This window comes from Rhinatrema bivittatum, chromosome 3 (genome assembly GCF_901001135.1).
Source record: "Rhinatrema bivittatum chromosome 3, aRhiBiv1.1, whole genome shotgun sequence".
Classification (NCBI taxonomy): Eukaryota; Metazoa; Chordata; class Amphibia; order Gymnophiona; family Rhinatrematidae; genus Rhinatrema; species Rhinatrema bivittatum.
Genome location: NC_042617.1, coordinates 273,705,823 through 273,777,911, shown reverse-complemented (window position 1 = coordinate 273,777,911; position 72,089 = coordinate 273,705,823). Strand labels below are relative to the sequence as shown.

Sequence of the window (72,089 nt, the reverse complement as noted above, 5' to 3'; positions counted from 1 at the left end):
GAAAGCCAACAGACACTGAGCAGTGCATAGTTCAGAGAAATCTTCAAAAGATACTGTAAACCAAGGAATGTTAAAATATTCCAATAGAAAGGTATTTGTAAAAGCTGAAAAACCAGATATATACATACAGGGGTAGATTTTAAAAGGGTTACGCGCATAAGTTATGCACGTAACCCTTTCAAAACCCCCCTGCGCGTGCCGAGCCTATTTTGCATAGGCTCGGCGGCGTGTGCAAGTCCTGGGACGTGAGTACGTCCCGGGGCTTTGCTAGGGGGACGTATCGGGGGGGGCGTGTTGGGGGGCGGCGCGACATTCGGGGTGTTCCGGGGGGCGTGTCGCTAGCCCGGGGGCGTTTTGGGGGCATGGCCAAGGCCTCCGAAATCGCTCTTGGGCCAGGGAATCGCGCGGCGGCTGGAGCAGGCGTAACTGTCACAATAAAGGTAGGGGGGGTGTAGATAGGGCTGGGGTGGGTTAGGGAGGGGAAGGTGGGGGGAGGCCGAAGGAAAGTTCCCTCCGAGGCTTCACTAATTTCGGAGCGGCCTCGGAGGGAACGGGCAGCACGTGCAGGGCTCGGCGTGCACCCCCTTGCGCACGCTGACCCCGGATTTTATAAGATACGCGCGGCTATGCGCATATCTTATAAAATCCGGCGTACTTTTGTTTGCGCCTGGTGTGCGAACAAAAGTACGCGCGGGCATACATTTATAAAATTCCCACAGAGCACACAGATAAAAATGACTCCAAATTGCTTGTATCATGTGATAAAAAGCAGGTTGTGAGTATATATAAAAATAGAAATAAAAATAAACCTGCTTTAAAATATTTGTATATGACTACCAGAGGTCTGAAAAATAGACTAACAAGTTAGAATGTATGGCATTAAAGGAAGATATAGACAAAATAGGCATCTCGGAGACCTCTGGAAGGAGGATAACCAATGAGACACTGTGATAGCAGGGTACAAATTATATTGACATGTTAGGGCAGATAAATTGGTGAAGGGATGGCACTATATGTTAAAGATGGCATAGAGTCAAGCAGAATAAAAGTTTTGCAGGAAACAAACTGCACTCTGTAATCCTTATGGATAGAAATTTCAAGGGCAAAAGGGAACAGTATAGTAGTGGGGATATATTAGAACCCACCCACCCACCTGGCCAGGATGAGGAAAAACTGTAAAATGGTAACAGAGATTAGACTGACTCGTAAAATGGGCAACACAATATTAACTGGAGATTTCAATTTCCCAAGTATTAATTGGGTAAATGTCACATCAGGATATGCAAGAGAAATAAAGTTCCTAGATGCCATTTGACTACTTCATGTAGCACATGGTCATGGAACCAACAAGAGGTGATACTACATTACAACTAGTTCTCTGTGGAACCCAGCACCTGATGCAAGATATGAAAGTGGAGTATCCACTTGACAACAGTAATCATAATGTAATTACAGTAAATCTGGAGAACAAATTTGGAGGACGAATACTAAGAAAAACTACTGTAGTAACATTTAACTATAAAAAGAGAGAGTGTTGTGGGTATGAACCCTTGAGCTGAGGTACTGACACAACCTACAGGGAGGAGCCCTGCAGGTCCCTGCCATCGGCTGTTGGAGCTTGCAGAAGGAGAGGCCCAACTGGAGCTTCACCAATACCAACCCATGTTCCCCTTAGATTAAGCCCTTGGGTACCAGGGCCAGCTGGACTTAGGCGTGGGCCTTTGTGGAAATGATGATCCATCAGGGTCTAGCACCAGAGGGAAGCAGGCAGAGAAGATGTCCAAGCAGCAGTCAGAGGCAGGCGGAGTTCAAGTGGAGACAGTATCCAGGCTATGGTCAGTGGCAGATGATGTCCGATCAGTATCAGAGTTCAGGCACTGGTCAGTGGCAGGCGGAAGGCAAACAGAGTCATGAAGCAAGCCGAAATCAAACCAGAGGGATCCGTCTGAGGGTAGGCGAGGCTGAGACAGGAGACCGGAACACAAGCTAGGCAGAAGTGAAGATAGACCAGGATAATGACAAGACGGAAGATGAAGACTAAGAACTCAGGAAAACAAGGACTGAAAGCTGACCACAGATGAAGAGACGAACTGAAGACGAAGACCAGGAACACAGGAATGAGCCGGGTCACAGGAACACTGAGGCAAAAAACATCTTTGGAGAAGGTGATGCATCTGTGAAGCACTGGAGGAAGCCTTACATACAGAGCGGTCATGACATTATCAGGATTCACTGCGGGGAATTTCCCGCCACATGCCCTTTAAGACATGGTAAGTCTGGTGCGTATGCAGTTAGGAGAAGCCTGGAGCAGCTGCTGGCAGCGTCCCTCTGATCTGTACATTGGGCCTATTCAGGCACTGCAGCCTGTCGCACATCTGTCCTGGGGATCTGCCCAAACATTGGGGAATACCAGATGCAGCTCGGGGCTGAAGGTAAGAGCGGTAGTTCATGGCATGGGGCCGCAGACCGCAACAAGAGTATGATAAAAAGAGGAAATTTGTTAGAAAAAAAAAGGAGCAATTCACAAAATTGAATTGTGTTAAAAACTTGCAGAAGGTATAAATATTGTTTAAAATTACTTTCCTTAAGACCCAAACAAAAAGTATTCCATGCATTAAAACCGGTAGAAAGAAAAACTAAACGACTGCCAGTGAGATTTAATAGTGAGGTAAAAGAGGCAATTAAAGCCAAAAGGGCATCTTTCAAAAAATGGAAAGCAGACCCAGATAAGGAAAACAGGGAAGAGCATAAGCACTGGCAAGTTAAATGTAAAAAAAAAGTAATTAAGAAGGCTAAGAGAGAATTTGAAAAGGAGTTCCTGAAGAAAAAGTCCATACACAATTATTAGCCAGGAAGACTTGGGAAAGCTAGAGCTTGTCCCTGTAAATGAGATACTTCAACTGTTTCTGATCTGCTGGGTACTTGTGATCTGGATGGTCCGTTATTGAAGACAGGAGCTAAGCTTGATGGACTTTGGTCTGACTCAGCATGTTCTTATGATCCCTCCACCTGCCAAAAATTACAGTACAGCAGGGGAAGCGAGAGGGCCAACATTCCCCACCCCTGCCATCACCCCTCCCTCCCATCAGAATGCTAAAGTCAGCCAAAGGTGCCACCTGCCCCCACTCCAAGAATCCCTTTATATCCCACCCAATTGCTAGTCAGGTGGGGGACTGAATCACTCCCCCCACAATCCCCTCTTTCACCCCTCAAAATTTCCCCAAACCTTCCCATCATTGTCAGAGCACGGCTGGACACCAAACCAGGAGGCAGTAAGACTATACCTTCCTCCTCCTTTGGCTTGGGAAGGTTTGGGAGTTTCTAATGGGTAGGAAGGGATATTGTTGTGTGGGGGGAGAGAGGGGGGGCAGTCTGACTTTAAGAAATGAGTAAAATTAAAAATAATGTATAAGGAAACTTCCAAGTCATGCTAAAGGCCACATAAAATGTATGGTAACCTCACACACTTAGGGGTAGATTTTCAGACATACACACGGGCGTAGATTTGTTCGCGCAACCCAGCGCGAACAAATCTACGCCCAATTTTATAACATGTGTGCGCAGTTACTTTGTTTCTTAGTCCAATAAAAAGTTATCACCTTAAATATTTGTGTTTGTATATAACATTTTCATGTATTCAATTGGACCAACATGGCAACTATACTACTTTGCTTTGCCTCCCCACCCCCTGCCCTGCTTTGACAACTGGGGGGGAGGAGGTGGATGACTGTCCAGATGTAGGCCTGCTATTCCAGCACCTAGATTTGGCCAGCTAAATTAGGCAACAAGTGGGAAAAATCCCCTCCCCCGGGGTCAGCCTAATCCCTCCAGAATTTGCCCAACTAAATTTAGCGCTAGTGAAACCGAGAAAGCTAAATTTAGCTGCTCTGCCCAATCAGTTTTTGAAAGTTTTGATCTAGCCGGCTAAGTCCTTACTTAGCAGATAGATTCCTTTGAAAACTGACCAGCTTGTTTGGCATTAAAAGCACTATATAAAAATCCCAAAGTAAAAGATGATTATAAAAAAATTCTGAGCACACCCCTTTTGAAAGATGGGCTCTGGCAATTCCTATCTGCTTCAGAACCCCGAATTGTTTAAGTCCAGGTTTCCCCAATTATAAGCCAATTTCTTTTTTTCAAATTAAAACAAACCAAAGATTTTCAGTCTGGAGTTCAGTTAGGTTAAAGCCCTAGACGCTTGCAAAATCATTTTATCTTTTTCTGTTTCTGGCAGTAACGCTGATCACCAACAAGCACAGGCATCCACATCCTAGCAACCACTCCTGCAGACCTCTGTTGCTAGTAACCGTGAACGGAACGCAGGAAAAGAGGAAGTCTTGCTTTTCTTTATCGCAAGTAGAAACATTTTTTTTAAGTTGAGTCTTTACAACTTCTCCACGGCTGTAGGTAATTCACATGCCAGCTCTAGATTCTTGGTAATATCAATCCATTATTGTTTGTAATAACGTCATAATCAGAATACATGAAAAGCACCTGGTTCAGATGAGTTTTAAGAGACAAAGATTTGATGGTTTTTAGCTAATGTTCCATGTAAGATTTATTTATTATATACCAACATTCAATCTGAGATATCACATTGGTTTACATTCAGGTACTGTAGGTATTTCCCTATCCCCACAGGGCTTACAATCTAAGTTTGTACCTGAGGCATTGGAGAGTAAAGTGACTTGCCCAAGGTCACAAGGAGTGACAGCAGGACTGGAACCCTGCTCTCCTGCTTCGTAGCCCCACTGCTCTAACCACTAGGCTGTTCCTCCTCCCATTAAAGATAAAACGAAGTTCTAAAAGTACATTTTGGGGAACTCTCTTTCCGTTCAAATTTTTTAAAGATGTTTATTAGCAAATACGAGAAACGCATGTATTTCATCTGCATTCGGATCCTTGTAGTTTTTCTCTCCTGTACATGTAAAGCTGTTCTGAAGAGGAATCTTACTGTCTAACACAGTGCAGAGGCTCTGCAGGAAGTGCAATACTACTATTGGAGCCTGAATGCTGGCTGCCTCCCTAGGCCTGTACAGCACGGCTGCGGCTGGGATGCAGTCATGTGACTGCAAGGCGACCGAGGAAGAGCAAATGTCCTCCGTATCCTAGCTACTAAGTGATCAGTTGCCTAGCAACACCAGCGGCAGCCTCCATTTTACATACCTCATTAGGTTAGGCAGGCTTTCATACTTGGGAAATGGCACTGGACATGTTTTATTTATCTTTAAAAAAAAAAAAGACATGCTTGTTGTAACATTGCAGCAAAGTGCTTTAGCTTCTTTCTACTATCTTTACCTATGCTTTATCCACAATAAATGTTGTTCCCCTTTGTCTAGTATTAGTATTCACTAATAATTGTGAATGATATTGCTGTTATGATATTGCGTAATCAATAATTTGTGATATATGGGATATAATTAGTGAATGTCAACACTGTAACCGTGGTGATCTTGTGATTTTTCACATGGAACAACAGTATATAAAACCTCTAAATAAATAATATGTAGCATTATTTCAGCATGCTGCAGTGGTGGACATCTTTGTCTTGGGTAGATAGATGTAAGTATACATTTCTAAAATGTTAAGGAGCAAATGATCAGTGTAATTGTTCTAACATCACCTGTATGTGTTCTAGTTCACTGAGATCTTGCTAGGGTTATGATCTACCACTGTTTTAACTTGCTGTAAACTGCCTTGGGTGAATGAATCTCTTTCAAAAAAGCAGTTAATAAATAAGTATAAAAATTGAGCCATACATTAGAATCCTTCAATGCATGGCTGTGCCATCACATTGACAATATAACTGCACCAAACCACAGAAAAACAAAAAATACAGCATAATTTCTCCTCTTGAATTTCTGCCTGAAAGGTCTTCTATTTTACATTATTTCCGTTGCATCTTATCATGACTGGTTTTAATCAAGCAGTAATAATTACATTTAAAGAAGAGTTTCTACAAATATATGAACATGATAGTGTGATGACCCTTTGGGATCATCATGATAAGGCTCTAGTCTTGAATTCTGTGAGCTAGGATAGCAAAGGGAGTAGAGGGAGGGGTGCACTGCTCAGAACAGTAACTGCTGAGGTTGCTGGAATGGCCAGCTCACTGCTGTATATAAAAGCTGGGAACAGTATTCAGGCTGGTATAGTACAGTGTGCACTGTTAACCCATATTTGGATGTGCGTTTTTGACGCGCTAGCTTTACCCCTTATTCAGTAAGGGGTAATAGCGCGTCGAAAACGTGCGCCCAACCCCCCCCGAAACTAATAGCGCCTGCAACATGCAAATGCATTTTGATGACCCTATTAGTTATTCCCGCGCGATTCACTAAGTAAAATGTAGGTGTTAATTTCTGCCGGCACCGGGATAGTGCACAGAAAAGCAGTAAAAACTGCTTTTCTGTACACCTTCAGACTTAATATCATGGCGATATTAAGTCGGAGGTCCCAAAGTAAAAAATAATTTAAAATAAAATTTAAAAAAATTTAAAATAGGCCCGCGGCTCGCAGGTTGAAAACCGGACGCTCAATTTTGCCGGCATCCGGTTTCCGAACCCGTGGCTGTCAGCGGGTTTGAGAACCGACGCCGGCAAAATTGAGCGTCGGCTGTCAAACTCGCTGACAGCCGCCGCTCCTGTCAAAAAAGAGGCTCTAGGGACGCACTAGTGTCCCTAGCGCCTCTTTTTACCGCGGGCCCTCATTTAAATACTGAATCGCGTGCACAGGAGAGTGGCCTGTGCGCGCGCCAGAAGAGCGGGCACTCGCCCGCTCTCCCGCAACTTTTACTGCATCAGCCTGATTGTTAGGTGTGGTATTTTGGTTAGGAAATAGAATAAGAGTGTTTTTCTCAAATTGTTCCCGTTTGGGTACTGGGTTTCACAGCATTGGCCAATATCCTAATGGGAAGGGGGCCAACACCTATTTGGTGCTAGCTTCATATTTGATTGAGACTTTTGGATGTTTTTTCCTTTTTGAGAATTCCTTTTGTAAGAGTCCTGGGATCCCTGGCTAAAGGAATTAGGGGTATCCACCTGTTAGGTTAGATCAGGAGGTAGGGAAGATTCCAAACGGTGACCCGCTGTAGAAGGAATTCTATTTTTTTAGCCTTTTTGTGAAGATTTCTTCTGAGTTCCCAGGAGGAAGTTTGTGGACATTCTTCCTGCCTGAAGAGAGGACATATGTGTGTTCCCTAATACTGGACCTTTCCTAAGAAAAATCCCATTGAGACAACCTTCTGAAGAGGAGAACTATGAGTGAGACCTAAAATGCTATTCCGAGGACACCCAACCTGATTCTTCACCCTGGGAGAGAGACTTTAGGGAAACTGCACAAAGACTGTAATCCTTTTGTCATTCAATGTTTTTGGAAGGGGTTTTCCGTCCCAGCTAAGGATAGCCTGCTCAACTGGGAGCCTTACTTAGGCAGCCCAAGGAGGGTGAGAGTTTCTCTGCCCTATACTGAGAGATGCTTGCACAAATAAATTGGAGAACTGTAAATTTCATCTTTCAAGCCAAGAATTGTTGCGAATAGTGCCAGTTTGCTATTTAAGAACTCTGATAGTAAAAATGTATTTGTGGACATTCAACCGGAGTTTTTTGTGGCACTCACATCCTTTGAAGTTGATAGACACCTGTTACCCTCACCTCCCCAGGGCAACAATTAAATAGTCACCCCAGCCATCATGGGCATTGAAGGATTTAGTCGTCCCCCCAGTTGGAAAGAACCCTGTCCCAGGGCCTTTGGACTGTGTTGGAGTGGGAGAAAGGATTGGCCCCGGGACCCTAAACTGGAGAAGGGGGTTACAATTATTTTTTCCACATATAATACTGCAGAGATTCAGAATTTGGAATTATTATTTGACTCCTCCTTGTCCTATCTTTTAGTCTAGAAAATGGCCATGTTAAATCTTTTTGGGTCATAACTATTGTTTGGATAAAGCCACGGTCACATTGAATATTTTGAAGTTACATGGAGCTGCAGGCCCAACCATAAAGGTGGCTGCATGAACTATTGTTTGCATGTGCCACTCTTGAACTGCTTAAAGCCACACATGTAGGATTAGATACAAGCCAAGGATGTGGAAACTTGACCCACAAGTTTCATCCTATTGACATACTATATCTCCTTTACATGTTACTTCATCAAATGTTTGAGAGATAAGAAAATATTCAGCAGATAAGATAGATAAATATTCAACAGTTTAAACCTACAAATTCATCTCTCTAATAACCGGCAAAGGGTCTCATATATCAACAGTTTTCTCTCGATTCATGCCTGTGGGAAAAACCAGGCCTAGACAAATCTGTTCCAGAGATTTACAGTCATTGTGGAAGAATATTATAAGCAACCTGGGTGGATTAACTCAGCTTTTAATGATTGGGCACCAATGTTTAATGATTAATTGATTATTGATAAACAAATACTAAATAAATAATAAACTTTGTGCACTCAAATTACCCCTGCTCCAGTTGGTGCACTCATGTTACCAATGTTCAAATGACTGCTGTACTCTAGTTCATGCATGCTATTCATTTGACAACTTAATACTAGGAAAACACAATATCATTTTGCAGTGAGTTCCTCAGGATTGTGTTCCAGCACAATTAGTACAGTACCTGTTCATATCAACAGTCTTGAAATACAAGAACAGATTCCATAAGTCTCACACAAACTATTACGACAGTTTAAAATCTTATTGACTTACTAATCACATTCTACATATATACTGGGGAAGTTGTAGGCTGTCTGCATACTTTTCCCAGCTACTTCGGTGGTCAACTCCAGAAGTCACTATAACCCACTTCGGGCCTGAGCTTCTCAAGCAAGCTAGCCAGGTACTGGGGAGGATGCAGGCCATCTGTATGCTTCTCCCAGCTGCTTGGGAGGTTGATTCCAGAAGTCACCAAGGTCCATCTTAGGCCTGATCTGCTCCCACTCTGTGCTTTGTGAACACCTGCATAGATACTAAAGAAGCTGTAGTTCATTTTTATTTTATTTATTTATTTATTATTTTTATTATACCGAGTTTCATGATATGAATCACATCAACCCGGTTTACAATTAACAATGTGAATAACTGCAGAGAGTAACATGGTAGAAACATTTCCCAATTTGACATCAAATATAATAAGAAACTTAACAAATAAAAACATTATAACAATATTTAGGATGTGAGAAAGTTACAAAAAACAAGGAAAAATAACTAGGAACTGAAAGGGGAGGAAATTAAAGAAAGAATATTAACATTTTAGCCAACTGTATCAATTAATAAATATGTATAAAATTATAAAATACAGATGGGTAGGAAAGATTGACCAAATATGAATTGTTGTGAAGTATAATAATATGTTGTTGTCACTGCGTGTGAAGTTAGTGGGTTTTTGTTACAGTTCACTAACTTTTGTGTTTATGCTGATGGGTGGAGAATTTAATCCAGTTCTGGGAATGCTTTTTTAAAAAGCCAAGTTTTTAGTCTTTTCCTAAAAGTTAGAGCGCATGGTTCTTGTCTTAAGTCCGGGGGGATGGAGTTCCAAAGGATTGGACCTGCAGATGAGAGAGCTCTTGAACTGTAGGATTTGTGGTGGTAGGTTTTGGCATGTGGAACCTGAAGTGATTCTTTGTAGTGTTCCCTGATGGGTCTGGCAGATGTGTGTGTTTTTAAAAGGGATTTGTAGGTCGAGTTGAGTGTGTTGATGGATGTTTTTGTAAATAATCATGATGGTTTTGTACATAATTCTGAAGTGGATCGGTAACCAATGAAGGTCTTTGAGGATGGGGGAGATGTGGTCAATTTTCCTGGAGTTTGTGAGGATTCTGGCTGCAGTGTTCTGTACCATTTGTAGAGGTTTGGTGTAGGAAGCTGGGAGGCCTGTATACTTCTTATTATTTCTGTAGTCAAATCTGGAAGTTATTACAACCTGCCTTGGGTCTGAGTTACTTCCACCCTGTGCTCTGTAAACAGCTGCCCTAGTTCTAGAGAAGTTGTAGCCCATCTGAATGCCTTGCCCAGCTTTCTTGGTGGTTGACTCACCTTGGACCTGAGTTTCTCCATCTCTGTGTTTCTTGAGCATCTGGTAAGGTACTATAGAAGTTGAAGCTCATCTCCATACTTTTCCCTGCTGCCTTAGCTGTTTACTCTGGAAGTCACTACAATGGTTTTAATATAAAATTTGACTTTTTGCATAGTCAGAGGTGTGAATCTTTATGCAAATCAGCCACAGAATTGCTGCAGAATTTTGAACAATCTGCCACAGAATTTGTTAACTCTTGCTACATAATCTTGAAAAATCTGCTACAGGAAAGTGAGGGCTCTTTTTATAGCTCTTTTTCTTGACAGCAGAGAGGAGTGGCTATTCAGGAAAAGTCTTATCTTTGAGACACTTGATGTATTCACTGACTGTAATGGAAGTGAGCCCTTGTGCTGTGACATGGTTGACGCAGCCTAGCAGGCAAACCTACTAGGCCCATGCCGACAGCTGGTGGACACGCCCTTCGACAGGGCTCAGCTGGACCTTCACTCAGACCAGCCCTGTTCCCCACAGGTTGAGCCTTTGGGTTCCAGAGGCCAGCAGGACTTAGGCGAGTGTTCCTAGAGGTGGTCAGAAAGTGAGAGTCCAGGATCAGGCTGAAGTCAGGGCAGGCAAAGAGCGAAACGTAGTCAGAACTGTGGCAGGTGGCAGGCAAGAGAGTAGTCCGGGTCCATAGCAGGGGTCAATATCAGGCAGTCAAGCAAAGAATCGAATGGAGCAAAGCTGGAAGTAAGGCAAGGCGGACTTGAATAGACAAGGCAGGCAGGAAAAAGCAAGGCAGGCTGGATGAGGCTGGACAGGAATGCAGGAGCAGTGTGCATTGCAATCAAGCAGGAGGACCTGTTGCTGTGTCATTGATGGAGCTCCAGGTTGATCCTTTGTAGGAGAAGCCACTGACATCATCCCGCTGCAGAGCCCTCTTAAGCTGGCACGCAGTATGCATGCACGCCTAGAATCAGCACCAACAGGGAGAAGGAGGCAGCGACTAGCATTGTTGCTGTCCTGAAGGAAGAGTGTTGGGGCAGGCTGGTGGTGTTCGAGCCTCTGAAAATCTACTCAACATCCGGGGATGAGTTGGCTGGTTGTGGGGTTGTCCCACAAATGGCCCAGTATTACACTGACCCCAAAGAAGGATGTGGTTTACATATTAAGAAAGAAGGGAGAGCTCAGTTTTTATTATCTTACTATGGCCTTAATTATGATGATGATATTTCATCCTTGGAGGCTATAAGTCAATTACTTAGAAATGTTTTCTGTATAGATGTAATCTGTAGGGGAGATTTTAATGAGGAGTTGGCTACTCTAGATAAATGTAATGCCCATGATATGAGGCTTTCTAAAACAATATCCTTTATTCATAATGTTATGCATGATATCAGGATCGGTTTGAGATTAACTGGCGCCCTGTGTGGAAAATGAAATTTGTGCCCATCTCCTCCCCTCTTCAGCACGGTGTTCAGTTCGGAGTTAACAGTCTGCTTGGGATTAGCAATCTGTTGTTATTTAGGAGCGTTGTGGGTGGATCCTTGGACCGGTGGCAGATGACCACGCCCCCGGGGGAAGATCCCGAGAGGGACCACCGGTCAGGCTCAGAGTACGGAGACAGACACACACTAGTTCTTTTATTAGACAGTATACTGAACCACCAGAGGTGGCAGTAGTGAGCTGGAATGCCCGGCTGGGCTGTAGCCCCTCAGATACTGGAACAGTGATCCCTGGAGGCTGAGCTGTAGAGAAACTGAAATATAGTGAGTAGGCAGGGTATGCAGAGTTCATGTTCACTCACACAATGTCTCATAGAAGCCCAGGAGCTGGAAAGTATAGGCCCTCGAGGAGCGAGTACCTGGTTCCAGGGAAAGCTCTGAGAGAACGATGGTAACTCACTGATGTAGCTGATATAGTTGGCAGTGATGACTTCCAGGCAGAAGAGAGTACCGAGTAAGTCTGGGAACGAGGGCCCTCGAGGAGCGAGTAACGGTTCCAGACTGTCACCTGAAAAACAAAGGAGAGAGCGAGGCCCCTGAGTAGCGGGTACCCCTAGTAAGTCCGAGGAGGCAGAGTAGCTTGGAAAGTCGAAGCGAGTCCGTAGTCATTCCTTGCTAACTCGATGTGTTAGCAAATTCCAAGACCTTATATATCCATCGCGGGTGACGTCATCTTTGGGGGACGCCCCCGAGGTTCGCGCCATCGCCAGTACTTCAGTCGGGGCCCCGCTACACGCGTGCCCCTAGGCCTCCAGGAAACCTGGTGGTTTGCAGCGTCTAGCCGGTCCAGGGACACCGGAGGACTTCAGCAGAACAACGCCGCGGCAGCCAATCTTCCCTTGGACGAAGAGGGAGGCGCCAAAGAGGTAAGGAAGGCGGAGAGTGGGCGTCGGGAACCGACGGACACAACACACGGGCAGCTCTGGCACAGCGTTCCTTCCTTCAATAGTGGTGGTGCCTCCAGCACAATATCCCCCTTTCTTTCCTACCCAGCATCCCTTACGCTTCTCTTCTGACACCATTTGCATAGCACTATTATCACCCCAACTCCCTCTCTGTCTTTTCTTCTGCCTACATACAGGCCGATGCAATATCGGCATGCAAAAAACAGATATTTATAATTGAGCGCCCACTTTCCTAACGCACGCTGATCCACCTCTCCCAGGTGTGCGATGCAGTATCAAGTGAGCCGCTGCATTAAAAAGGAAGCGCATGGGGAAATTGTGCGTCCCTAGTGCCTCCTTGGCATTGGGCGCCCAGTAGAAGTGGCTGAGCATGTGTTAGGAAAATGGATGCTCGTAAATTGAACGTCTGTTTTCCTAACCTGACTGCCATCAAGACTTTTTTTTTTTATGTTGCTGCTTTCTGTAGTTCCTCTGACTTAATATCGTATCGATATTAAGTTGGAAGAACCACAGAAAAGCAGTATTTTCTGCTTTTCTGTTCAGGTTTTGGGGCGCCTCAAGACTTAATGCCAGCTCTGGGGCTGGCGTTAATTTTTGAGGATTAAAATGTGAGCGTCAGACGCATGGTTATTTTTTACGTCAGGGGTACGCTTCATCAATATGGCATTTACATGTGATGAGCGCTATTATCTACATGCTGATTTAGACCCACGTTTTGGATGTGCTGATCCCCTTATTGCATCAAGGGTTATGGGTGTTCAAAACGTTCATCCAACAGCGGGTTAACCTGTGCACTAGCCTGAGCATACAATATTGCATTGGCCTGATAAAGTGGAAGAGTATGGGAAAGGGTTACCAGCAGAGCAGTGCCGCCTCATGCATGGTGCACAGGTCACAAACTCCAAAAGCCAGCCCTGCATGATGTAAAGTTGCATGATATCTGACAACTACATCATTCTGTGGAAAGTGATTTTACTTTCTTCTTGCAAAGATTTAAATCCTTTCCAGGAACATAAGAACATAAGAAATTGCCATGCTGGGTCAGACCAAGGGTCCATCAAGCCCAGCATCCTGTTTCCAACAGAGGCCAAAACCAGGCCACAAGAACCTGGCAATTACCCAAACACTAAGAAGATCCCATGCTACTGATGCAATTAATAGCAGTGGCTATTCCCCAAGTAAAATTGCTCAATAGCCATTAATGGACTTCTCCTCCAAGAACTTATCCAAACCTTTTTTGAACCCAGTTACACTAACTGCACTAACCACATCCTCTGGCAACAAATTCCAGAGCTTTATTGTGCATTGAGTGAAAAAGAATTTTCTCTGATTAGTCTTAAATGTGCTACTTGCTAACTTCATGGAATGCCCCCTAGTCCTTCTATTATTCGAAAGTGAAAATAACCGAGTCACATCTACTCGTTCAAGACCTCTCATGATCTTAAAGACCTCTATCATATCCCCTCTCAGTCGTCTCTTCTCCAAGCTGAACAGCCCTAACCTCTTCAGCCTTTCCTCATAGGGAAGCTATTCCATCCCCTTTATCATTTTGGTTGCCCTTCTCTGTATCTTCTCCATCGCAACTATATCTTTTTTGAGATGCGGCGACCAGATAGATTATTTTTCCTACTCTCTATTGCAGAATGTTAATAGAGTCCAAATTTATTCTCCAGGAGACTACCTGACTACTTATTCTCTGGTTTATTTCTGAATGCCTCATAATCCCTTCTGAAAGATAAAACTGTAAGGGATAAAACTGAATTAGAGATTGGTGACTATTTTAAAGAAAATTGAACTGGGGATTGTACACAACAAACAGTATGAGATGCAGGGAAAACAGTATTTAGAGGAATCATTAATTATATTGCAGGCTTTTTCAGTATGGTAAAGAGATAGGGAGCAAGTTTTCTTACAGAATCAGGAGACAAACAGGAGATAGAGGCTTTACAGGATGTTCCTCTCAACTCTTAATCTTCAAGATGTGCTTAAATCAAAATATTAACTTTAAATATTTTCTAAGAAAGTGGAATATGCTTTATATCATACATTTAGGGCCTGATTTTAAAAAGAATTTACACTAGGCAAAGATAAAAGGCTTAATTAAAAATGCAACAAATCATAGGAGTTACCACCCAGGAAAGAGATCTAGGCGTCATAGTGGATAATGCATTGAAATTGTCAGCTCAATTTGCTATGGCGATCAAAAAAGCAAACAGAATGTTAGGAATTATTAGGAATTATTAGGAATGGAATGGAAAATAAAACGGAGGATGTCATAATTCCTCTGTATTGCTCCATGGTGAGACTGCATCTTGAGTACTATGTGCAGTTCTGGTCACCACATCTCAAAAAGGATATAGCTGCACTGGAGAAAGTGCAGAGAAGGGCGACCAAAATGTAAGGCTAAAAAGGTTAGGGCTGTTCAGTTTGGAGAAGAGACAACTGAGGGGGGATATGATAGAAGTCTACAAAATCATGAAAGGACTTGAACAAGTTAATGTAAATCGGTTTCTTACTCTCTCAAATAACAGAAGGACCAAGGGGCACTCCATGAAGTTAGCAAGTAGCTCATTTAAACCAAATCGAAGAAAATTCTTTTTCACTCAGCACATAGTTAAACTCTGGAATTCATTGCCAGGGGATGTGGTTTCAGCATGTAGTGTTACTGGATTTAAAAAAGGTTTGGATAAGTTCTTAGAGGTTAAATCCATAAACTGCTATTATGGTATTTAATAAGCAATAGTAGCTTGTGATCTATCTAACGTTTTGGTACTGGCCAGGTGCATGCAACTTGGATTGGCCACTGTTAGAAAATGAGGTGGGTATGAGAGGTGGGTATGAGAAGAGGTCCCAGGGCCTGAAAACAATTGTTTTTTTGGGTGGCCGTTGCCATTGTCACACGCATATTTGGACCTATTTTTTTACTTTTTAGGGGAGTTGGGGCCACCTCAACCTCCCTGTTTGGCCGCAAGTTTTTTTTTTTTATTTTTCTGCCGCTTTAAATGTGTGGCAGAAATCTTGGGACCCACATTAGAGTCCCAGGTCTCCCACCGCACATCTACGCTTTTAAATGAGGTGTTATTTTATCACGGTTAACCACCTTCTCAGTCGGCTGCGATATAATATTAACATCAGATTGACTATGCATGACCTTCTTTGCGTGCACTTGCATTATTCATGCATGAAAATCTCATGCAAAGGTCCTGGTAATAAGAGAGAGTATCTGGGTGGGGAGATGCAAAATATCACGTATATTGCACGATATACGCAATATAATGCACATTAGAGCCCTAACACGGCTTGATGAATCATCCGGTTAGATTGTAAACCCAATGGGGCGGATTTTAAATGCCCTGCACGCGTTAATCCGGCCGGATTTACGCGCGCAGCGCCCTTGCGCGCTGGCGCGCCTATTTTGCATAGGCTGCCGGCGCGCGCAGAGCCCTGGGACGCGCGTAAGTCCAGGAGCTTCGTTAAAGGGGCATGTCGGGGGCGAGGCAGGATGACGCAGCGTTTCGGGGGCATGACGTGGCGTTTTGGGGGCGGCGACGTGGGCGTGGTTCCGGCCCGGGGGCGTGGCCGCGGCCTCCGGACCAGCCCCCGGGACCAGAACACGGAGCGGGGCAGCCGGCCGGCGCGCGCTGATTTACGTCTGCTTTTAGCAGGTGTAAATCATGAAACAAAGGTAAGGGGGGGTTTAGATAGGGCTGGGGGGGTGGGTTAGGTAGGGGAAGGGAGGGGAAGGTGGGGGGAGGGCGAAAGAAAGTTCCCTCCGAGGCCGCTCCGAAATCGGAGCGGCCTCGGAGGGAAAAGGCAGTGCGCGCTGGGCTCGGCGCACACAGGTTGCACAAATGTGCACCCCCTTGCGCGCGCCGACCCCGGATTTTATAAGATACGCACGGCTACGCGCGTATCTTATAAAATCCAGCGTACTTTTGTTTGTGCCTGGTGCGCAAACAAAAGTACGCTATCGCGCAAATTTAGAAAATCTACCCCTCTGGGATTAGGGAAAGTTTTACAGTATCTAAATGTAATCCACTTTGAAATGGCTGAAAAGCAGAATATAAATAAAATTAAGGTATCTACCAGATTGTATATATAAAGCAGTTATCACCTTGATCCATAAAGAAAACAAAGACTTTCTTTTATGTTGAAATATAGACAAATTTCACTACTCAATACAGATGTGAAGATTTTCACAAAGATTGTAGGACCCGATCTCAGATATTGTGCATCCTGATCAGGTGGAATTTATTGTGGATAGATCTTCTGCAGATCATATTAGAAAGATTGCAGACTTGATCTAGAAGGCAGATGGCTCAAATGATAAGCATACCCTTATTGACCTGGAGAAAGCTTTTTGATAGAGTGGACTGAAGCTTCTTAAATTATACATTAGTAAAATTTGGTTTTGATGAAATATTTAGGAGCTGGAAAGAAGTACTTCATGAACAACCCTCTGCTTCAGTTTTTGTGCATGTCAGAAGCCTTGTGATTGTATTGAGAAACCAAACAGCAATGTCCTCTTTAACCTTTACATTTTTGCCATTGCAATATTTTAGCACTCTCATTCAGGCATTCAGCTTGTATCAAAGGAATATGAGCAGGTGGGCATGATAACAGGCTATTATTTGATGTGAATGATCTGCTTCTAATTCTAAAGCATCCACAGAGAGGGGGGAAACATGTATGTAGTATTCTTAGGGACCTTTGTTTTCAAATTGTATTTTATTTTGCCTGGGAATTTCTTAGTGTTTATTATAACAAATTAATGGGAGAAAATAAGTGGAAAAGAATGAGTCATCTTATTCACGCTGATTTTCTCCCATTTTTGTTTGCTATAATAAACACTGAGAAATTCCCAGGAAAAATAAAAACTGAAAATGAAATTCCGTAAATATTCTGCATTCATATAGTGCAATGTCCAGTTATAAAATTAACTGAATTAAGTCAGAATGCCTTATTCTTTCCAGTACAGTTGCTGATGAGGATTTTCAAGAATTAGAAGGCAGGTTAGGGAATCTGCCTGCCGAAAGTAACATGGTAGAGATCTGGTCTTCCCCCCTTTTTGACCAGAATCTCTTGGGGTCATTATCCAGGTGGGCATTTTTTTAAACTTCTCCTTACCTTTAGCCTGGGATCATGGGACGTTGCAAATTAAGGTAGCATGACGTGGGGAGGCTTGTAGGGTTTTTTTCCCTTGAGCACATGAGCTAATTTTGAATGAAACCAGAGGCATCCCCGCGCTTTGATTGGTTATTCAACACGTGGGCTTTTTCCTGTGGAGATCCGGGAAAATATATAAAGGATACCTCCACCCCACCGACCAATAATTTTTAAAAACGCAGGTTGACTTCTTTGATTTTCCTTTTTCCCTCCCTCCCGCCCAGTTGTTTGGTTGTGTTCTCGTTGATGATATTTGTTTTGTTGAATTGTCACAGCTTGGCAAGTAACTCAAGCCCAGATTGGTTTTGTATGACACATGATATTGTGATGAGATTAAGTATTTTAGGAAAGGAGGATGGGGTTATGAACCCCGGATTTGACATGGAGACAGGTTCACCAGACATGTCAGTGGTTTATCCCTGCTGGGTCATGGCAGAGAGGGACCGGGAAGGCAGAGGACCACTGGTGGGGGGAGTTTGAAGGGAGTGGGCAACATTGGAAGCTGGTTGGGCTGTTTGTGGTTCAGCTGGTAGGTGGCAGATCACCCCAAAGAGCGGCCTGGTGGGGGATTTATGATATATCAACATGTTTTATGATATGAGAAATTTGGATTGGGCTCGGGTGTAATGTATAGTTATCAATAAACTGTGGCCATATTTACTCCATTCTTGCTTGCTTGTCTTATTTATTGTAATGGGAGTGAGGTTTAGAAAACAGTCAGGAAATCTATCTTCTTACCCATGTTACTAAGTAAGTATCCAAAGTAGCGTGAATCAGTTAAAATATTTGGGAATTCTTTTGACATGGGGTTGAAAGATATGGTTTCAACTAATTTCATACAAAAAATTTAAAAAGTCTATATACAATGCTGGAAAACCCACCTTTATAGGAAGAGTAAATGTTATTAAAATGATATCTCAACCTCAGCTGAATTACTTTTTTTCCCCATACTGCCTTATTTGTTAATAATTATTATTTTGCCAAGAAAGAGGGATTATACTCTGGCTTCTTTAAGGAGGAGAAGAATTGAGAATAAAAAAAGGATTTGCCTATGGCCAAAATAGACGGGGGATTGGGTCTGTCTAATGTTAAATTATATTATCGGGCCTCACAACTGGCACTGTGTGTGCATGCTGGCTTACCATTAGTTCAGAAGTCTGATAGAGTGTGTATTGAAGAAGAACACTTAAAGCTGTTTATGCTTTTGGACATACTATATCAGGAATTGTCTGAGAGGTTGCTTTAAATCCAATATTTCAGTATTTCCCAACCCAGTCTTAGAGGCACACCCATTCAGTTGGGTTTTCAGGATTGCCACAATAAATATGCATGAACAAGATTTGCAAATTCATTATGGATATCCTGAAAATACAAATGGTTAGGTATGCCTCCAGGAGAGGACTGGGAAACACTGCTATCTCAAATTTATCCAGGATCATCTTAGACTGGGGTAGGCAACTGCAGTCCTGGATAACTTGACTGTTGGCAGATATACATAAGTCATTTAAACTCTTACCATGGAAATCGCAAGAGGCCCCAATATGATATAATCGAGTTAAAGACTGATTTAAAAAAAAACATTCTTTTGTGAACCATGGGAGGTAAAGAGGATTAAATATGTTAAGTAGTTGTTATCTAGAGGACGTTTGATCATTTGTTAATTTGCAGCAAGAATGTCATCCTCTAGACTAGAGAATGACATCTGGAAATATATTCAGTTGAGGAGTTGTCTTGCTACAAACAAGTCTGTTTTCAGTATATCTCAAATATGCATGAGATATATTTGCATATGATGAAGGCAGTACCTGCAAATATACCTCATAGCAACAACCAGTCAGGCTTTCAGTATATCCATGATGAATACTAATGAAGTAGATTTGCATGCACACTGCCTCGACTGTATGCAAACATTTCTCATGCATATTCATTAGGGATGTCCTGAAAACCTGACCGATTAGTGGCCCTAGATGACAGCAAGTCTGCTTACTGTAAACAGGATTCTCCATTTACAACAGAATGTATTAGCCATGACATGTGGGTGATGTCATCCTATGGTGCCGAATGGACCCATCTGAGCAGGTGCAGAGGTTCCCACTTGCGTGCTGCCTTGTGAGCCCCTCAGTTGATTGTATAGCTTAGATAGTCAACTCTTCAGGGAAGTGGGCAGATATTAAGCATGGCTAATTTATCCTGCTGTGTATAGAGACTTCCATTTATGGTAAGCAAACTCGCTGACAAGTAGGGTAGAATTAGCCATGACACGTGGGGAGTCCCAAGCTGAGGGTTGTGTAGCAAAGCACTTATTGAAAAAGCAATGGTCTACTGAGTGAACAGGCTGTGCAAAACTGCTTGCCCAAAGCTACTTGTCAGTTCTGGAGAGATTTTGCAGATGTCTTCAGAGGATACGGCTCTTAGATGAGCCACTGAGGTAGCCATAGTTCTTACTTGTTGAGACTTGACAGAGAGCATAGACAGAGAGCAGTCAACTAACCAGTTGGACAACATGCGTTTGACAACAACTATTCCCAGTCTGTTAGGATCAAGAGATGAAAAGTTGAGAATCCTGATGATGCGATTCAATTCTTTTTAAATAATAGACCAATGCCCTTTTACCATACAGTGAATGGAGGGCCTTCTCCCCTTTATGTACATGAGATCTTGGAAAGAATGTGAACAAAACTGTTATGAATGGGCTCAGGCCAGGAGTGGTGAACACCACTAACAGGGGTGTCTCAGGATGGAGAGAGGCAGGGTTGCAGAAGACTCTTGATACTGGCTGGTGTAGGCAGGAATGAGTGAACCTTATGGCAAGTGGGAAGGTGGAATAGGCAAATGGAGTCTTAAACTGGCTAGAAATATCAGATACCAGATGCATGGAGGTAAAGGTGAACTCAAATACTGAAATAGCATGGAGGTATGTGTGAAAGTGAATGCAGGTAAAAGTGTACAGAAAACTGGAGCTGGGTGCTGGTAAGGATGAATTCAGGAGGTGTGCAGGTAAGAGTGATAGTGGCTGGAGGTATAAGTGACTGAGGTGAGGGAATCTGGGGAAACAATACTGACCAAGAACTGGACAGACAAACTAGGACAGTACTAACACGGAACATGAAATATAAAGCCCGAAGGCAGCAGAACAAGACTGAAAACCCTAAGGCCACACACAGACAGTAAGGCAAGGCTGAAGGCCCGTAGGCCACACACACACAGTAAGGCAAGGCTGAAGGCCCTAAGGCCACACACACACAGAAAGGCAAGGCTGAAGGCCCGTAGGCCACACACAGCAGGCTAAAGGCCCGTAGGCCACACACAGTAGGCTGAAGGCCCGTAGGCCACACACAGCAGACAGAGGGCCCGTAGACAACAGACAACAGACCGGCTAGAGCAGGGAGCCCAAATGAGCTCGATGCCGAAGCACCGATGGAACTTCTAGACAGGGTTATAAAGGAGAGTCTGGGATATAGAGTAGACAGGAAGGAAGGAGTGGGCCAGCCAGAAGAGCATGCTCGTGGGGGACCTCTGGTGGTGAGGCGGCTGCATAGCAGCAATGGTCGTAACACAAAAAAATAGCTTGATTAAAATGAAATGCCAAAACTAATTTTGGAACAATCTTGGGGTGAGTGTGGAGCACCACTCTGTTATGGAAAAACTGTATATACCAAGAGTAAAGAACCGACACTTGTAGCTCGCTGACTTTTGTAGTCAAAGTGATAGCAACTAGAAACACCACTTTCCAAGTAAGAAATTTTAAGGAAGCTGACTCCAATGGTTTGTAGTTTTTTCAAGAAGACACTTATATTTCATGGCACTGGTGGCTTTGCAACCAGAAGTCTTGTATGCCACAAACCTTTCATGAACTTCAAAACAAGAGGATAGATGGAGATCAGGTACTAAGCAGCAATGGCACTGAGTGCACGTTGACTGACAATGTACTGAGGTCTGGAGAGGGAGAACAGGTATTGAAATAGATATTTTGGAGCATAGGTGAATGGGTTCAAAGAGCCTGCTTGACACCAAGATGAAAAATGTTTCTATTTAAAATTGTATGCCCTTCTAGTAGACAGCATCCTAGCCAAAATCACAATGTCCTCAACCTCCTTAGTCAGTGAAAATGAGACTATTGAGAGCTCAACATCCATGCTGTGAAGATGAAAGAGGGCAGGTTTGGATGACATAGACAACCCTCCTCCTGAGTTAGTAGAGCCAGATCAAATCCCAAAGGGATCAGTGGGCGGATTGACAACCTGATGAGGTAAGAAAACCACACTTTCCTGGGCCATGTTGGAGCAATTAGTATAAGATATGCTCTATCTTTGAATACCTTCTGACTACCAATGGAAGCAGAAAAAAGGCATACAGCAAATCTGCATTCCATTTGAACAGAAAAGCATCCAAAGTGGATCTGAACTTTTTACTTTCCGATGTCCTCTCACAGAAAGCGACACCAGAGGTCAATTAGCCTATCTGCCACACTTTGGTCCAAGGACCACATGAGGCAAAAAACCTGCTGAGGTGATCCAACAGCATGTTGGAGCTACCAGGAAGGTAATTTGCTTGGAGAAAAACTCTGTGACTCCAAGCCCACTTCCAAATTCTCAAAGACTCCTAGCAGAAGGTCCAGGACCATATGCTCCCTTGTTTGTTCACGTAGACCATTACCATTTGGTTGTCAGTTTGGATCAGAATTATCTTTCCTTAAGGAGATACGAGAATACTTGCAATGCATGTCTGATGACTCTAAAGTCCAAAAGGTTGATCCTAAGTATATTCACGATACACTTTTTTGTTTTTAATCTTTGATTATCCTGAAAACCAGGCCAGTTTATGACTGAGGACCAGCATTTGCCACCTCTGTTATATACACATATTGTGGTCCTATCCACCAATTCTGACAGAAAGTGTTACAGTTTATTTCTTCTGTCATTGAATGCTAACTGCCTTAAATACTGGAACTAATTCTTTCTCAAGACCCTAATTAGTCAGAGATACAGAAGGAGATGGTGCTAAAAGTTGTTTAAGTAGTACAGAGAATAATACTGAGACATTGGAAATGGGTTGTTATAGACTTCTTTAACAAATGGTATAATCTGGTCTCCTCTATGGTATTTTATGAATGTATATTGGCAAAAATTACAGATTCTGTTTGAAAAATAGAAAAAAAGTCCTTGGGCTAATTTCTTTAGATCCATTTAGGTTTAAATGTTGCATTTTGTCTTTAGACTGATTAAAAGCATTACATGTTGGGTGATCGGGGGGGAGGGGGGGAGGTTTGCCTGAGGTTAGGAAGAGTGGGCTTTGGGTTTTTGTTGTGTTTATTTGGATTTTTTGTTTTTACTTAAAAATTTGAGGAAAAAATTGATGTAAAATTTTCAGTGGCAGTAGAATGATTATGCAGTAAGATACTGAAAGCTGTTTGTATTGATATTTTATTATCTACCTGTTTCTTAGTAAAATAACTAAACAAAATAAAGATTAACATGACAAAGTTTAAATGAAAGTAATGGAACTAACATAAGTGTGCAATATCAAGGCTTGGGGTCTACAGAGAGACATCATATTGGATAAGGATTCTGACTGACTTGTTTCAAAAAAAAGGGAGGGAACTATCTCATGTATATGCTGCAATATTACAGCTTGAAATGTTACCAAGAATCATAATTCTGTGATGGCGTAGTCTGCAGGAAGTGACCAATAAACTGGCAAGGTGAGTTTGATGGACTCCAACTGGAACAGTGGGAGGGTGTCTTCTGCCTACAAAGGCCACCTTCCCCTTGGGTTGAGCCATCAGGTGTTGGTGCTTGGCAGGGCTTAGGTAGTAGGCCCTGAACCAGGACTCAGCAGGAACACAGTAAGAAGCACAAGAGAACTAGAAACAGGATGCTAGGATTTCATCTGTTATATAGCCTTATCCTAAGTTCATGACACTTCCCCACCAACAGAAGCCCTCAATATGCCTCATCACTTCTCTTGTCAAGCTCCTCCTCATTGCCCTTGCTACGCCCAAGTCCCAGCCCTATGTAAACCCATCTTGCCATAATAGCCTTGGCTTCTCATAGTGTCACTTCTGGCTTGTAACACTGATCCTTGCCTTGTGTCCTATGGGCCTTCTGTCTTGCCTTGCCTTGAGGCGCTAGGGCCTATCTTGCCTTGCTCCCTGTCTTGAGGCCTTTGGCCTATTATATATTGCCTTGGGGCCTTCGGGCCTATACTGTCTGTTCCAAGCTTGCTGCCTTTGGGCTTCTGTGTTCTTTGTTTCCCTTGTCTGCCTTGTCTAAATTCTGCCCTAGTCTGCCTTGTTGGTCTTGTCCTGTCTGTTCCAGTCTCCAGTCCTGCCTGTATCAGAGCCCTGTCCTTGCCTTGTCTCACTCTTGTCTTGTCTAGTTACAGGTCCTGCTTAATATCCAGCCTTGCCTTGTCCTGCCAGCCAAGTCTGCCTGGTCCAGCCTGCAAACCTTGCCTGCCTTGTCCAAGTCTTGTCTCCATCCTGCCTTATCCAAGCCTTGCCTGTGTGGACTCACAACTACGATGTACTGCTGCCACAGAAACCTACTGGCCCCCAGAACCCAAGGGCTCAATCTGCAGGGGATGGGGCTGGCTAGGCAGAAGACCAGCCCTTGTAGTCCTGATGGGCTGCTCCCCAGGTGGGTTTCCCAGACTTCGGAGCCCGTAATGCAGGAAGAATAGATGAGGCGAATCAGCAGATCCAGAGAAGTGAGGAATATGCTGGAGTCAACACAGCGAGACAAATTCTGGAAGTAGAATTCCAACAAGGGGGAGGCAGAACCAAGCTCTAGCAACCTGCTGACCGGAAGCCTGGAATATATTTGTTTCTAGATAGGAAATAAGATGGCCACCAGGAAGTGTGGCCCCGGGAGCTGAGAGGACTGATGAGCTAGTCCACAAAGCCCACAAAGGACCCTGCTGGAGGGAGGTGAGAATAGCCTATGGAAATCTCACGATTTCTTTATTAAAATAATCACAAATAGTAGTCTAAACTAAAATTGCTATAATATCTTGGCTACTTTTCTCCCACAGTCAAAATATAGACACATCACACAAATTAGTTTAACAAAGTCACATAAATAAGATATGAAAAGCATAGCATTTGAAAATATATATTCAAATGAATAAAACTGTAATGTTACTAAGCATTATCTTTTATTGGTCAATCCATGAATAATCTAAAGACATTATTGTACATGCAATATCTGAAGAAGGGATCGCATGGTTTCATTTCAAAAGCTTTGGATTATTCTTAAATTCATCAAATAAAAGGCATCCTAGCTATAAAGAATCCGTTTTCTCCAGGACCAGTATGTCTACTAAAACTCTGCATAAGATGAATAAAAGAATCAAAATAAGAATTTGAAAGAATCATATATAAATACAATTTTAAAGATTGTTTTTATTCTTCCAATCCAACTACCTACATTTAAACTCTTTCTTGCTGTCTAGATGCCTGTTTAAGATACAGGCACACAGGTTGTACTAAACAGTTTTAAGTGGACCACACATTGAATCTTTTATTCTTTTGTCTCCCTCAGTTCAATTCAAGAAAACTTTATTGACAAGTTTATTGATAAGTGATGCATTTCCTGGATTGCCTGGTTAATAATTGTTTATGGAATTTTCCTCCATTAACTTTTCCAAACCCCTTTTAAACCTAGTTATGCTAGCTGCAGTGACCATATCCTCTGGCAACAAATTCCACAGCTTGATTGTGTGTTGAGTGAAAAAATACCCTCTCCATTAAACCTGCTACCTGTTAGTTTCAAGGAGTGTCCCTTACTCCTACTACTAGTGGGAAGGGTACATAACCATTCTCTGTTTACCTGTTTCACCCCACTCATGATTTTATAAACCTCAATCATAGACCACCATTCCATAACATTATAATCAAAGCAGTTTACAATAGTTATCACATAAATAAAACTCCAAACATTCAAGACAAATAACATAAACAAATTGTGAAATTACATCTTATACCCACTCAGTCTTCTCTTCTCCAGGTGAAGAGTCCTTACCTGTTCAGCCTTTCTTCATAAGAGAGCTGTTCCATCCCCTAACTATTTTGTTACCGTTCTTTATACTTTTCCTTAGTCTGCTTTGTCTTTTTTTGAGATAAGGTGACCAAAACTGCACACACCGCTCAAGGTGCAGTCATACCATAGATCTATATAGAGGCATTATGATACTTTCTGTTTTTTTCAGCTCCTTTCCAAATAATTCCTAGGATTCTATTTGCTTTTTTGACCTCTGCCGCACACTGAGCTGAGGATTTCAGGTACTGTTGACAATAATTTCAAGATCCTTTTCCTGGGTGGTTAGTCCTAATGCAGAACCCAGCATTTTGTAGCTGGGATTATTTTCCTCTGTGCACCACTTTGAACTTGTCCACATTAAATGTAGTCTAGCATTTAGATGCCTAATACCCCAGTCTCACTAGGTCCTTCTGCAGTTCCTCACACCTCAGGTATTGTGGGGGCTTTCCTCCAAAGAAGGCAAGGACAAAGTTCTGAGGAGGCCAGAGATCTTGATAAATAGTGCGTCAAAAGTAAGCTCACCATGCACAGCCGCAGTCATTACCCACAAATTGAGCCTGCAGGTACAGGCCTTTGCTGGCACTTGATGATCTGAGGAATGCCCGAGGGCACAGGCATGGATTAGAAATCAAAGACCAGTCAGACTGCAAGGCCTCAGAAGACTATTTAGCCCCGGGGTGAGGGGGAGGGACCAGTCTCTTTACTTACAGCTTCCAATCAGGGGATACACCCAAGGCTGGGCTAGGGTGTGGACTGCTTTTGCAAGGTAAAATAGATGAATAGGTACTTAATATCAAGAGGCTTTGAGATCAGCTAGTTCTGTGGCTGATCCTGAGAGTCTGCAGCCTGAGCTCTGAAAGTTGTAGGTTTGCAAACTGATAGTTCTTCCATTATTTTTATTTATTTATTTAAATTTTTATTGGCAACTCCAACCTTATTCAATACATAACAGACCATAACAACACTATGATCATTCAGCAACCGCCGATCCACACAAGTGAAACATAATTAGCCAATATATATTTCACCCCCTGTTATTCTCCCCCTCCCCCCGACACATCAGTAGTCTAAACAAGTTCACTTAACAAGTACAATGGACAGAAATTAGGTGGAACAAATTAAGTAGATCAGATGTATTATTACTCCCATTCCATAATTTCCAGTGTGAACCTCTTAGCATGGATATCCACTCACCCTCCCCCCTAGTAGCAGTTCAACAAATCCAAGGTTTCCAGCCCCAGAAGTCTTTATACCATTTTAGGAACGGTTCCCATATTTTAGTGTGGTGGGCTACCTTATCAATTTGTATTGCCCGCAAATAGTACCAATAATGCACTGACCATAATCTTTTAACTACAGATTGTAGTTCTTTATGCCAATGAGATGCCAACTCTTGCCGACCTGCACATAAGATATGGTTAGTCAGTCAGGGTCCTCATATGTGCTGCCCAGGACGTGAGATACGCCAAGAGCAAATAAACTTCAGGAGTAAAAGGAATCGCTTCAGTCATCATTTGAAGAAGTAGATCAGTGATCCATTCCCAGTATTCCACTACCTTTAGGCATGACCACCAGATATGCAGAAAGGATCCTTCTGCATTACAGTTCCTCCAGCAAGCTGCATGTTTACCTGGATAAATTTTGCTTAATTTGAGGGGGGTAAAATACCATCAAAACATCTTGTCTCTACAATGTTCGCAGAAATAGAACTTTTAGCTATGTTCTTAAAGCATCATAGCCATTGTTTATCGGACCATGGGTGACCTAAGACCTGTTCCCATTGAGTTTGATGCGGACTGGTAGCAACTGAGTATGGTCCCAACCAAGCATAAATTTTTTAAATCACCCCCTTAGTTGTAGCTGGTTTAAAACACAGTTCTTCAAATTCTGTTTGCGCCGTGTGTGTATGCTCCTTGAGAAAGAGATCCTGTAAGCAATGACGAAACTGAAGATAATGAAAATATTCTTGAACAGGTATCTGGTATTGATGTTGTAAATCGGCAAAGGTACGGATTGTTGAATTAGCTATTAACTGTCCACAACACCATATTCCCCACATTTTCCATTTGCTAGACACACCACCCATACTAATCACTGGTATCCCTCCCTTATAGATACCCAAGGGTAATAATTGACTTATGACCAGTCAAAGCCAGCCTACAATTGTTCCATATTTTTAATGACAGTGAAATAAAGGGATTATCAACCACACACCTTCCCATCTGTCAAGGGTAGCCTCCAAGTTTGATGGTACATAGTAGTCCTACCAATTCCTGTTTGCTCTATTCTGATCCACTGTTTTGGGATTTGACATGCTGACCATTCCGGAATCACTCTGAATTGGGCCGCTTGATAATATTTTTAAACATTTGGCACGGCCAACCCCCCCCCCCCCCCCCCCCCTTTGTCTCGAGGGTGGTAAAGAACCTTCCTTGCAATGTGCGGTGGCTGTCTTCTCCAAATTAAGTGAAAAACCTTAGAATGTAAAACTTTCAGAAACGTATTTGGTATTTCTATGGGAAGTGTCTGGAACAGATAAAGCCATCTCGGGAGGACATTCATTTTAATGACTGCTACTCTCCCCAACCAAGAAAGCATATACGGGCTCCAGATCTCTAAATCCTTGGATGTTTGTGCCATCAAGGGGATATAATAAGGCGAATAATTGCTTCCAGTCCACTCCCAAGTGAATGCCCAAATATTTAATGCTATGAGAGGTCCATTTAAAGGGAAAGTGTAGCCAGACCCTCTGTAAGTGATACATTTAATATTTCCGTTTTTGTCATATTGACCTTAAAGCCTGATATTGAACTGAATCTATCTAGATCCTGGACCAATATTGGCAATGTCAGGTGGGGGTGGGCAATAGAGAACAAGATAACATTGGCGAATAATGTGATTTTATACTGGGTTTCGCCTAGTGTAATCCCCCTAATGTCAACATTGTGTCGTATGGTCGACACCAGAGGTTCCATAAAGAGAGCAAACAGGAGGGGGGAAAGTGGGCAGCCCTGCCGAGTACCTCTGCCCAATTCAAAAGTGGAAGAATAAGATCCATTGACTTTAATACAAGCCTTGGGTGAGGCATGCATAGCTGTTAGCCACGTTCTATAGTTGTCCCCTAGTCCCACCTTGTGTAATACCCGAAATAGGAAACACCAGTGAACCCTATCGAAGGCCTTTCCACGTCCTCAGCCATTAACACAGCTGGAATCTGCTAAGCTCTGGCCTGCCACATCAAATTAACTATTTGGCGCAGATTGTCCCCCGCATGCCTCCCTGGTATAAAGCCCGACTGATCATTATGTATTAAGAAGGGTAAAACCTTATTAAGCCTGCTGGCCAGTATTTTCGCTAGAATTTTTAAATCTAAATTTAAAAGGGAAATTGGCCTATAAGATTCACAGAGAGACTTATCCTTTCCAGGTTTTGGCAAGATGGTGATACCTGCCACGTCCATAGAGGGCGGTAATGTAGGATTCTGCAGTAAATCATTATAGACTTTTTGTAAATATGGTATAAGTAAATCCCTAAACTTTTTGTAAAAAAGTCCGGAGAATCTGCCCAGGCCCGGGGCTTTATGAGGTTTTAGCGTGGAGATATCATGGAATATCTCCCATTGGGATATCAGCCCATCTAGCTTAGACGACTGGTCGTCATTCAAAGAAGGCAATTGAACCTCTGTTAAATAACTATGTCACTATCTGAAATTGGGTGTTCATTGGTATATGTTATGGTTTAGCGGTGTTTGGGTGGATTCTTGGGTACTGTGGCAGATGACCATGCCCACGGGGAGGAGCCCCATGAGGAGCCACAGTACTGGGCTAGACTCAGGATGCACAAACACAGAATTATATCTTTTATTGTACAGCGTGATGTATACCACCAGAGGTGGCAGTAGTGAGGTGATCCAGAGGTAGCAGTCTCGGGACCCTCGGCAGAGGGAACCCATCTCACCACATTGATATAGGGGAATTCCAGTGTAGGTTTCCCAGCAAGGCAATGCTGTAGATGAGACAGACTGAGAGTTAGATTACTCACTAGATGGTAGCTGTAGGTTGGTGATTCCACCAGGCAGAAGTAGATGGTACAGGCACCGAGGCAGGAAGAGCAGGCCCTCGAGGAGTGAGTACCTGATCCCAGTAAGGCACTTGAAATAAAGCAGAGGAGCGGGTACCCAGGTTAGAGATTACCCCGAAGGGCAGAGAGAGAGCTTCCAGCGGCAGCATGGAAGCGGCAGAGTAGCTTAGACCGGACAAATCCAATCCTTGCTAACTCAGTGAGCTAGCAAACAAGTACAGGCTAAATACCCGGATAGCATGACATCACTTGAGGGGGACGCCCCTGAGGTTCGCGTCATAGCTGGAATAAAGACGTGGGTAGCACGCGTGCACCCTAGTAGGCTCTTGGGAGGAACATGGCGGGAGGCAACGCCATGGCCGTTCCGGGGACACCAGAGAGGATGGCTTGCAGATGCAGCAGTAGCCATTTTCCCAAAGTAAGCAGGAAGAGCCGAGAAAAAGGTGAGGCATAAGGGGCGAAGCCGTCTGACCCCGATGGACGCAACAGTATATAACTCCTGATAAAACTGCAAAAATCGGTTCCTAATGTTCATGTTATCCATAACATATTTGCCCTGTGGATCTTTTATCTTTAAAATTTGGCTTTGAGAAATTTGTTGCTTTAGTTGTCTAGCCAATAGTTTGCCAGGTTTGTTTCCCTCTGTGAAATAGGTACATCTGGATTTGTCCAGTTTATCAAGGATCTCGCCATCTAATATCACTCTTAGCTCATTCCTTTTTTTATCCAATTCCCGCCCCCCCCCCCCCCCCCCCTGAGTTTATGTTGTTCCTCCAATTGGTTTATATCTCTGAGTAGCTCTAGGCGGGTTTGCTGGGCTAATTTTTTATGTGCCGCCGCTTTAGCAATCAGCTTTCCCTGTATAACCGCCTTGTAACCATCCCAGAGTATGCCAGGGGATGCTTCTCCATTATCATTAATAAGGAAGTTTTCTTTGATGTCATCCCTTATAGCCTCACACAACTGGTGGTCAGAGAGCAATGTATTATTCAATCTCCAATACCTGGTCCCTGGGTCTTCTGCTTGCATTCAAAATGACCTCAAAATGGGAGAGTGATCCGACCAAGTAATAGGTCCAATCTTCATTCCCATACATCCTACACACCAAGGCTTACTACCTAACCACAGATCAATATGGGAGTATGAGTCATGAACCCGTGAGTAAAAAGTATAGTCCCTATCCATGGGGTTTTGCAGTCGCCACAGATCATATATCTCCCATGTCTCCATTAGAGTTTTTAAACGCCGGTTATTTTTTGGCCCTCCTCCAGGATGGTTACTATGGTCTAGGTGTGGATTCAACACAGTATTAAAATCCCCCCCCCCCCCCCCCCCCACCATTAGCAAGGGGCCTTGTATAAAGTCACTTAAAGACTGCTCCAGCTGGGTAAAAAATTCTCCCTGGTTGCTATTAGGAGCATACACATTAAGGAGGGTCATTAAGATATTATCTAATTTGATCACCAAGGCATATAACGCCCTCCTTTATCTAGTCTACAATCTAGCACTTCAGCACTAAGAGTATTGGCAAACAAAATACCCACTCCGCTTTTCTTCTTCCCCTCACAGATGGAGGCCACTGAAGGCCTCCCTTCGGTGGATCCTCCAACTCTCGAGCCAGCTCAAGGGTCCACATTTCCATCAATACCTCAGAGAAGGTGGGAGCTGTATCATAGATTCCATGGTCTGGATGGGTACCAGTGCAGGGTTCACCAGAGCTGCTACTGAACTTGGCCTGGAAGTTGGGTTTGTACCATATCTAAATGCTGAGACAAGGCCTGTAGTAAACCATTTACTTGATCAAGCTGGTGCTGGGTCTGCTGCATAAACCTGTGCATGAGACTACTCAGTTTGGTTTTCTGCTCCTGCATCCGGGTGGCCAAAGCAGTAATGGCCCGTTGCGGAGACACGTTCACCAAGCTCATGGTCTCAGCAACCTTGTTGGCAAAGTGGACCCTTGGGCCGAGGGAGAGTTGGCGCTACCTGCGGGGAGGAAGATGGAGACTGACCAAGAAGAAGATGTCAGGATGAACAGGACACATGAAGACTGCCACACAGGAACCAGGAACAGAAGACAGAGATAGCAACAGGAATGCAGGAACAACAAAGAGGCAATTAGCACTACCAGAGGGTAGACAATCTATTGCCGAGGAAGGTACTTGAAGCAGGAGCCAAGTTTAAATAGACCCAGATAGTGATATCATCAGCGGGCGCCAGGCTCCCATTCCCGCCACTGGCCCTTTAAGAAGGGCAGGATTGAGTGCGCACGTGCCTAGGAGGGAGCCAAAAGACTGCAGCATTGGAGCCAGGGAGAGCGTGGCAGCCTGCTGCACAGGCAGGAGAGAGACTGCGTCAGTGCTCCTACTTCGCAGGAGGAGGGGAGCACACCAACGCACTGATTATGGCGTGGTCTTCCTTGGTGTCGATGCAGTCAAGGCAGGGGCCCAGACCCAGAGGTGAGTGCAGCGGCTTGCGGCAGATCGCGAGCTGCCAAACGCAACAAACCTATTGGTGAGCCCCTCTTTCGTGACAATTGATACAACCTCCTGTGCAGTGCCCCAGGGTTTGTGCCGCCAGCGGGCAAATGAGTCTTTGCATGGACCAGGCTAGGATAAATAAGGTCCAGGAGTCTCTAACTACAGTCAGACCCAAAGAGCAGGCAAAGGCTGAAGACCAGACTGGGGTCGAAGACCAGCCAAAAATGGGGCTAAAGTCTGTGGCTGAAGACAAGGCAAGGCTGAAGCTGAAGACTGTGGCTGCAGAAAATGCAAGGCTTGGATGAAGGCAAGGCAAGGGACCTGCCTGTTGAGGCAATTCTATGTTGCATGGCCAGGATTTAAATACCCAGCCATGTGACATCATCAGAAGGCACTGAGAGTGTGAATTCCCGTGCTTGGTGTGCACTGTGTGCGCACGCCTAGGAGAAGGGCAGGAGTAGTGATATTTCCCTGCCGCGTGAAGCAGCAGTGTTCGGCTGGTAGCATTTGGGTGAGATACAGATGGACCTTTGATCTGACCCAGTTTGGCCAATCTTATGTACTTATGTACTTTTGTGTTATCTGCAAATTTGATCACTTTATGTGTTACTTCCTTTTCTAGATTATTAATGGTCCAATGACAGATTCCTGGGGCACTCTTCACCTTTCTCCACTGGGAAAATTGACCATTTAGTCCTACTCTTTGTTTCTATCTTTTAACCAGTTATCAATCCACAGTAAGACAATGCCTCCTATGAGATTACAATTGAATTGAACTAGTCTGTTCTCTACAGGCGCAGTCTGATTTCCCGTGATTCTGCATAACCAAGCCCTTGCCACAGGATTTGGCAATCCCTAACACATTGTGGGAAACTGGTCAGTAGCAAAAGAAGGAGCCATGTAGCAAGTAGTCAGTGGTAGGCACATGCACAGAGCTTCTCTCCTTTCCCTGCCTCCCACCCACTGATCCTCCATCACTCAAGGAAGCTAATCATCTGCTCCCCCAACTCCAACTTGGCAGGAGGAGGAGGAGCTTGGTGTTTCCTGCCATGTCTTCCCCTTCCTCTCACCTGGGCCAGATTCACAATTTGAATCATGAAGGATACTATAGTTTACTACATGGTTCAAACTGCAAGTATGACCTGGGTGGCAGAAATGGCAGGAAGTGTCACTCTGAAGCTCCTCCTGCCAGCTGGCCAAGCAATATGATTGATTTAGAGAGAGGAGGTCAAGGGAGAACACTGACCCACAGCAGATGGAGAGGATAGTGGGAGAAAAAGGAAGAGAGAGAGGATGGAAGTAGGGAAATAATGACGGAGAGAAAGAGAGTGAGAGGATAGGGAAAGAGAGAAAGAGAACCAGAGATGATGGGCAGAGAAGACCAGAAATGAGGGATAGAGAAGGGAAATAGGGATAGCCTAGCTGGAAGAAGTGGTTGAAAGGGATGAGAGGTTGGCAGGGTGAGTTTGCAAAAGGCAGGGGAAAGAGCAAGAGGGATGAGAGATTGTTAGAGTTAGGATGAGTTTAGCAGAGGTGAGACTGCATGAAGGAAAATGCAGGCGGTGACCTTGGGAGACAGAGGGAATGAAAACTGAAGGAGGGAAACAGAGGGAAGAAGACAGTGAGTAAAAGAGAGAAAAGAACAGTAGGGGGTAGAAGCAAACAAGGTAACTTTAGGAAGAAAAACTGGACTATAGTAAGATAAAGTGTGAGGAGAATAAGGAAGAAAGGGAAAAAAGAAAGGAAAAAGTAAAAAAAAAAAAAAAGGTAAAAACTGAAATAGAGAAAAGAATGAAAAAAAAAATAAAACAAATATCAGATACCCCAGAAAGATCGGAAAACTATTTTTATAATGTAAAATAGTTTTACCTTTAAAATAATGTAAATTTGTAGTACATTTGTAGCACTGTAGATGGAAGAGAGCACCAGGGGGCACTCTCCAGAGCAGAACGAGATGTGTGCCCTTGCGGTGAAACATCCTTACCCTGAGCTTTGACTGAAACTGCACGCTTCCTTGAGACCACCAACACAATGGTGGTCTCTGAATGGTCCTCCGACCGTTCCAAGCCCTTTCGGACTACCGCTAGGGAGCAGCGGGAAGCAGCAGGCCAGACAGAGGACAAGGCAGACGAAGACATCGGATGTGGCAAGGCAGATGAAGACATCAGGCATTGCAGGGCAGACAAAGACTCAAGGCATGGCAAGGTACAGACAGGCAAGGCAGGACAGGGCAAGACTAAAACCAATGGTTAAAAGTCCGGAACCTCCAGGCAGACAATGTCCATTCTGGTGCCCTACTCAGCCCAGCTGGGCAGAGTCGCAGACCACACAAGAAGTCATCAGAGCCACGGAAATCCAAGGACAGGAACAGGCAGGCAACCCAGTCTCTCAGGCGCCCTACGCAGTCCAGCTGGACTGGTCGCGGACCACAATGCAGGACAGGACCTGTCCAAGGAAGGACACATCAGGCAAGAACATCAAGGCAAGGCAGACATCAAGATAGACTGACGAGGGAAGAGATGACTCCTTGGCACCATTAGATGGAAAGGCTCACCAGTGCCCTACACACCCCAGCTGGAATGGTCGCGGACCACTGGGCCACTATGCGCCCTACCAGCCCAGCCGGGCTGGTCATGGACCACGAGGGATGGGTCAGGCGGTGCTGAAGACATCTGGAACAAGCGGACATCTGGACATCATGGGACAGGTGGACAACTGGATATCATGGACGGGCAGATAACTGGACATCATGGACGGGCAGACAATTGGACATCATGGAACATAGAAGACATCAAAGCAGAGACCGGAACAAGGAACACTGACAAAGACACGGGATCCCACACGGAACAGCGTGCCTAGAAGGAGAAGCAGACAAGGAGTCCTAGGGAGGACTTACTCCTTGCGAAGGCAAAGCTGGAATGAAGACTAAAGCTTTTTATACTGGAGAAGAGGCGGAGCCAATGATGACATCAGTGAGCACTCCACTCCTTCGCTGTAGCTTTAAATACTGGAGAGAGCCGGCCTCACCCCCTAGGAGGAAGCAGGAAGCAATACAGGACCCTGGACAGCGGCCCTGCTGCACCGGAGACTGCAGAGCTGAAGAGGTAGGCCTCAACCCAGGCCTAGGGCTGTCAGCTGCTCCCAAGCAGCAGGGAGAGCATCAGAGGAGGTCTCAGGACGCAAGCAAGACCGGGGATGATGGCCCTCTTCCATGGAGGGCCCACGGTAAGGTTAGTGACCTCCGAGTCGCATGAGGGCATTGTAGGCGGCTCCATGCCGCAAAGTAAGGCAAGGGCGGCTTCCGGGCCGCAAGGAAGGTAGAAGCGCGGCTCCTGCCGCATGTGCAGTGCGTCAGCGGGCTCCAGACCGCACAAGACAACACAGCACAGCTCCAGCCATGAGGGAAAGCCCCGGCATGGCTCCTGCCGTGCCGGCACGATGGCGGCCTCCTGCTGCTACAAGAAACCCCGGCACGGCTCCTGCCGTGCCGGTGACAACGTCGGGGGTCAGGCCAGGCCCACTGAGAAAAAGGTAAGAGCCTGCTCGCGGCCCTGCCCTGCCGCAAGCAGGATCGCAACACATTTATACAAATATACCACAGAATTTTGTAAATCTTGCTGCAGAATTTACCCCTGATCTGATGCAGGACACTGCCTACAGGAAACTAAAATTGAAAAACGAAGAGTAACTCTAAGTGTAAGGAGGCTGGGAGAACATGAAAAATGTGAGCAGGGGCAAGGGACAGGGGTCATTGGGTGCTCTACTATCTGTGGCAGAAATTTGAATGAAATTATATTATCTTGACTATTTTGCATTATCTTCCCTCTCATAAAAGTTCCTACAGGGTGAAGAAAGTGAGAGAAAATGCTGGCCAAACATCATGCTACAGAAGCCATGTTTGTATGCAGAAGCAAATGGTCCTACCTGCATCCCCTCTCTGAATGCATCCCCACCCCCTGACTGTTCTCTCCCTTAGAACAGGGTGCTCAAAATGGTCCTACAGTCTCCTCCCCCAGCCAGTCAGGTTTTCAAGATATCTCTAATGAATATGCATGAAATGTATTTGCATGCACTAACTCCTGTGTATGCAAATATTTCACATGTATATTCATTAGAGATATCCTGAAAACCCGACTTCCTGGGCGGGTGAGCTGTAGGACCAGTTTGAGCACCCCTGCCTTAGAAGACAAAGATCCCTGGTCCACTAAAATGGGCCTGTCCTCAATATTCATCTGTCTGCTAGAATGTAAACTCCATAGAATAAGAATCATCATCACTTCTATATTTCTGAACAGCACTACCTACCCCTTGTAATATTATATACTACATTTAGTAGTAACAGTAAAATGAAGCCAGTTGACATGACATCTCCACCAGGAACACATCACCACTTACTTCTTATATTGACTAAACAATTTCTTCCTGGGGTCCCTGCAATGGAACCCAGGACTTTCTCTCTGGGTATTTATGTCTTGAGCATGGGAAAATAGATGCAATTGGGTGGTGTATATTTTATATTACAGCGCCTAACGCTCATATTTTAGAAGGAAAAGGGGAAATGAGATAATTTGGATAGAGGTTTGGAATATATCTCCAATAATTTATATTCAGTGCTGTAAAGTCGATATAAACAAAGCTGCTCATTTATGAAAATGCTATATCCAAAAATCCTGCATCTGAATGAAACGTTAGATAGAGCATTTGAAATAAATGTGATGACTGGCATAGTCCATTCAGAATAAAGCCAAAATGTAGCGAATTGTTATTTTATGTCTTGCAGAAGAGCAACAGAGTTTGATAGTGGAATGCACCAGCATCAAACCGCAAACATTGGCTCATCGCCTTCCACCTTCACCTCTCCGCCCAGTCCTGTAGGGTGCGGTCAGCGAAAAGGCGCTTGGAGATGCGGGAAAACAACGGCTACCCCTCAGCACCATTCTTGGAAACCGGCAAACACTTCATCAGCCTCAATCAATGATCCCCCCTCCCCCATCATAGGACAGAGTAGGAGGATAACTTCAAAGCTTCCATAAGATGAAAATAATGTTTTTCCCCCCGATTTTGCTTTCACACACTTAATCTTGCTGTGTTTAGATTTTTTTGGAATGCAGGCCTGTCATACATACGTATTACAAATCACTTTAGGATTTCTATTGTTTGTTCGTTGGATTTAAAGGCACTAAATATACCTTAGACAAATGGACTTTATTAGCAGAAACAAGAGAATTGTAGCATTTTTTTAATACAGAAATGCAATCTAAATCCCTTAGTCACAATGTAATATATATTAGTGACAGAACCTGCTCTGAAAATGGAATTTAGTTACTTTTTTTTTTTTAGAAACAGTTGGGACTTGAAAACACAGAATCTGAAGGGCAGTGACCATAAAAGTGCTTTTTAAATAAAAATAATGGCACAAGATATGTAACGGTAACCTAGAGACAAAGAGGTGATGTGGTTAAGGTTGGGGCATAGGGTACAAAGGGCGACATCAGCGAAAAGGGTCAAATGAGATGCAGCTTTGTGTCGTGGCTTTCTCTGTTCCTGTGCATTCAAGTTGACTTTCACGGCAGGAAAACTACTTTCGCTATCGGGGCACAGGAGCAGTAGAGGTTGTTGAAGATAAGGCAGCAGAGAAGGAATTAAAGAGAAAATATTGAGCCAAAATAGAATCATATAAGGATAGCATAGAAAGGACAAATTAGTTTGCCTGCCTTGTTAGTCCACTTGACTGAACAGAAATAAAAGGTTAACAAAACCTTGTTTTTACCTGCTAACCTTTTATTTCTGTGCATAGAAAGGCGGGTGAAGGGGAAAATGTGAAAACTATTTTTCCCCCAAGCTGCATTGATTGATGACTAACTGCTCGAGTCCCGAGTCCCTCTTTTGTCTAAAGGATGCCAACACGCTATGGACAACAAGGAAGGGTAGATTACATCATCCCATGGCAGGCATCACCAATCAGAATTCAGTATTCGTGGCTTCTCTGGGCAGACTGCAGCGCCCCGACCTATGGAAAAAAGCCCGTCCGAGTCGTCATGGTGACGAAATTGTTATATAGGGCGCTGTGTCGGCCCATGTGCCGCAGGTTCTTACATCGACCCCATTAGAGTCGCACTGTAAGAAAGCACACGCCTCCTTCCTCTTTCCCTGCTCGCAGCCGAGAAGCAGCTACCATGGTAAGAAAGCATTTTTTGTTCATCGTAAAGGCTTCCCAGAAAAAGCAAGAGGTTTAATTTGGATCAGTATGTTTATTTCCTTGCAGAATGTATGCACGTGCGAAAAATATAGCTTTCATCTAGGAAAAAAAGGAGCCGTGAAGATGGATTACCTAACTATACAAAGGAGAAATTGGATTTGAGAATGCACTTTATTTTGGGCTAGGCACAGGGAGGCGAAAACCGTTAGACAGAACAAAGGCGCCAGCGAGCTGCAATCCGCCCATCTGCAGGCGCTGACGCAGGTCGTCTCGGCTTTGGCTGCCAGACGCGCTCTGCTGCTTGCTTGGCTGCCTTCCTTCCTCTTGTGCTCGTGTATGTCTTTCTCCTTTGTCATGCACAATCTGGATGTGAGCCGCATTCCAAGTTTGCAAATCACCCCGATCCATATCTCCGTGCGAAAGACCAAAGTCTAAGAATGGACACTGTCACGATAGCGATAATGACAGATCCTCTTTTTCAAGGGATGAGAAAATGCCTCAGGCAGATCATTGCCAATCCTGAAAAAGAGCAAATTGCACCAAAGAAAGGGAGCTGTCAAAGGCTATAAAGACATCAGTCATGTTAAAATCTGTTTATTCACGTTCTTATTGCAGCATGTTATGCCACGCCCTTCTCATAGCTTGCACAAGATGAATTTAAAATGCATAAAGGGAAATTAATTTTAGTCTGACATTTGTGAGCAGTAGCACAATCCTTAAGGCTTCAACCTATTTATACCTTAAAAATAGACAAACCTTCTTTTACTTTGATACATTTTTCATTTACTCTCCTTTTCCTTAAAAAGACAGGAAAAGAGTGCTGAGGTTTTTAAAAGCTTGCATTAGGAAATTTAAATATCAATAGAGGGTTTGCAGAGTAATGTGACTGGGGAGAGGAAGACTAATTTATAACAGAAGGATCTGACTTCGGAGGATGTGCAAAATTCTGGAGATCTGGTAGCCTTTCTAAATAATCCTCCACCCTTTAGGGAATAAAATGTAGATATACTTTCTTAGAGTAAAAGAACTATTTGCATTAACAGGCTATACAGGCTGGTTCCTACTTAACAAAAAATACATTTAAATATTAATACTGTTTTATATGCACACCTAGAGTCTACTAATAATGAATATAGAGAGGTGGCTGTGTCAAACAAGAGGGCTGGAGGGTAGCTCAGAAAAACCTGAGCTATACAAATATATCTCCAGCAGGTGAATTCTATAATAGATGCACTTGGTTTTATTTCCTGTGTAATATGCTATGGATGTATGCCACTGCAAGACAGTTATTAATAAGTGCATATAACATGACTTTGAATGTTTAAATATTCACAAGTTACTGTTAATATTTTGGACAAGGACTAATTCCTTCTTCTAGACATTCTCACACACACGGTTTTGGCATCTGAATGGAGAGTTGTCTTTTGTTGGAACTACTTCATTATTCCCCGCCCATACACTCAGCCAAGGTCAGAGAAAACTGGCAAAACAGCCTGTAATGAGATCATCTGAGACTGACTGAAAACAGAGCCTACAGTGGAGCTAAACTGTAGCTGGATTTGCTGCAAATCCCTGTACTGTAATATTAGCATAGATACATTTTACACTGAATAATTGTATGTGGGAGTTTTCATTTAAACAGTAAGCCAGTACAAAACATAAAGGCAGTGATAACATAGAAACTGGCAGTAATTAATATGCCTTTGCAATGCACCATAGAAGGGAGCAGGCAAATGAAAATATAGAAAAAAGGTAAACAGATGAAAGTTTTAAAAATGTGATCACTCACAGATTAACTGTAGGAAGGAGATTTGGAAATCTGTTCTTCCATCACAGCTAGACTCAGACAGCCCACTAAAATGCTTTGTTTCCCAGCATTTAGTCCCTGGGTGTGGCTTCTCTCCAGTCTCAACTGGCTTCCTTTGCTTGTTAATCAGACTAACATGGAAAATAGTACCAAATATATCAGTGGACAAAACTTGAGAAATTTCACAATTTACTTTATTTTCCTCATAATGAGAAGAAATTAAATACAAAATATATGCAAACAGTATCGAAATCACCTCGTTTGCATTTTTTCAGTTGTAGTTACTTTTTCAGTTTGCATTATAAAGAGATTCCAATTTGTTTGGTTTGTATAATCATATTCCTACTTTTCATAATTGCCCATTTTTTTCTCTCTCCACAGCGTGAGTGCATTTCCATCCATGTTGGCCAGGCTGGTGTCCAGATTGGTAATGCCTGCTGGGAACTGTACTGCCTGGAACATGGGATTCAGCCTGATGGTCAGATGCCCAGTGACAAGACCATTGGAGGGGGAGATGACTCCTTCAACACTTTCTTCAGTGAAACTGGAGCTGGAAAACATGTTCCCCGTGCTGTGTTTGTAGACCTGGAACCCACTGTTATTGGTGAGTTTAAAACCAGTAATCTAATATAGAAAATTAGACAATCATGGTACCTTACTTGCCTGATTTGCCAATAGGTAGTGTTAGACTGCCAGAATGTTTGGCAGAGATGAATATGAAATTTTAGTAGTGGTAATGAAGGCATCCACGTGGCTGAGTTATCTGGCATACTATGATAGTAGAATTGACTGACAGCTGAATCTGTCTGGCAAGCTACAATTTATTTTAAATAACTAGAAGTCCTAGTAGAAATACAGCTTCTCGTGCAGCAAAAGCTGACTGGTAGGTAGCATTTGCCATGGATTTAATCAACAAATCCCCCATCAAAGTGGACTGAAGTTTTCTCATGTCAAGGGTTTATAAAAGACCTTACCTATATATTGATTTTCCTTTTTAGATGAGGTGCGTACTGGAACCTACCGCCAGCTGTTCCATCCTGAGCAGCTCATCACAGGCAAAGAAGATGCTGCAAATAATTATGCCCGTGGACACTACACCATTGGCAAGGAAATCATTGACCTAGTTCTGGACAGGATTCGTAAGCTGGTAAATTGCTTTTAAGCTACAGTATTTAAAGCATGGGTGTGACTAAACATATTTGAAGCTCTTTTTCTAAATATAATAGTTTCTTTCCTTTTCTACATCTATCATGAACACTACCATCTTGCACTGGGTACAAAAACAGATGCAAATGTAATGGTTATATTCCTGTTTTTTTACAGGCTGACCAGTGCACAGGTCTTCAAGGTTTCCTGGTCTTCCACAGCTTTGGTGGTGGCACTGGTTCTGGTTTCACATCTTTGCTGATGGAGCGCCTGTCAGTTGACTATGGCAAGAAGTCCAAGCTGGAATTCTCCATCTATCCTGCTCCTCAGGTCTCTACAGCTGTGGTTGAGCCCTACAACTCTATCCTGACCACCCATACCACCCTGGAGCATTCAGACTGTGCCTTCATGGTAGACAATGAGGCCATTTATGACATCTGCCGCAGGAACCTGGACATTGAACGTCCAACTTACACTAACCTAAATAGATTGATAGGTCAGATTGTGTCCTCTATCACAGCCTCCCTCAGATTTGATGGTGCCCTGAATGTCGATCTGACAGAGTTCCAGACCAACTTGGTGCCCTACCCCCGCATCCATTTCCCTTTAGCCACTTATGCCCCAGTAATCTCTGCAGAGAAAGCCTACCATGAGCAGCTTTCTGTAGCTGAGATCACAAATGCTTGCTTTGAGCCAGCCAACCAGATGGTGAAATGTGACCCACGCCACGGCAAATACATGGCTTGCTGCCTTCTGTACCGTGGAGATGTGGTACCCAAAGATGTCAATGCTGCTATTGCCACTATCAAGACCAAGCGTACCATACAGTTTGTGGACTGGTGCCCAACTGGATTTAAGGTTGGCATAAACTACCAGCCCCCTACTGTGGTGCCTGGAGGTGACCTAGCCAAGGTGCAGCGTGCTGTATGCATGCTGAGCAACACCACAGCTATTGCTGAGGCCTGGGCTCGTCTGGATCATAAGTTTGATCTGATGTATGCCAAGCGTGCCTTTGTGCACTGGTATGTGGGGGAGGGTATGGAGGAAGGTGAGTTCTCTGAAGCCCGTGAGGACATGGCTGCCTTGGAAAAAGATTATGAAGAAGTTGGTGTAGATTCTGTTGAAGGAGAAGGTGAAGAGGAAGGAGAAGAATACTAAAAATATAATGTCAAAATGGTGCTGCTTTTACAGGGAAACACAGTACAGTTGCAATGTTTGCTCTGATCAGTTAATTTTGTATGTGGCAGTGATATACTCTAGTGTATACACTTGCTTTGTACAGTAACTGAACAGTTTTTAACAAGTGGTGGACCAAATCGTTTCTCTAGATCTATGAATAAAAGCATTCCCTAACTTACAGTTCAGTTTACTTACTCTATCTTCACTTCATTTGAAGCAATTAAAATCAGAAAAACTTACAAGCTATTAAATAAAGCATCTAATGTGTGTAAAAAGGGTCATAGAAAACCACCACCATATTATAGTTCAAAAATATATGGCAGTATTCCTGCTCTTAGTGAATCTTAAAATGAGAAAAAAATAAAACTGATCTGGCTTTTTAAATTCCACTCTGGTCGATAGAGGTGGGCTTCTAATAAATTCTCTTGGAGTAGCTGCTGATATGAATAACTTAACACCACTCTATATTTTATTACCCCTCCATCTCTCCAAGAAGCAAATGACTACTGTGGTGCTGACTCTTTGCTGGTAGCCTCCCATTCACTAGCCTGTTTTTCACATCCCCACACATAAATGTCCTTTCATATACCTACCAACTGTTGGAAACTCAAAAAAGTATGTTGAGGATAACTTAATTTAAAAAAGAGATAAATTAAACTTAGGCCTGGATTTATCAAAATGCGATAAGTATTGCATGCAATAGCAAAAGGGGCGTGTTTTATGCTAATATACAGTTATCGCAATTTGCACTAATTACCTATGTGAAGAGCCAAGTTAGTGCAAAGTGTGATAACATTTTCAGAATGTATTTCCTGCATTTAACCACTGGGCGACCATTGTTAATGGTCCCAGAGAGAGAGCGAGCCTAGCCATAATGTCTTCTCCCTAGATAGGTATTTATCCCTATGGAAGGCCCACCTAGTAACCCGAGGCGAGGTTTAGGTATTAGTGTAGGGGGTTAGGGGCCACTTTGACATTCAACGTGAGACGTACGAACAGAACAGGGGTCTCTTGTGAAGATTTGATGGCCTTCGGAATGAGGAAACCTCACCCAAAGATGAGATTTGGGCAATGTTCTCTCAACCTAGCTTGATGGACTCTCTACCTGGGTAACATCAAGCTAGGTGGAAAGAACAATGCCCAAATCTCATCTTTGGGTGAGTTTCCTCACTCCGAAGGCCATCAAATCTTCACAAGAGACCACTGTTCTGTTTGTACGTCTCACGTTGAATGTCAAAGTGGCCCCTAACCTCCTACACTAATACCTAAACCTCGCCTCGGGTTACTAGGTGGGCCTACCATAGGGATACAAATAACTAGGGAGAAGACATTATTGCTGCTCTCGCTGCTCCGGGGGCACGTTTTCGCATGCGTTAACGGGGCCTTTCGCAAAGCCCTTAGATAAATGACCCCCTTAGTCTCTTAAGGCTTATACCATGGAAACCCTTAGTAAAGGGAGAAATGGGTCTCTTCTGTCAAACAATACATGTTCTTTTGGCTTAATTATGGTTGAAAAATTAGAAAAGGTGGTTTTGGGCTACATAAGTTATGCCATAGTATGTCATACCCAGGGTCCATCAAGCCCACTATTCTGTGTCCATGAGTGGCCAATTCAAGTCACAAGTAGCTGGCAAGTACCCAAACATTTAATAGATCCCATGCTAATAATGATGGCAACAAGCAGTGGCTATTCCCTATTCATTAATAGCAGTTTATGTACTTCAATTCCACGATTGCCTCTTTTGCATTCTAGATGGACTGGGGGACCCAGCAAAGGCAGTTAGAGGGGTAAGGGTGTGGAAATCATGTCTTGGTGGCTAAATTTAGAGCTCACAATAGAGGGTTCCCTGCCTCAGAATCACTGCTGTAATATCCAGACTAGGAACAGTCTGGATATTACAGCAGTATTATAATAATACAGGGTATTATTTCAAGGGGGGAAGGGTGAAGGCAAAGTGACAAGCAATTGCAAATGAAGGCTCATGGTACTGGTTCCAAAACAGCTGGAAGAAAGAAAAAGAGGAACTACTGAACCATTAAATAATGGTCATCAACAGTGCTCTTAACAGGGTCTACCTCTACCAGTGAAAAACTGATCTATTTCTACAGCAAAGACAATGTTGCTGATTTATTAAATATTTGTGCTAGTTTTGGCCCCATTAAAAATGATGGGATTTTTCCCATAGATAAATTTAGTGCAATTTTTGCACTGAAGCATTACTGACATAAACCCTGCATAAATCAGGCCATTATGTTATACAACAGCATGACCTAGTTTTAAGATGACAGAAAACTAGATGGCCTATCCAGTTCAACTAATTTCTGATCAGCTTACAACTCTACATCATAAACATTATACTTTTTAAACTAAAGGATATGAAAAATGTTCATTCTTTTAATTAGGACCATCAGATTACTACGGCATAATGCCAATGAAATTATTTTGTTGCAACTGAAAAACAAATTGTTTATAATAAGCTAAACACTTGCTTGCATGTCTTTCAATATCCTTAATAGCTTAAGTTGCAAATCAAAAGTCTAGATTCTTTAATGTAAACAATCACTAAATATTAGAAAGACTGGAACTATACTTACAATAACCAGAAAATTACCCCACTGGGCAATTTTATTATTTCCAATGAAATGGAGTTAAGGCAATTCACAAAAATAATAGTCAAGATTATTTCAACTGAAATAATAAATTGTCCAGTGGTATAATTTTCGGATTCCTTTAATGTAAAACTAGCAGACAGCTTCTTTTGGGAAAAAAAAAAAGCTGAAACTGCTACCATCTCTTGATATTCCTTAAAGTTTCTCTTTGACTAGGTTGATGGATTACCTGGATATTTCAGATTAAATTTAGCAAGCATAATAGAGTAACTGCTTCTAGAATAAAAATCAGGAATGATACAGTTCTATTCTAACCACTGCCACAGGACTGAAGATGCAGCAAATTGAATTAAGCAGAGATACGACTTGAAAAGCAACAATATATTTCATTTAACTTCTTGTATTTGGAAGTTCTGCAGTCCTGAAATTCAGCTTTCATTTCATTGACAGAACATCAGACACAACTGCATTTCACTGCAAAAATATGCTTTCACTTTACTCCAAGCATATTGATTCAAGTCACATATATAACATAATGTTCCTTTGACTCATGTTTTCTTCATCATTTTTGCTGTTTGCATTGAACTTAATCATTCCCAGTCAGTACTTTCCATATGCTCTTTATACTTTAAATCAGAATTTACTAGTAAAAATAAGCTTATTAATGAAGTAACCTTTATAAAATCAGTTTTTCTCATTTAAACTTTACTAAAAAGCTTCCTCTCCTTTGGGATGTAGAAACTTACAACTCCTATTAGTCTGCCCACTGGTTTTGTGATCTCAGAGATATCCACACATCCTTAATTCTCATTTTCCTAGTGTGTAGCAGATGGACTCAGGACCAATGGGTATAGTGTACTCCTGTTAGCAGTTGGAGACGGATCAGATTTCAATCTGACGTCAGCCCCTAGTACATATACCCCTGCAGGAAGTGCAGCTCTTCAGTATTTTCCGTCTCCATAGCAGTTAGGGTCTATCTGCACGCTCTCAGCGTTAGAACCAAATTCAAATAAGAAAACCAAAATTTAAAGGAGAAACCTACCTGAAGACGAGCCCCGCTCTCCTGCAGTGATACCCTCGGATCCCTCCCCCAGTTGAGATTCCCGAGGTGATTTCCGTGGTCCCTCGGAGGTGAGCCTCTGTCTGGCGGCCGAATCGCAGTGAGGACCTAGCACCTGATCCTCGGGCGCGGCTGAGAGGCAGCAGGTGCACCCTCGAGTGCAGTGGTGAAGGTATTTGCCCTCTCCCCCCGCAGCCAGAGACCGCCCGGGACGAAACCGGGAAGCACCGAAGACAAGGTAAGGTAGAAATCTTCTACTCAAATCCGGTCTCCGAGGATCAAGAAGGAGCACAGGTCACCGGGTTGATCTGCCCTAGCAGGGCCAGGCCCCGGCTATTTCCAAGGGTCTACCCACGTGAAGACCCTTCAAGGGGGTCGACATATTGTCCGCGTGCTCGCCGTCGCCATCTTGGCCCTAATCGCCGCTCTGTTCGCTGTTTGGCCCAAGCGCACGCATATGTGCGCATAGACTTACATGCACGTAATCCTTGTGCGCAGAAGTTACACGCACAAGGGCAGGGTGCACAAGAATACGCGCGCCCTGCACGCCTATGGTGCTGTGCGCATATCTACGGCCTGGACGCACAGCGCGCGCACAATTCACACGCACATCTTAGGCGCACCGGAGCGCATAAGATTTTACGCGCAGACAGCCATGGCACCTCCAGAGACAGGGATAAAGGCTCAGGGCCTCTGCCCAGCATGCCACATCAGAGCCGCACAAAGCGAGAAGGCCGACGCCCTGTGCACCCAGTGTGAGGAGGCCCTGGGAGATCCAGTTCAGGGCCAGTCCCACCCAGGGCCGAGTACTAGCTCCTCAGGGGGTACCCCGGACCTAGCAAATCCCAATGGGACCTCCCCACAGACGGGGACCCTCAGGGAACCAGCGCCCCTCAGCTTGGATCCAGCATCTATCTCATGGGTGGAGTTCTTCAAAGGGGTTCACGCCTTTGCTCAAATGCAATCTGAACCTCTGACTGAGCAGCCACATGCTCCACCGGAGGACCCTTATGCCCCAGGCCCCTCAAGACCTAGGCACAGACTTCCACTACCCAGAAGTCCCACTATGGGGACTCGGACATCTCTGAAGAGGAAGCCGAGCCCCTAGAAGAGGGGGAGCTCCCCCCAGGGACAGAGCCTCACCGAACCATGAGACGCTTCTTCACAAGGGACGAGCTCCCAGACCTGGTCACCCAATGCCTGACTGAGCTCACCATCCCGGGCCTAGGTACTTCGGGGGAACCTAGACCGAACCCCCTGCTGGAGGGCCTTCGTCAGACTTCCCGCCATTTCCCTCTCTTACAAGCGGCACAACAGCTAATTGACCTAGAATGGAATGCTCCGGAATCCACATTTAAAGGGGGACGAGCTTTGGCAGCCTGTACCCCCTGGACCCGGCAACCAAAGATCTTCTTGCATGCCCAAGAGTTGATGCCGTGGTCTGCGCGGTCTCCAAGTGCACCACTATCCCAGTGGAGGGAGGGGCAGCACTCAAGGATGCACATGACCGGCATCTGGAGTCCATCCTTAAACAGTCATTTGACGTGGCCGCTATGTCTCTACAAATTGTGGCCTGCTGTACCGTGGTGACACGTGCCTGCTTATCCCAGACCAGGAACAACACCCTGGGAGAAGTCATGGAACCAGCAGTATCATTCCTTGCGGACGCTGCTTCCAACCTAGTGCGCACAGTGGCCAGAGGTGTGTCATCTGCAGTGGCGGCCAGGAGGCAACTCTGGCTCCGAAGCTGGTCGGCCGACACATCTTCCAAAACACGACTCACAAGGATGACCTTCAAAGAATCCCTCCTGTTCGGCAGTGGAGAAAATGGCCGACAAATGGGGCGAGTCCCCATTGCCATGCCTGGCAGAGGATAAGACGAAGAGAAATCAGTGAACCTTCCCCAGGTCCTCCAGGGGCAGAAGTTCACAGCGCTTCAATCCTTACAGAAGCAACTACCAAGCGCCTGCCCTACGGGCAGGAACCAGTCCTTTCGGAACAAGCTCAACAAAAGGGGAACCAGCTCGGGTACAGGCCCCAGCCGCACCCTGCAATGAGATTCAGCCGACCCGTCCAAGGGAAGAAGCCATAGGGGGCAGACTAGCCCTATCCTACCGCAGATGGGTCGAGATAACTTCGGACAAGTGGGTCCTAGCCATCATTCGGGAGGGGTAATACCTGGATTTTCTTCGAACCCCTCCGGACAAGTTCATGGAGTCTCCCTGCCACGACCTCTTCAAGAGGGCGGCAGTGGAAGCTACACTGCCCAGACTACTGGCCCTCAAGGCCATAACCCCAGTGCCTCCACAGAAAATAAATACTGGCCATTATTCCATTTATTTTATCGTCCCCAAGAAAGAGGGAACATTCGGACCCATCCTGGACCTCAAGTCGGTCAACCGCCACCTGAGGATTCCCCACTTCCACATGGAAACCTTACGATCTGTAATAAGGGCGATACAACCAGGAGAGTTCCTCACATCCCTGGATCTTTCGGAGGCCTACCTACACATCCCAATTCATCAGGACCACCAGCGCTAGATACGCTTCAAAGTCCTGGACTGCCACTACCAGTTCCGGGCACTACTCTTCGGGTTAGCCACAGCACCCCAGACGTTCACCAAGGTAATCGTGGTGGTAGCGGCAACACTGAGGAAGGAAGGAGTCCTCGTACATCCTTACCTAGACGATTGGCTGATCAGGGCAAAATCACCAGAGGAAAGCCACCAAGCAACCAGCAGAGTCATAGCTCTACTGGAGAGCCTAGGATGGGTGGTCAACACAAACAAAAGTTCCCTACAGCCCTCACATCGTTGGAATACCTAGGAGTCTGATTCGACACCAAGGAAGACAAGGTCAGCCTGACCCCCACAAGGAGATCAAAACTGTGGAACCTGGTGCAAACCTTGCTGAACGATCCACGTCCCACAGCATGGGATTACCTGCAAGTCCTCGGGCTGATAGCATCCATACTGGAAGTCGTGCCATGGGCGTGAGCCCACATGAGGCCCCTACAGCGCTCACTTCTATCACGGTGGAATCCACGGTCCCAGAACTACACCGTATGTCTATCACTCCCAGGCAGAGTCCGGACCCAGCTACGGTGGTGGCTGCAGGCCAGCCACATGAGTCGGGGATCAAGACTATCCTCCCCAACCTGGACCCTACTCACCACAGATGCCAGCCTATGGGGATGGGGAGCACACTGCAAGGAGTTAACCGCCCAAGGGCAGTGGAACGCAGAAGAGGCGGGATGGAACATCAATCGCCTAGAAGCGCGGGCAGTCAGACTAGCCTGTCTGCGGTTCGCTCACAGACTTCGGGACAAAGCGGTCAGAGTAATGTCGGACAACGCCACAACAGTGGCCTACATCATCCAACAGGGGGGAACCAGAAGCCAACAGGTGTCCCTAGAAATAGACCCCCTGATGGCTTGGGCGGATGCAAATCTCCAGGAGATCTCCGCCGTCCACATTGCCGGGAAAGACAACATCGCGGCGGACTACCTCAGCAGGGAAAGTCTAGACCCAGGAGAATGGAGGCTGTCGCACGCAGCCTTCCAAATGATAGTGAAACAATGGGGGACACCGGACATGGACCTTCTGGGAAACAGATCCAACCCCCAAGTACCCAGATACTTCAGTCGCAGGCGGGAACCGCAGGCCCAAGGGATCAATGCCCTGGTACAGACTTGGCCACCGAAGTCCCTGCTATACGCCTTCCCGCCGTGGCCCCTAATGGGCGCAATCATTCACAAGATACAGCTACACAGGGGACTAGTTCTTCTGGTGGCTCCAGTTTGGCCAAGAAGACCGTGGTACACAGACATGAGAAGACTACTGGCAGGGAAAGCCCTGCCACTGCCTCCACACAGGGACTTGCTACAACAAGGTCCGATCCTCCACGAGGACCCAGCTCAATTCTCTCTTACGGCCTGGCCATTGAGAGGGCCCGCCTGAGAAAGGGAGGATACTCGGGTGCTGTAATCGCACCCTCCTCCGAGCACACAGGTTCTCCACATCGTTAACATACATAAGGATTTGGAGAGTATTTGAAGCCTGGTGTGAAGACCACGACGTCAAGCCACGCGCATCTAAAGTTCCCGTGATCCTGGAATTCTTACAGAATGGACTACAGAAGGGACTGTCCCTCAACTCCATCAAGGTACAGGTGGCCGCATTGTCATGCTACGGCTCCAAGAGCGAGGGCAACAGCATAGCTTCTCACCCGGACGTGTCACGCTACCTGAAAGGAGTCAAACACATTCGCCCACCACTAAAGTGGCCGGTACCTCTGTGGAAACTCAATCTCGTTTTTGATTTCCTAGCGGGAACTGCCTTCAGACCCCTCTGAGGCCTGTCCTTCTGCCTGTTAACCTTAAAGACGGTGTTTTTTGCTGGCAGTTTGTTCAGCCCGCCGCATCTTGGAGCTACAAGCACTGTCCTGCCGTGAGCCGTTCCTCAGGGTCATCCCGAGATCCATCCAACTACGCACGGTTCCCTCGTTCCTCCCCAAAGTGGTCTCACACTTCCATCTTAACCAGACCATCTCGCTACCATCGGCAGATGACTTGAAGAATTCGGAAGAAGCCCGTAGTCTACGCCACCTCACCATCGGCAGACTCTTATCCAGATACCTGGAAATGTCTGAACCCGTACGAAAAACGGACCACCTTTTCATCCTTCACAGCGGAAAGAGACAAGGGGTAGCGGCCTCGCGGGCAACCATAGCCTGCTGGATCAAGGAAGTTATCAAGGCGGCCTACGTAGAAGCAGGCAAGCCACCGCCTCTACAAGTCAAGGCCAACTCTACCAGAGCCCAGGCAGTATCCTGGGCAGAAACTAGAATGCTGTCACCTGCCGAGATCTGCAGGGTGGCGACATGGTCCATCCATACCTTCTCCAGATTCTACCGTCTGGATGTTCAGGCTCGGGAGGACACGGCATTTGCAAGGGCAGTACTAAGTGGGTCACGGGCAGCCTTCCACCCGATTCGGGAGTAGCTTTTATACATCCCATTGGTCCTGAGTCCATCTGCTACACGCTAGGAAATGGAGAAATTACTTACCTGATAATTTTGTTTTCCTTAGTGTAGACAGATGGACTCAGCATCCCACCCACGGTTGCCGTTACGCATGGTCTTTCAAATAATTCAAGGGTAAGCCACGTTTTCACTTACCTAGAGCATCCACCCTACCGGGTGTCGACGCTTTCCGGTTGAGCACACTGGCGGTCTCCAGCTTTAGTCAATCAACCAGTTCAAGTTAATCAAGTTATAACGTTTAACCAAGTTATGAAGTTATTTGAGTTAATCAAGTTATTAAATTAATCAGTCAGTCACACATATATCCACAATGCTTTTCGAGGAGAATACTGAAGAGCTGCACTTCCTGCAGGGGTATATGTACTAGAGGCTGACGTCAGATTGAAATCTGATCCGTCTCCAACTGCTAACAGGAGTACACTATACCCATTGGTCTTGAGTCCATCTGTCTACACTAAGGAAAACGAAATTATCAGGTAAGTAATTTCTCCACTTTTTACCCTGTTTCTTTTTTAGTATAAAACGTTTTTTATTGAACTGAAACAGTTGGATAAACAAAAAGAATCAGAGACATAGTGTTTCTTATACATCCCCGATCTCCAAAATCGAATCCTACGCCTCAGCCCATCTGTCCCATCCAAAAAGAAACCCCCTCCCCCCACCTCCCCAAACGTATCCCCTAGCAACATTAGTACATAAAGTCCATTGGAGTCCTCAAGTAGAGAGTTCATGGGGCACTAAGCCCTAATCAGTCATTGAGTATCAGGCTGCGTGCCCGGTGTGGTAATGCCTGTAGATATCCATTCCAAATTTGAATAAATCAACGGCGTTGCTGCGGGCAAGTCTTTGAAGCCAATTGTCCATTTGCATCATGCGGTGCAGGTGAATACACCACATCCAAAAAGAGGGGGAATCAGAGTCCCTCTAGGTGATTAGAATAACCTTTTTCCCCACCGCAAAGGCCTTTCTCAAAAACCAGCGGGGGCCTTAACCCCGAACGAGCGGCTGGGGGATGCAGTCAAATAGGATCATATATGGGGATATTGGAAGATTGACCTCTAATAACTGCCTCAAATATCCCACAATCTTCCCCCAGAACATTTGAATACCCGGGCATGCCCAAAAGGCATGGAAAGAGTCCCTGTGGAGGAATGACATCGCGGACAAGTCGCAGTGGTCGCCAACTTAGCATGGAAGGCAATTTGTGGTGTGACATATGCACGTCGGAGTAGCTTGAATTGCATTTCCCTATAGTACATGCTGCTAGTAACTTTAGTCAAATTTTTCATACAAGCCTTGAAAACTGCTATAGGCACCCAAAACACTCCATCACGATCTCAGTGCTCCATGGAAATTTGATAAGAATCGGTCGCTAAACCTTTAGGCAGCCCCTGGTAGTAACTAGACAGGGATGGCACATGTGAGCTTCCAAGCAGGAAGAAACCTTCAAGGGCCTGAAAATGGGACTGTAGCTTAGCAGAAGGTGAGATAGAAGTGAGATAGTGACGAAGTTATAGGTAACCAAAGAAGTGACCCCTGCACAACCCATATATATCCTGAAGCTCCTCAAAAGAGAGCATCTTATCTGAAGCATCTAACACTTGGCCTAACAGGATAATGCCTTTCACATGCCAGTCTCTGAATACTTGGGATTGAGAGCCTGGTGAGAAATTAGGATTATCCATGATGGGTGCCAAGAATGCGCAAAATGCAGGAATTCCAAGCTGCTGAGCCAGGAATCGCCATGCGTGTCGAATTGGCGCTATTAATGGGTCTTGGAGCACTGCGCTGGAGAGAGCCTGTCAGGGGCACATGGGTACAAAGTGTAGGTCCAACAGGGCTACCAAAGTATGTTCCGCCAAAAGGGCCACACAAGTGGAATCCCCAGAAACCCAGTCTCGGATCACACGCAGATTAGCTGCGATATTGTAACGGAGCAAATCCGGCACACTCATCCCACCCAAGCCCCATTTCAATTTGAGCCAGCGTAATGGGATTCAAGCCTTCTTGCTCTTCCACAAAAAATTGCGGATAAGTTTATCAAGGGTCCCCAGGTCACTGCGGGTTAGAGAAAGTGGGGAGTTCTGCAGCACATAAAGCCACTTAGGCAAAATGATTAATTTGAATAAATTGATGCGCCCCCCCAAGAGATATAGGGAGGTCTCGCCAATGAGTCAATTTGTCCCTCATCAGGTTAAGTAATCTGCAAATATTTAAGGAATAAATGGCCTTCAAATCAAGAGAAAGATGAACCCCCAAGTATTTAATGGAGTCTGCTGCCCATTGTAGAGGAAATCGCCCATCCCAACGCTCCCTAAGAGCCGGCGGGTAGGCCAAGGCCTCCCACTTGTCCCAATTTATTCTCAGATCAGAGAACGTACCAAAAGCTTGAAACAATTCCAGAAGGGCAGTCAGGGAGCGCTGTGGGGAGGTAAGAAAAACTAAAACATCATCTGCAAAGGCAGAATATTTAAAAATCTCCTTCTTCATCTGGGAGTAAAACTGCACCCCCCCTAATATTCTGGGAAGCCTGCATCGCCAGGAGCAGAGGTTCCATGGTAAGCAAAAATAACAGAGGGGATAAGGGACAACCTTGGCGAGTACCCCGTAGCACTTGAAAGGGGGAGGATATCATCCCATTTCGGAAAGTGAGGCTACGGGGTCATGATAAAGTAATTGAATAGCTTGAAAAAAAAAAACCCATGAAACCCCATGGAGGTAAACAACTGGAACATAAAGCTCCACTCAACCCGATCAGAAGCCTTTTCAGCGTCCAGACTCACCACCAGAAATGGGATGTCTGAACGCCAACACAGCACCATGGCCGCACAACCTGCCGGATATTAGTTAAAGCGTAACGCCTTCTGACGAATCCCACCTGCCCTGGCTGAATTAAGGTTGGCAAGATGCTCCCCAATCGATCCGCTAAAATTTTTGCTAAGAGTTTGTGATCTACATTCAGTAAGGAGATAGGACGATACGCGGCCGGCCGCAACGGGTCCTTTCCAGGCTTTGGAATTAAAGTCACATGTGCCATGTTACCATGAGGGGGGGAGGATCCCTGGTCTATCAAATTTTGAAACACCAATGGGAGGAGATCCGTAAGAGGGTCCACTAAGCATTTGTAAAACTCAGAGCTAAAGCCATCGGGCCCAGGTGCTTTTAACTTTTTGGCAGTATGAATAGCTGCCCGAACCTCCTCAGCCTTAATAGGTTCATTTAACCAAGCTGCTGTGCCACAGTGATGGAGGGAAGATTAAAATGGGCAGAAAACTCATCCCAATTCTCCTGGTTCCACCCCTCTGACTTATAAAGAGAAGTATAATATTCCTGAAAAGTGGTCAGGATGTCTGGAGTGTTAACTATTTGACCTCTAGAGGTCCATAGAGCTGGAATATGGTGGGAACCTCTAGCGGATTTGACCAAATTGGCTAGCATTTTCCCTGACTTATTTCCAAACTGTTACAACTTAAACTGATAGTACAAGACACTTTTTTTGCCCTCTGATGGAGAAGAGAATTAATTGCTGTTTGCAAGGAGGTATAAGCTGCTCGACGTAGCGGGGACTGCTAAGCTAGTAAAGCCCGTTTAGCCTGTTGGAGTTGGGCACTGAGAAGTAAAAGCCTTTTATCCAAGGATTTTCTCCAGTGGGCGACATGAAATAATATCTCCCCTTAATACCGCCTTCACGGTATGCCAGAATAAAACAGGGTCTCCACTATGTTGCGCATTCAGTACTGCAAAATCTTCCCACCTCTCCCGCAAGAATACTTGGAAAGAAGCATCCTCCGCTAAAAAGTAGGGATATCGCCAGTGTTGCACCATAGGACTAGCAGGGGTTACCCACAGTTCCAACCATATGGGTGCATGGTCGGAGATTATATCTCCAATCCCGGCTGAGGAAACCTTGGAAAAATAATGCGCGCTAACAAAAAAGTAATCCAGATGAGATTGAGTCGCATGCGCCCTCAAAAGATGGGATAAGTCTTTTTCAAAGGGATGGAGCTTCCTCCAGGAATCCACTAAATGTAAGGTATTTTCCAGAAAACGAAGTTCTTTACTGGGCTGTCCTGTGTGAGCCACTGTGGAATCCCTATCCCAGTCCGGGTCGCGTAAAGCATTAAAGTCCCCTCCGACCACCAGTACCTTGTCTATATATGGGAGAAGCAATTTGTGTAGCTCTTGATAAAAAGGAGCTTGGTGTGTATTAGGCGCATAGACACAACATAGTACCATTGGGACATGATTCAGCTCTGCTTCTAAGAGCAGATAGCGGCCATTTGGATCTTTAATCTCATTCGAAACCTTAAAGGAGAGATTTTTCCAAATTAAAATGGCCACCCACGCAGCTTTAGAACTGGCAGATGCAAAGTGAACTGCTCCCACCCAGCCGTGGCGTAATTTGGCGTGCTCCCCATCAGTCAGGTGCATTTCTTGGAGAAAAGCAAGATTTGCCAATTTCCACTTCAGGGCTTGTAAGATTTTAGACCTTTTAATGGGAGAATTGATACCACATACATTCCAGGATAGCATAACAGGTCCTTGATTAACCATTTTCATAAACAAACAGAATTAATTGAACATGACATTTCAATTTTAGGGGGAGAGATGGCCGTCCCAGCAAGGACCATCTCCCCAGCAATCGAACATCAACTACTTGTAGACACTGAACAGAGAAAATAACAGTACACAACCCACTCAACAATCCCCAGAAAACAATGATCGCATCCATAGAGATTCATGTCTCCCACCAACCCACCCACTTTCCCTTACTCACCCACCCCTCCCACCCCTCCCATCCCGCAACCCCCCCCACCCGTTCCCAAACCCCATCCTCACTCCTAAGAGTACAATTAAACCCCCTCCCCCCCCCAATTGAGATCACTCAGGATGCTAGAGACTCTCACACCCCCCATCCAACCCCACCTCCATGTTGTTTTATTTTTTTTCTTAGTTAAAAGGATAAAAGGAACCCCGAAATACAAACCCCAAATAAGGATCAAGAAAGGAGAGAAAAAACAGGGTACCAAAAAGACAGAGCAAACATAATGCAGGCGGTAAACTAAGGAAGACGATGGACTGCCATCCTGCATTAGGATCACATAGCAATTGCCTGCTTGTATGTCCAGGCTTGGCTTGAGGCCTGTAAACTGTAAAAAGGAAAGTTTCTGATGTCCCCTGAACTAAAAGAATAAGCATGGCTGGTAAGAGGCATCCAATTATGCAATGTAAAATGTATAACAGGCCCAAGGAAAACAGAGATGAGAAGGGAAACATCCAACCAGCCATGAATTCAGGAACAAGCGATGAAAATCACCACGTAGAAAAAACAAGAGCTGACTAAGAAGAATCATCAGGGCTGCTCTCCCACAGCTGCAGCTGGCCCGGCAAGAGAAGTGACATAATCCCGAAGTTCTCCCACCACTGTGAACCAACGAGGACCGCCTGGGGTGGATACCCTCACCTTAGCCGGGTACACGAGAACCGCACGCTGTCCCAGGTTGTGAAGTTGGGCACAGTAGGGAGAGAGGGCTCGACGTTGAGCAGAGAGTGCCACCGAAAAATCCTGAAAAACCAGGATCTTCTTACCTTCATATAGGAGAGCCCTCCCTCCGCGTACTGCCTGTAGGATTGCTTCTTTATGCGCGAAATTCAGGATTTTAGCGATGGTGATCCTAGGCCGGTCTTGCTGTGCCCACCGCCGGCCTAACCGATGCGCGCATTCCAAACGCAGAGGGCCTCACGCCGCGGGGAACTGAAGCTCCCGATTCAGCCAGGTCTCCAGTGTGGTTGAGAGATCGCGCTCACCAAGCTCCTCCAACAGCCCAACAAACCGGAGATTTGACCGGCGAGACCTATTTTCCAGGTCTTCGAGCCAGTTAGTATGCTGTGCGATCACGGATTGAAGTTGAGTGACGTCAGAGCGCATGGTCTGGAGGCCATCTTCCGCTTCTGAAATTCTATGTTCCACTTCTTGAAAACGCTTATCGTAGCCAGCGAGAGAGGTATTTAAATCGGCAATTTGGTTCAATAGTTTTTTGAATTCTGGCTCTAGGGCCGCTACTACCGCTGCCCTGATGTCAGCCCAATTCGCCGGCACCGGAGAATCGGAAAGGCCTGTCTCATCCTCTAATAGCGCATCCATAGGCCTCAGTTTTTCTCTGTCTCTCTCCTTATCTTTCTTTGCTGTGCGCATGGACATCGTGGGAATCTAAAAAGGTTTCCCAGAGAATACCGCTGATAGCACAGTCCAGGCGCAAAAAGCAAGCTTTGGTGGTCAGAGATGGGGCTGGATGGTAAAGTGGGGAGCCAGCAGAGGTAAGCTACATCCGCTCCCCTACACAGTGTCACGTGATCTCACCCTGTTTCTTTTTTAAGCATTCATTTAATGATCACTCACTCATAAGCAGCTAAAGTGTTAAATTATCTTCCAATTTTCAGACAGGTTGGCATGCACAGTAGGTAGGCCTTCTTCAATAGAAAGGAAGCTCTAGAATGAGGGGTTATTGGATGTGGGTGAAAGGAGGTATAAACGGGAGAGCAATTTAAGGAAATATTCCTTTATAAAGAGGGTAATGGATAAATGGAACAGTCTCCCTGTGGAGGTGTTTGAGACGAGGGCAGTATCAGAATTCAAAACATGGGGCAAGCAAAGAGGATCTCTTGAGGAGACAGGATTATAAAGCTAAGCAAGAGGTGTGGATGGGTAAACTAAATGTGCTGAATAATTTTTATCTACCGTCATATTCTGTTTCTATTCCAGACTCCTTGTTTACAATTTAAACATTTTTATTATTAATATTTTAAAGAGCATATATTTTTTATTGCATTTGAACTGTAATCTAATGTGTAACAAAGAAATGCTATCTACAGTAACCCTCTAAGCATGACTGCTTTAGTGCCTGGATAATAACATAAGACATTCCATAGTGGATCAGACCAAGGGACAATCAAGCCCAGCATTCTGTATCCCAACAGTGGCCAATCCAAGTCACAAGCACCCAAACATTAAATAGATCCCAAACTACTATTCCTTATTGATTAAAAGCAGTTTATGGACTTCACCTCTAGGACCTTATCGAAACCTTTTTTAAACACAAGACAAACTAACTTGCCACATCCTCTGGCAATTAATTCCAGAGCTTAATTATGCATTGAGTGAAAAATAATTTTCTCCGATTTGTTTTACACGAGCTATTTGCTAACTTCATGGAGTGCCCCCCTACTCCTTCTATTGTCTGAGAGAGTAAATAATCGATTTACATGTACCTGTTCAAGTCCTTTCATGATTTTATGGATCTCTATCAAATCGCCCCTCAGCCACCTCTTCTCCAAGTTGAATAGCCCTAACCTCTTTAGCCTTTCCTCATAAGGGAGCCATTCCATGCCCTTTATCATTTTGGTTTTCCTTCTCTGTACTTTCTCCAGTGCAACTATATCTTTTTTGAGATGCGGTGACCAGAATTACACACAATATTCAAGGTACGGTCTCACCATGGAGCGATACAGAGGCATTATGACATCCACTGTTTTATTCACCATTCCCTTCCTAATAATTCCTAATACTCTGATTGCTTTTTTGACCGTCACAGCACACTGAGCTGACGATTTCAATGTATTATCCACTATGATACCTAGATCTCTTTCCTTGGTGGTAACTCCTAATATGGAACCTAACATCATATAACTACAGCAAGGGTTATTTTTCCCTATATGTATCACCTTGCACTTAGTTAAGAGAAGTAAAATGCATTTTCTTGGAAAGATATTAATATTCTCAGGAGCCTTTCTATTTGCCAATCCTTAAATACAGCTTTTTAGTGAGTTAGGAAGCCCCTCCTCCCTGCAGTGGTCGGCTCCTAGCTAGGAAACATTTCCTAAGCTAACTCAGTAAAACAACTCCACCATTAAATGATCTGCTTTTAATTTAACATTGCTTCCTATAGACAAGACAAAATACATTGCTACAGTTACCTTATGTCACACCTTTTCTATTTTAAGTCTGTGAACAGACTGAAGGGGAAGAAATGAAAAAAAAGCACACACATTTAATAGAAGAAAAAGCTGGACTGATATGGCTCATAAAGATCACAATTTAGTTTATAGAAATAAAGAAAATGACATCAAATAGAGTCTGCAAGTCCCATCAAATCTGCCCATTCCTCAAACAATACTACAGACCTTAATGTCTGGTTTTACCCTTACATCCTTGCATCAGAGGATTATCTGTGCTTATCCTAGGATTTCTTGATTGTTACTGTTTTGGTCTTCACTAGGTTGTACAAAGCAGCTACCACACTTCTTACGATGAAATATTTATTTAAGATATTACTGATTATCCTCAGCATCACTGGCCTGGGAGAGTCTGAAATTATTAGGTCTTAGAAGCTAAACAGGGACATACCTAGTACATGTATGGGGACCACCAGCCAAGACTAATTGCTGTGGACGGCAATGGTAAACTTCAGCAGTATTTTATCAAGACAAGGTCATAAACATGGGGGGGGGGGGGGGGGGATGACGACTGTGATTGACTATCCCTTGAGACCCAGAAATGGGTAAAAAGGATAAAAAAAAACAAATTCCTGAGTTATATATCATAACCTCTTGTTTTAAAATGTTCTTTCCATTGGAAAATGCTTGACTGTCATACATAATTTATACCTTTTAGATATTTGAATGTTTCTATCCTATCCTAGGCAGGGCTGATGCTACCTCTTCTGCTGCCTGTGCAAACAATTACTATGCTGCCCCTCCCACAGATTATAATGGAACCCTTCATGGGCTTCTCTTTTATTTGCCCAAAACTAACTTTATGAATGTCTGAACACCGTTTATAATTTCATTGGGGTTAAAGTAAGGAAAAATTGGTTCTTACCTGCTAATTTTCTTTCCTTGAGTCTGTCCAGACCAGAGGTGGGCAAACATTATTTTTAAGCTTGCCCACCATTACTGGCACTTATCAGAGCTGTGGATCAGAGTCCCCTTAGAACTTTATGAGCGGTTGGGTAGGGAGATGGGACCCCCTTAGAACACCATGAGCGGCAGGGAGGGGCAGTTACACTGGCAATTATACCCTGCAGTCAGAGGACCAAAGCAGAAATCATACCAATAAAAAGAATAACAACACAATTAACAAATAGAATTACAGGGAGTCCTCGTTGAAGTACTGGACAGCTAGAATGAATGGCCATCTGGATGGATGCTGTTACGTTCAGCGGGCTAACCCCGCAAACCACCACCCTCACCTTCAGTCTCGGGCTGGCCGCACTGTCCCCCCGACATGGATAATAGTTGCAACCCTCCACGCAGGGGGACACCACTGTCCGGTGTGGCGAGAAGCCGTTGGATTCTCATGTGGCAGGATGTCGTCAACACCTAGATGCACGCACGCGTCACTGCAGCTTTTCAAAGGACTGCACCAGGAAAGCCTTTGCGGTCCCTAGAAATGACATCATCAGTGCTGCCCTATAAAAGGGTAGCTTCCCAGCAGCAACTTGCCTCAGCAACAGGTCCAACTACTTCTTAGTAAAGTGTGTTGCTTCCCAGCGTTCCTGTCTTCGTTCCAGCCTTGTCTTCAGTCCTCGTCCAGCTTGCCTTAGTCTTTGTCCTGCTGTCTCCAGGTTGTCTTCTGTCTTTGTTCCAGTCTACACCATGCTGCCCGGTTTGTTCTTGCCTAGAATCCTCGCCCTGCCTATCTGTCCCTCTTCACTTCCCTTGGACGGATACCTGGTATTGACCTCAGCTCAGACCCCGGATACACCTGACTGCTGTCTGACAACAGCTTAGACTCCGGATACCCCTGACCGCTGCCTGCCTCTGACCACAGCTTGGACCCTGGATATGCTTGATCGCTGCCTACCTCTGACCACTGCCCAGAACCTGGATATGCCTGATAACTACCTGCCTACAACCCAGCTACTACGGATCTTCTCTTTTGTCATCAGCAGAGACCCCACCTAAGTCCTGTTGGCCCTGGTACCAAAGGCTCAACCTGAGGGGAATGTGGGCTGGTATAGGTGAAATCTCTGCTTCGCTGGGTCCACCTGCTGATGGTAAGAACATGCAGGGCTCCTCCCTACAGGTAAAGTCAATCTTGCCTTGGTCCAAGGTCCACAGACACAACAGATGCTCTAGCAACAGCACAGACACATCCCACCACAGTCTCATCGCCACCTCAGTTGGTGCCTTCTTTCAGGCCAGGTCCATCGCTTTCTCCTCCTCCACATTATCACAGGGATCCCAAGGAGTGCCACAGATTTCTTAATCAGTGCTGCCTGTTCTTCGAACTTCATCCAGCACTATTCCCTTCAGACAAGACCAAGGTTCTATATCCTCTTGCTACTGGGAGGCATTGCTTTCGCCTGGGCATCACCCTTGTGGAAGCATGATGATCCCTTGCTCCTGAGCTTTTCCAAGTTCCTATCCCAATTCCGCATGGTTTTCGAAGAGCCCAGGCGATCATCATCACAAGTTGTGGAACTCCTGCAGTTGCGACAAGGCTCAAGAACAGTGAGGAGTACACTATCCAATTTTATACCCTTGCCTCTGAATTGCAATGGGGTGAAGACAGTCTCTCTGCCATCTTCTGGCAAGGCCTAACTGGAAGAATAAAAGATGGACTGGTCAGCCAGGAAGTTCCCATGACATTGGACTCCCTCATCACATTGGCACACTGCATTGGCCAGCGATTCCAAGAGCGGGCACAAGCGAGCAAGGCTTTATACTGTCCAGTCACCCTAGCACCCACTTCCAATGCCCACTGGCACCACCGCCGGTTCCTGAGGTTAATATGCCCAAGGAGCACGTGGAGCTGGGCCAATCCAGACTTTCTCCAGAAGAAAAACTCTGGAGAAGATGGCAAGGTCTGTGTCTAAAATCTACAAACCAAGCCCCAAAAAACTCAGAAATCTGAGGTAACTATAACAAAATCAAAAAACACACCACACTGTTCCTCAGTATAATTTTATCACCTTCAATTAGCTGTATTCTATATCAACTATTTTTGTAGGCCCTTTATGGGAACAACTTTAAACCAACTGATAAGATGTATAACCTTTTGGTCCACTTTTATTTAAATGTATTTTTTCTTTTTTAGTGTCCATAATCTATGAACTTTTCATGTTTTACTTAAAACACAGTCCCAAACCGTGAAGATCCTTAGGACGGGTCACATCTCAAACATCCTTAGAATGGGTCATATCTCAAACATCATCTTAATTGCAAAAATCTCTAATGAGAGCCGTTTTTACTTATCTTTTTATCTGGAGGCTAACTCTGCTCACAACCCAGACATGGCCATGTTTCGGTATAAGATCTGCTTCAAGGGGTTTCACAACTCCTTTCAAAAAATGCTATTTCCTTCCAACATATGTCCTATAGTACCACAGATCAGTCCAGACGCCTGCCACATTGGGAGTGACCAGGCTTCTCTTGAAAGCCCACTTGTTTTCGAATACACTACTGGCTGAAACAGGATACACGTTTCTCCTTATCCTGCTCATACATTCTCATGTACATAATTATATTGATCATTTCTTTCTTGTCCTTTGCTTGACATATCCGTAGAATCATTACATGTTTTCTGCTTTGGTAATTTTAATATTGAAGAGCTGCAGTTGATACACCGAATTAAGAGGGGGTGCTCTTGAAGTTTTTCTCTGTCTCCATCTGCTGGAAGGGAGGCAGCTGCCCTGTGTAGGGTTGCCAACTAGCTCCAGATTTTCAGGACAGGTTGATCCAGTCCTGGTTTTACTCTCCTGAATGCAGGTTCTTCTAGTCTTGCTGTTGTGTCCGTCGGTCGCAGACGGCTGTGACCGCTCTACCTTACCTCTTTTTCTCCCCTTTCTCTCTCTTTGGGCAAGATAGCTGTCTCCGGTGCCGAGTGCCTTGGCATTTCCAGAACAGCATGGGCATCCACATCTGCCATGCTCACTCCCATGGCCTCCTAGGGCGCGAGCGCACACATCTCAGACGCTCAAATACACGTCATGGCGGGAACTTCGAGGGCGGCCCCACCGCATGACGTCAGTACCTCCGGGTATATCTAGCCTCTGCTTTCGCTACCAGAGACTTCGCTTCGTTACTCTGCCTGCTCTAAGCTGTTCGCTTAGACGCTACTTTCACGCTAAGGGCCTCGCTCCAGCAGAAGCTCTAGACACCCGCTCCTCAGGGATCTCTCGCTTCCAACTTCCCTTCGGGGTCCTCACTAACCAAGACAACCACTCCTCGGGGGTTTTTTCTATTTTCATTTCCAGGATATTGGACCACTGGGTACTCGCTCCTCGAGGGCCTATCTCCTTCATATCCTGCAACATGGACCTTCGGTCACACCATTCTACCATCAGGAAGACGCCTTCTCTCTGTGAGTACCTCTACGATCCAGCGCTCTAACTCCACCCACCAGCCGCAGCGTTACCCGCACTGCGGGCTCCTGCCTATCGTGAACATCTGGGTGAGACTATACTTCTGACCCTGTTGAGCGTATTGGCACTTTGTGGATCGGTGAAACATAGAAACATAGAAATGACGGCAGAAGAAGACCAAACGGCCCATCCAGTCTGCCCAGCAAGCTTCACACATTTTTTTCTCATACTTATCTGTTTCTCTTAGCTCTTTGGTTCTATTTCTCTTCCACCCCCACCATTAATGTAGAGAGCAGTGATGGAGCTGCATCCAAGTGAAATATCAAGCTTGATTAGTTAGGGGTAGTAGGGGTAGTAACCGCCGCAATAAGCAAGCTACACCCATGCTTATTTGTTTTACCCAGACTATGTTATTCAGCCCTTATTGGTTGTTTTTCTTCTCCCCTGCCGTTGAAGCAGGGAGCTATGCTAGATATGCGTGAAGTATCAGTTTTTCTTCTCCCCTGCCATTGAAGCAGAGAGCTATGCTGGATATGCGTGAAGTATCAGTTTTTCATCTCCCCTGCCGTTGAAGCAGAGAGCTATGCTGGATATGCGTGAAGTATCAGTTTTTCTTCTCCCCTGCGGTTGAAGCAGAGAGCTATGCTGGATATGCATTGAAAGTGAAGTATCAGGCTTATTTGGTTTGGGGTAGTAACCGCCGTAACAAGCCAGCTACTCCCCGCTTTGTGAGTGCAAATCCTTTTTTCCACATTTCCTCTTGCTGTTGAAGCTTTGAGCGATGTTGGAGTCACAGTAACCATGTGTATGTTTATTGAATAAGGGTATTATCTCCAGGCAGTAGCTGTCATTCTGGCGAGCCACCCACTCTTCATTGACGGCCTCTTGACTTTATGGATCCACAGTGTTTATCCCACGCCCCTTTGAAGTCCTTCACAGTTCTGGTCTTCACCACTTCCTCCGGAAGGGCATTCCAGGCATCCACCACCCTCTCCGTGAAGAAATACTTCCTGACATTGGTTCTGAATCTTCCTCCCTGGAGCTTCAAATCATGACCCCTGGTTCTGCTGATTTTTTTCCTACGGAAAAGGTTTGTTGTTGTTTTTGGATCATTAAAACCTTTCAAGTATCTGAAAGTCTGTATCATATCACCTCTGCTCCTCCTTTCCTCCAGGGTGTACATATTTAGATTCTTCAATCTCTCTCAGTGCCTTACCTTCCTGCTTCACCATCTATTTACAGCAGTACAATAAAGACTCTATCCATTCTGTGTCTGCTATCTGTGTCAGACAATCACAGTGGTTCCCCACGGGACTCCTCCCTGTGGGTGGAGTCATCTCCACTGCGACCAAGGGTCCACAATGCCTCGAACACAACACTTGCTTTTCTTAGAGAATGCAATAGGGTAATCAGAATAAGTCCCAGCAGTAAGGTAAAACCAGGCCTGGATCACCCTGTCCTAAAAATCTGGAGCCAGTTGGCAATCCTAGCCCTGTGCAAAAGCACAGTGGGTTGCGCCAGCCCTGTTTCTAGGGTATACCAATTTAGGTCTTTAAACAATTTTATGGGGATTATGGAAAAGAATCTGCACTATTTTGGTAGCCTTCCTATAGACTGTGTCTACTCTATGACCTTTTCCACATACACTGTCCTATCTCACAAATATCCGTTTTTCCCCCTCTTCTCTCCCCCTCATTCCTTTCTTTTCTTTCCCTCTCTCCTCTCCATCCAATTTCTCTTTAATTTTAGTTCCCATTTCTCAAATTTCTCTCCTTCTTCCCCATCAAGATGGAACTCCGTGGCAGCACAGGAGCACATGCAGTGACACTTGCTCCTTCAACTCACCCCCCTCTATTTTGAACAAGAGGCATTTGGGTGGCACAAAGAAGGGGCCCCACGGGTATCAACAGCAGTGCGCATGCACAGAGTCTACATCTCCTGGCTCCGCCCCATAATGGCTTAAACGATGGTCGACTCTATTTGCTGGGGCAACGCAGCCGGGGGCGGTCTCATTAAGTGCAAACTTCCGGTTCCGTATACGTACGTGAAGCTTGGCAAATCTGAACGCATTACACATAGTTTGAGCCCCTGCTGTGGAAGATTAAGATCTATCTGAATGCCCAAGAAAAATAAAGGGACCTGTCTCATGGTCACCCTCACAGTGAGAGAAAGGGAGAGAAGTCGATTGCCCCCCCCCCCCCTAGCCCAGTGGTTATTCTGATCGCCAGAGTAAGAACCGTCTGGTGCAGTGTAAATCCAGTTCATGGTCTGTAAATCTATTGTATGATGGGGAAAACTGCAGACAGTAATCTTGTCAGCCAAGACACGTCCGCAGACTGTTGAGTGGATGGGGTGCTGACGTCTCCCGACAGTGGCAGAACAAGTTCCGTTCTGACTAATCTTTTGAGTAAAGCCGGAGGAGGAAGCGAAGTTTAACTCCTTCAGGTTCGGACCATAAGAGAACTTTGTCGTCGCCCCCCCCCCCCAACAAGAGGAGAGAGATGGATATCCGCAAGGCAAAATTACTGGAAATTCTCGTGACCCCCGTTAAAGACAGTGCTGAGAATTTAGGGGAGCATACAGATGGGTAGATTTCAGTGGGCTGCCAGCGGATGAGTCGCTGGCCTCAAGGCACTCTAGCGGAAAAAACACAAGCGGGCGCCATGTCTACTGCCCCCGCACTTCCTCCTCTGGTACTTGCAACTAAGAAAAGACGGGCGGTCGATGATGGATTATTTTTCATTCATTCATTCAGGTATTTAATTACTGATATGTTTACTTAACTTTCCATAGCCTACAGGAGTTGAACTGACTCACCCCTTTTATCTCTCTTTAAACTCGCTACGAACGCGCACCTCCCATCCACTGACAGTCACAGGCGCGTGCCCCGCAAAGGGCGGGAAGACGGCAGTTGGACACGTGCGCGCGCGCGTTCTCGATTCTGCCGCAGGACTGCCGCGTTCGGCGCGCGCTTATAGTTCATTGCAGCGAAATGGGGGAAGCGTTCCGCTTTCTCTAAGCTAATGGAAGAGATTCCAAAGAAAAATACGTTTTCCACATTAGCTTTCTTTTGGAAAATAGCCTTTTTTTTCCAGAACGTACTATTTCGCGGGGCGGCAAAAAGGCGTGCAATAGTTAAATCGTAAAAGGCGGGTCCCATTCTCCCCCGCAGCAGCGGAGCCTATCACTTGAGTCTGCTAGAATAGAGGATGGCTCTAGCATTCTGTTTCTTTCGGTGATGCTGGAGCCCATAGCATGTTATCATGTGTTGCAGATGTTGAAGAAAACAAATCACGTCCTAGTTTAAAAAATAAATAATAGTTCAAGAGCGAGCAATAATGTCAAGTTATATGCTATAATGTATGTAGGACAGATGTCATACAATGTTATAGTAGAACTGTTGATTCAATCTGCTTCGTCTGGTGGGTGAATTGGTTACTTTATAAGCTGCCGTACTGGTACGAGAAAGACCTGTGAACATTAGGATCAGGCCTGCCACCCATTTTTGTCTGTTAATGGCGAGACATGCTGCGGCAGGTCAGGCCTCGAGAGTCGCAAAACTGCTATAATCCTCCCACGCTGCGGAGACTGGTGCAGAGAAGGCGGAGCCCTTACAGACTGCAGATTTCCCGGTGCTTTATATAATTATATATTCTTCAGTAACAGAACCATTTGTTTCATACTAACAGACTAACTAGTCTAGAAATGTACGCCAACTGCTGTGAAACTGGCCCACCTACAAACCACGCTAGCCATTGCTGAGGAAGGAGCCCTTGAGATCCCAAAAGCATAAAACATTCTCTGATGGTGTCTCCAGGCTCGCTACTATTGCATCTAAATTGAAAATACTAAACCAAAATAATACAACTTTGGTGTTTTACAGCCGCATTTTTACTTCCTCTCCCTAACCCTCAGCACTAGATAGACTAGCCACAGCAGCAATCTTTTAAACGCTGCAGTCCAGAAAGTTAATTTGCGGATGATCCCTTGTATTCCGCCAATCCCCTACAGCCTTTGGCTATTAGTCTAATTCATTCTTCGGAAGCCACGCCTCCTCCCTTATATAAACGCGGTCCCGGCGCGCAGTTCCTTATTCTGTTACTTACATCGACTCTTAGCTGTCTGATAAAGTAACGTTTCGTCTTTACTTTTTTTTCCTCCCTACTTTTTTTTTTATTGCTATTAACTTTCAGCGTCCATCATGGTGAGTTGTTTGCGTACTAAGCCGCACTTCTTTTAAATCTTGTAGCCTATAATGATTAGGAGAGAGGGCTGTATTTCTAGTGGTGGGGCGGAGGGTAGTTACTGCGCAGGGGGAATTTTAGCTGGGCGCTGGAGGTGAAGTTTTCTTTCTGGAGAAGACGTAAAACTGGGGGAGCTGGTACTTGTAGGATCAGCTTTGTTTTGGGGCAGTATTGACAACGTTTCGAAAGGCTTTCGGAAAGAGAGCCGAAAAGGCGGGCTGCAAACGGCTGCTCCCGCGCCCACAGAGTACGCGCCTTTTGGCGCGCTCCTTCATGCCTGCGCGGGCGGATGTGCACGCTCTCGCCAGACGTGGCGGGTTAGTGACGTCAGTACTCTTAACCATCGTTTTTTTTTAGGTTTGGGGATGTGGGAGGAGATGCTGTCGGCTGGGTATCGGGGGGCAATCTACTGGTTCCACTATGCCCCGCGTGCGCGGAAAATCGTGATGCGCCGCTGATTACTGCACCCGAGCAAGTCCTTCTGCGATAGTGTGCTGCCCCACCCTGATCTCTTAACTGGGAATCTCTTGCACTGGTTGGGGTGACGTAAAGCTGCGTTTTAGGCGTCTGTTTAAACCGAGAAAGAGATTTGGTACAGAAGAAATATGGGGAAAAAGGGATTGACCCTAACACTAGCCGGAGATAGTCGTAGTCGGGTCTTAAATATCCTTGCGGTCCTGACCCAAGTTTGTGGGTTTTTTTTTTAACTTTCTGCTGGGACTGGGGGCCCCGGTTAGCTTTCTTCTGAAAAACGGCATCTGCCACTGTTAAACTGTTCTTATTCTGAATGCGTCTCTATAACGAATCCTATTGAATTGCCTTAAGGCTAAAGGATTCTTCAACGCCTGTGTGCTGACCTGAGGGAGTAGCTGATGTTGTCCACCGAAGAGAAACTGGAATGGGTGGGACAGGGGGAGGTAGCCTAATAGCTAGGGCAGCTGGGCTGCAGGATTGAAATCCTACTGATGCCTCTTGTTGCTTTGAGCAAAGCACTTCCCCCGCCATTGCCTCAAGTATAAACTTGGGAACTGCTCAGGAATGTACATAGGTGAGCTAAAAAAAAAAAAAATTTAAGAGGACAATAGTTTCCTGCATTTACTTTATTAGATTTCTCCTACAAATTTGGGCTCTCCAAATTTTGGAAAACTTTTCCACATCTGCTAAATTGGGTCCAGTGGAACTGCATGGAGAAAAGCTTTACAAGAATTTTGTATCACACTATAGTTGAGGTACTGTCAGTAAATATATGCAGGGTCCTTAGGTAAAAATGTTAGGTTGTGGAGCAATTTGGCTGAATATAGTATTACAGGATGATTTAGCAGAGAAGACCTAGGAACTTTTAAATTCCATGGTCTGCCTTCATGACTAACTTAAAAGGCTTCCATTACCATTTGTCCCTGGGTGGGGCTGGTCAGAAAGTGGGAAAGGGAGTTGTGCAGCATTTGAATGAGCAGACTGTATGCCGAGAAATCTGATATGGGTTTTCAGGGGTTGATCCAGTCATGCTGGTAAGTTCCTACAGTAGGAAGGGCATCGAGCTACCTAAAATTGTAGGCTGCTTGCCTATGCCTTCTGCTGTCAGCTGACTGCAGCAAATGGTACGATTTCTGGGACCAAACAGCTGCAACATATATATAACTACTGCTTTTGTCTGAAAAGACTATTCACTTTATAGGCAGATGCGTGGACACTTAACACCAGGGAGTTTGCACCCCCACTGGCTAGGCTCTTCTGAGAAGATATCAGGCAGCCTTTTTCATTTGTTCCTCAATCTAATATGGTAATCTGATCCACTTGTCAGAAGTTCAGCTGGAAGACAAGCTAAGTTTACTAGACACTTGTAGTAAGAATGGCATTTTATGCAGTGTGCCTTTTGATATATTTAGTAGTGGCTCAGGTGAGCAGTAAAACAATGACATTTGTCATCAGTAAGTTGATGGTGATGTCATAAATGTAAGCATAAACTGTTGCTATGCAGTATCACTACTTTCCACATATCCCTTTGACAGTTATAGATGTCCTTGCAGCTTTCTAGATTTAATTGTTTTGTTGCAGTAGTACTATTACAATCTGTTTTTGTTTGTTTCCTTTTCATTCTGTAGCGCGAGTGCATTTCCATCCACGTTGGCCAGGCTGGTGTCCAGATTGGTAATGCCTGCTGGGAACTGTACTGCCTGGAACATGGGATTCAGCCTGATGGTCAGATGCCCAGTGACAAGACCATTGGAGGGGGAGATGACTCCTTCAACACTTTCTTCAGTGAAACTGGAGCTGGAAAACATGTTCCCCGAGCTGTTTTTGTAGACCTGGAACCCACTGTTATTGGTGAGTGCAAAACCACCAGATGTTTGGACAACTTCTGGATTTTTTTAAATCAAGACAGTGGACTTATTTTTGTCAGTGTGGTTATGTAAAAACTTGTCTGTTTCCCTTAGATGAAGTGCGCACTGGAACCTACCGCCAGCTGTTCCATCCTGAGCAGCTCATCACAGGCAAAGAAGATGCTGCAAATAATTATGCCCGTGGACACTACACCATTGGCAAGGAAATCATTGACCTGGTTCTGGACAGGATTCGCAAGCTGGCAAGTCCTGGGTTTTTGGCTTTTTTTAATCTGTACTATTAAACACCTGGAGCAACATGTATAAAACATTGTCAAATGTTAGTATGCAAAAGTTTTAAAGTTCTACATTTCTACCATGAAAGATAGTACTAGAAATTACACACTTAAGTATAGGTGCAAAAAAAAAAGTTCTCCCCTTTATACAGGGAGAAAAAGATTAGAATGTAATATGGTCCTCTTTTTGTTCCTTTTCAGGCTGATCAGTGCACAGGTCTTCAAGGTTTCCTGGTCTTCCACAGCTTTGGTGGTGGCACTGGTTCTGGTTTCACATCTTTGCTGATGGAGCGCCTGTCAGTTGACTATGGCAAGAAGTCCAAGCTGGAATTCTCAATCTATCCTGCTCCTCAGGTTTCGACAGCTGTGGTTGAGCCCTACAACTCTATCCTGACCACCCATACCACCCTGGAGCATTCAGACTGTGCTTTCATGGTAGACAATGAGGCCATTTATGACATCTGCCGCAGGAACCTGGACATTGAACGTCCAACTTACACTAACCTAAACCGTCTTATTAGTCAGATTGTGTCCTCTATCACAGCCTCCCTCAGATTTGATGGTGCCCTGAATGTCGATCTGACAGAGTTCCAGACTAACTTGGTGCCCTACCCCCGCATCCATTTCCCTTTAGCCACTTATGCCCCAGTAATCTCTGCAGAGAAAGCCTACCATGAGCAGCTTTCTGTAGCTGAGATCACAAATGCTTGCTTTGAGCCAGCCAACCAGATGGTGAAATGTGACCCACGCCACGGCAAATACATGGCTTGCTGCCTTCTGTACCGTGGAGATGTGGTACCCAAAGATGTCAATGCTGCTATTGCCACTATCAAGACCAAGCGTAGCATCCAGTTTGTGGACTGGTGCCCAACTGGATTTAAGGTTGGCATAAACTACCAGCCCCCTACTGTGGTGCCTGGAGGTGACCTAGCCAAGGTGCAGCGTGCTGTATGCATGCTGAGTAACACCACAGCTATTGCTGAGGCCTGGGCTCGTCTGGATCATAAGTTTGATCTGATGTATGCCAAGCGTGCCTTTGTGCACTGGTATGTGGGGGAGGGTATGGAGGAAGGTGAGTTCTCTGAAGCCCGTGAGGACATGGCTGCTCTTGAAAAGGATTATGAAGAAGTTGGTGTAGATTCAGTTGAAGGTGAGGGAGAGGAGGAAGGGGAAGAATATTAAGAACCTATCCTGTTACTGCCACATGTGCTTTGTTCATCAAATGTCTGCTATACATGTTTTTCAAACTGAATTTGTAGGTGGTGCCATGCTGGCATGAAGGATATTTAGTGACCATCTGTTGGCATTTTTTACTGCTCAAGTCTCTGATCATGTATGTCACTATCATTTCCATGAAATAAATGGCTTCAGAAACGAAGATTGTCTTTTGAGCTAGTACTCTTCTGCTGTTCCTCTGTACTTGCAGCTCTGTTAGGTGGAAAACCAATTTTTATCCTTCCCTTCAGTAGTGAATGGGGGGTGGGGGGGCTGTAAACATTGCCATCATTAAGTAATGCACAACACAATGCAGAAGCCTGCATTTCAAATATTCAGTTCAGGTAATTCAAATAGTCCCTTCAGATTCTTTTTACATTGGCAGCTCCATTGCTTAGACAAGCACAGAATTTAAGAAG

General features: G+C 44.9%; 2 protein-coding genes and 1 long non-coding RNA gene across 4 annotated transcripts; 2 read left to right on the top strand and 1 right to left on the bottom strand.

Annotated features, from left to right (window-relative positions):
* The first annotated feature begins 38,230 nt into the window (after window positions 1–38,230).
* On the top strand, window positions 38,231–42,696 carry LOC115087454 (tubulin alpha-1A chain). Its single transcript, XM_029594668.1, has 4 exons — window positions 38,231–38,364; window positions 40,573–40,795; window positions 41,190–41,338; window positions 41,515–42,696. Exons 1-4 carry the CDS (start codon window positions 38,362–38,364, stop codon window positions 42,493–42,495), a joined length of 1,356 nt encoding a protein of 451 aa, XP_029450528.1. The 5' UTR covers window positions 38,231–38,361; the 3' UTR covers window positions 42,496–42,696.
* Window positions 38,417–66,551, bottom strand: LOC115087455. The gene is made up of 2 exons (XR_003855527.1): window positions 66,412–66,551; window positions 38,417–38,903 (listed from the first exon to the last, which is right to left on the bottom strand). It is a non-coding gene; the product is annotated as an uncharacterized LOC115087455 (long non-coding RNA).
* A 1,094-nt stretch (window positions 66,552–67,645) lies between these two features.
* On the top strand, window positions 67,646–71,846 carry TUBA1B (tubulin alpha 1b). 2 transcript variants are annotated; one of them, XM_029594666.1, is made up of 4 exons: window positions 67,646–67,798; window positions 69,941–70,163; window positions 70,274–70,422; window positions 70,657–71,846. In XM_029594666.1, exons 1-4 carry the CDS (start codon window positions 67,796–67,798, stop codon window positions 71,635–71,637), a joined length of 1,356 nt encoding a protein of 451 aa, XP_029450526.1. In that variant the 5' UTR covers window positions 67,646–67,795; the 3' UTR covers window positions 71,638–71,846. The 2 variants fall into 2 exon arrangements, with proteins under 2 accessions (XP_029450526.1, XP_029450527.1); XM_029594667.1 differs by lacking the exon at window positions 67,646–67,798 and adding an exon at window positions 69,601–69,618.
* Window positions 71,847–72,089: the final 243 nt, after the last annotated feature.

Coding starts and splice junctions, on each gene's coding strand:
- LOC115087454 (XM_029594668.1), top strand. Junction 40,796..41,189: donor CCTGGAACCCACTGTTATTG/GTGAGTTTAAAA, acceptor TTTCCTTTTTAG/ATGAGGTGCGTACTGGAACC. Junction 41,339..41,514: donor TGGACAGGATTCGTAAGCTG/GTAAATTGCTTT, acceptor GTTTTTTTACAG/GCTGACCAGTGCACAGGTCT.
- TUBA1B (XM_029594666.1), top strand. Junction 70,164..70,273: donor CCTGGAACCCACTGTTATTG/GTGAGTGCAAAA, acceptor TGTTTCCCTTAG/ATGAAGTGCGCACTGGAACC. Junction 70,423..70,656: donor TGGACAGGATTCGCAAGCTG/GCAAGTCCTGGG, acceptor GTTCCTTTTCAG/GCTGATCAGTGCACAGGTCT.